The 72,089-nt window shown below is 41.0% G+C and overlaps 1 protein-coding gene and 1 long non-coding RNA gene across 2 annotated transcripts; one reads left to right on the forward strand and one right to left on the reverse strand.

Moving 5' to 3' along the window:
- Nucleotides 1-6,124: 6,124 nt before the first annotated feature.
- On the reverse strand, nt 6,125-39,124 carry nlk2 (nemo-like kinase, type 2). Its single transcript, XM_076734451.1, has 11 exons — nt 37,159-39,124; nt 28,698-28,827; nt 27,432-27,487; nt 24,693-24,799; nt 23,877-23,962; nt 22,559-22,768; nt 21,053-21,154; nt 18,004-18,090; nt 17,038-17,236; nt 15,871-15,964; nt 6,125-13,140 (listed from the first exon to the last, which is right to left on the reverse strand). Exons 1-11 carry the CDS (start codon nt 37,626-37,628, stop codon nt 13,086-13,088), a joined length of 1,596 nt encoding a protein of 531 aa, XP_076590566.1. The 5' UTR covers nt 37,629-39,124; the 3' UTR covers nt 6,125-13,085.
- Nucleotides 39,125-59,715: 20,591 nt separating this feature from the next.
- On the forward strand, nt 59,716-61,438 carry LOC143323041 (uncharacterized). The gene is made up of 3 exons (XR_013077378.1): nt 59,716-59,902; nt 60,780-60,845; nt 61,311-61,438. It is a non-coding gene; the product is annotated as an uncharacterized LOC143323041 (long non-coding RNA).
- Nucleotides 61,439-72,089: the final 10,651 nt, after the last annotated feature.

Raw genomic sequence — 72,089 nt, forward strand, 5'->3', positions numbered from 1 at the left:
ATCCAAAGTGTGTGAAAGAGCAGTATCGCAGGTCATTCCTCCCTGCAGCTGTCAGATTGTACAATAAAAACAACCCCAAGTAATCAGTGCAATAGTCTGGACAATAAGCTGTGCAATAATACATGTACATAACAATCTGTAAATACGATCTACAATTTCTTACAATTTTTTTACAATTTCTTTCTTTTTCTTTTTATTTAAATCCTCACTCTTTTGTATGTACTGTTTTGTTTCTAATCTGCAATGCACTTCTTATATTAATCTTTACTAATCTTTACTGATGCTGCTGTATTCTGAAATTTCCCCTCGCGGGACAAATAAAGGAATATTGATTGATTGATTGATGGAAAAGTGGATAGGCTTGCTTTGTGCAAATGTTTTTTATTGAAAACAATGTGTAGTGTTATATTTCACACTAACATTCTCACTTTGAGCAATCATTCACATTTCAAGCAAAATCTCACACAATTTAACACTGTCAATAAACAGATGACAAAAAACAAATACTTGGTTACAAAAAAGTCCCTTCAGCAACCCTTTCTAGGGGATCAAAACAGGGTGATACAAAATAAAGTTACAAAGTGCATATCATTGTAAACTAGGACTCAGCCTATAGTGCAGTTAAACCATGGCATAAACTTTCCTTTCTTAAGTTTCATTTGAACATACTAGCAGTCAGACTATACTGCTCTTCTATTTATTCACCAGAGGCTTATTAAACCAGCCTCTTATTTCTCTCCAGAAAGAATGAACATTAACGGTAACCTCAAAGGTAAGTGAGCATACTACTTCTTTGCACTGTCGCCTTTTGACAAGGAGGCAGCGGAGAATTCGCATTAGCCGTGTGTTTGGCGGTCAAGTGGTATTTCAGACTGTATGTGCCACGGTGATAACTCAATTCACACCGACAATACACACAGATAACTTTGGTCTCGTCAGTCAACCTATCTGGCAACTTTTTGAAACTAAACTTTCCATTCAGAATCTTGTTCGCATCCATTTCGGCGTTTGGTGCTTGACATCCACACAAACCGGTAGCCTGCTCTTTTTCAGCTAGCGAGCGGGCAAGACCAAACATGTGCGTGGGGCGTGCCTATTGTTTTGTTTCTGGTTTACACCCAGATGCTGTATTTTTTGTAACGTTACTAGCAGTGGCCACAGCTTATAAAAAACTACAAGTTCACTAGGTCACAAAGAACGTTTATCTCGTGTTAAAAAAAATACGCCATTAAATTGATTTGCGTTAACACGTTAATAAGGCAATATTTTTGACAGCACTAGTTTTTATTTATAAACAACAACATTAAACATTAAATACAAGAAAAATCAGTTGCATTCATTTCTTATGGCTCTTTACGCAGCTTTTCCAGAGTAATTTACCTGTCATGGTGTTTCGTTTCATTTTGTCTTCTTCCGCTATATTCTTACATTACAGCCACACCGTCTCCACACAGAAGACAAACAGCTTTGTCCTTCATATCTGTGAACATATACTCTGCCCACCTGCCTTGAAAACCCCAGTTTTCAAAGTCCACCTTACGTTTAGCCATTTTTTGGGGAGAGGGTAGCTGAAAGTTCCTTTCCAGGAACCATCACCTTACCGTGGTGGAGAGGTTTTTTGTGTCCCAGTGAACCTGAGGGCTATGTTGTCTGGAGCCTAGTGCTCCTGGTAGGGTCTCCCATGGCAGATCGGTCTCAGGCGAGGGTCAGACTAAGAATGGTTCATGTAGACACCATGAAAAAACATGGAGGAAGAGGTGATGACCGGCCCGGAGGAAGCCCGGCGCCCCCGTCTGGAGCCAGGCCTGGACAGAGGGCCCATCAGCGAGTGCCTGGTGGTCGGGCTTGCCACAGAACCCGGCTGGGCACAGCCCAAAAAGACTACGTGGCACCCTCATCTTTGTGCTGTGGGCCCACCACCTGCAGGAGAAACCACTGGGGTCGGGTGCGCTGCCATATGGGAGGCAGTAAAGGCCAGGGATCTTGACAGACCAGACCTGGGTGGCAGAAGCTGGCCCCGGCGGATGTGAAACTTCACCTCTCTGTGGGGGAAGGAGCCAGAGCTTGTGCGTGAGATGGAGCACAACCAGTTGGATCTGGTGGGGCTAACCTCTATGCACAGCATCAGCTCTGGAACCGTTCTCCTGAAATGGGGTTGGACTCTATTCATCTCCAGAGTTGACCAAGGTGTGAGGCACCGGGCGGGTGTGGGGATACTCACAAATCCCCGCCTGAGTGCTGCTACATTGGAGTTACCAATGTTACCCCAGTGGACGAGAGGGTCGCCTCCCTACACCGACTGTTGTTTGTGCATATGCACCGAACAGCAGTTCAGAGTATTCGGCCTTCTTGGAGACGCTGAGTGGAGTCCTGCATGGGGCTCTGGTAGGGGACTCCATAGTCCTTCTGGGGGACTTCAACGTGCACGTGGGCAACAATGGAGACACCGGGAGAGGTGTGATTGGGAGGAATGGCCCCCCTGATCTGAACCCGAGCGGCTGTTTGTTATTGGACTTCTGTGCTGGTCATGGACTGTCCATGAACACCATGTTCAAACATAAGGACGCTCATAAGTGTACATGGTACCAGAGAGCCCTAGGTTGAAGATCAATGATCGATTTCGTTATCGTATCATCTGACCTGAGGCCGCATGTTTTGGACACTCGGGTGAAGAGAGGGGCGGAGCTGTCAACTGATCACCATCTGGGGTGAGTTGGGTCCGAGGGTGGGGGAAGACTTTAGACAGACCTGGTAAACCCAAGCGTGTGGTGCGGGTGGACTGGGAACGTCTGAAGGAGGCCCCTGTCTGAGAGATCTTCAACTCATACCTCCAGCGGAGCTTTTCTGGCATCCCTGTGGAGGTTGGGGGCATTGAACCTGAGTGGGCGATGTTCAAAGCTTCCATTGCTCAAGCTGTGGCGGAGACCTGTGGTCTAAAGGTCTTGGGTGACTCAAGGGGCAGTAACCCTCGAACACCGTGGTGGACACCGGTGGTCAGGGAACCCGTCCGACTGAAGGAGTCCTTCTGGGATATGTTAGCTCGGAGGACTCCAGAGGCAGCTGCAAGGTACCGACAGGCCCGACGGGCAGCAGCTTGGTCGGCACCAAGGTGTTTCTGGAAAACTGTCCGGAACCTCAGGAGGGGGAAATGGGGAACCATCCAAGCTGTGTACAGTAAGGATGGGACACTGTTGACCTCAACGGAGGAGGCAGTCAGGTGGTAGAAAGAGCACTTTGAGAAACTCCTGCATCAGACCGATATGCCCTCTATTATAGAGGCAGACCTGGAAGCTGATGGGGGATCAGCATCAATTACCCTGGTGGAAGTCATTGAGGTAGTTAAACAACTCCACAGTGGCAAAGCCCCAGGGATTGATGAGATCTGTCCTGAAATGCTGAAGGTTGTGGGTGTTGAGGGGCTGTCTTGGATGACACGTCTCTTCAACATTGCATGGAAGTCTGGGACAGTGCCTAAGGAGTGGCAAATTGGGGTGGTGGTCCCCTTGCTTAAAAAAGGGGACCAGAGAGTGTGCCAATTACATGGGTATCACAGTACTCAGCCTCCCTGGTAAAGTCTACTCCAAGGTGTTGGAAAGGAGGGTTCGGCCGATAGTCGAACCTCAGATTGAAGAGGAACAATGCAGATTCCGTTCTGGCCGTGGAACATCGGACCAGCTCTTTACTCTCGCAATTATCCTGGAAGGGGCCTGGGAGTATACCCATCCGGTCTACATGTGTTTTGTGGACTTGGAGAAGGCATATGACCGGGTCCCCCAGGAGATGTTGTGGGAGGTGCTGCGGGCGTATGGGGTGAGGGGGTCACTTTTTAGGGCCATCCAATCTTTATATGCCCAAAGCAAGAGCTGTGTTCAGGTACTCGGCAGTAAGTCGGACTTGTTTCCGGTGGGGGTTGGCCTCCGTCAGGGCTGTGCTTTGTCACCAATCCTGTTTGTGATATTCATGGACAGGATATCAAGGCGTAGTCGGGGGAGGAGGGTCTGCAGTTCGGTGTGCTGAGGGTCTCATTGCTGCTTTTTGCAGATGATGTGGTCCTGTTGGCAACATCGGTCTGTGACCTCCAGCACTCACTGGATCGGTTCACAGCCGAGTGTGAAGCAGCTGGGATGAGGATCAGCACCTCTAAATCTGAGGCCATGGTCCTCAGCAGGAAACCAATGGATTGCCTACTCCGGGTAGGGAATGAGTCCTTGCCCCAAGTGAAGGAGTTCAAGTACCTTGGGGTCTTGTTCACGAGTGAGGGGACAATGGAACGTGAAATTGGTCGGAGAATCGGAGCGGCGGGGGTGGTATTGCGTTCGCTCTACCACACCGTTGTGAGAAAAAGAGAGCTGAGCCAGAAGGAAAAGCTCTCAATCTACCGGTCAATCTTCGTTCCAACTTTCACCTATGGTCATGAGGGCTGGATCATGACCGAAAGAACTAGATCGTAGGTACAAGCGGCAGAAATGGGTTTCCTCAGGAGGGTGGCTGGCGTCTCCCTTAGAGATAGGGTGAGAAACTCAGTCATCCATGAGGGAGCGCGCTGCTCCTTTGCGTTGAAAGGAGCAAGTTGAGGTGTTTCGGGCATCTGGTAAGGATGCCCCCTCGGCGCCTCCCCAGGGAGGTGTTCCAGGCACGTCCAGCCGGGAGGAGACCACGGGGAAGACCCAGGACTAGGTGGAGCGGTTATTTCTCCACACTGGCCTGGGAACGCCTCGGGATCCCCCAGTCAGAGCTGGTTAATGTGGCTTGGGAAAGCGAATTTTGGGGTTCCCTGCTGAAGCTGTTGCCCCCACAACCCGACCCTGGAGATGAGCAAAGAGTGGGTTTCAGGATTCACAAATGTGAGCCAAGTCACTTCAGCGAGTTTGAGTTTTTTTAAACAAGGATTGAGACCAATCACATGCTTGTTTCATCATCACAAGACTAGCAGGCCTTCAATAATTGCTCAAAGAACCGACATTTGTTCCCCCTTCATTGGATTTGCATGAAACTCTGTCTGTATGTTCAAGAGATAACAGAATCTCTCCAGTAAGTTTAATCAGGATTACTCAAAGGCATCTTGGGTTACAAGCACATATGTGATAGGCCACTCCCATTTGCACCAATTACTATGGCACCACAGATTTTGGTTAATACTTGCCCAAGATCATGCACACTGAAAATGTTGAAAATCTGTCCGCTGGGTTTTGAAGTACATGTTTTTGATATATGTGGCACCCCCTGTGGGTTGGGCTCAAGATGCTTTGTTAGGCCTCTTCCCAAGCACTATCGCCATTTTCCTGCTAAGCCTCAACCCTAGCAAAGTTTTTTGTTTGATGGCGGCCATGTTTTTTAACTGATCCTGCTCATTTGTAAGACAAATGTTTATCTCAGTCCTGCAATGCTGTTTAACTATTCTGCACTGTCAACAGAGGAGCACATTGTGACTGAAATAGCATTTTTTGTGTTTTTCAGCTGTCAGAGAGAACAAGTGATGCTTTCTTGTGATAGACGGAGGAACAGAGCATGAATGACCGAAGCTATCAACAGACTGAGGAAGACAAGGAAATCAGGTGTAAAGAAACAAATGACTTAATAGCAGACTGAGGTGAGACACTTGGAGATTAAGTTGTGTTACTCTTTATACATTGTTCATTTTTTAAAATCAGACACCAAAATCACCTCTGTGTAACTGTCTTCTGGGACTAAGCCTGTTCTTTTCATTCTTTTCTCTTCTCTTGTCAATAATAAACACCAGTCTGTTATGGTCTGTATATATTGGGTATTATGGTATGAATGTAACTATAATGGGTACATACTGTGTCTGGTAGTTCATCATTCATTCATTTATATAGATTTATTTATTTTGCAGCAGACATGATCTGTAATCTGTCTTCTCTCATTTATTTTTGTAAATGTAAATTATTCATACATACCCATGTGGGGTGTAAAAAAAATGTGTGTGTGTGTGTCTGTGTGTGTCTGTGTGTGTCTGTGTGTGTCTGTCATTATGGAAAGTATGGTATTAAGTCTGTCTGTTGTGTCATAGAGTAGATGCAAAATTCTGAATCAAACTTCTCATGAAGTGTGGTCATACTATCTGAGGTTTTTGAAATCTGAGCTACAAGTAGCGACAACAAGGTTTGGTAGTCTTTAAATGTCACATTTAATATTTTCACCATTATTTTCCAGATGGAACCTTTTGGGTAGACCTCACACTTTCTTAAATGACAAATGCCAACTGGATACTTAGTACTTAACTTTGAGTTACAGTGCTTGCAGAGTTTAATAGATACATCTATGTACTGTATTACGGCAAGTCTTATTCAAATTACAATGCATCTGATTAAAACATCAAATATACAAACATTGTTTAGGACAACAAATTGTATGAATCCAAATAGTTCAGTAGTTACTGAGCTGTAATTAGTTTCTCACATAAATTTGTCAGTTATTACTCTACAGTTTCCCAAAATGAGTCATTTGATTCAAGTACTTCATTCCAACACAAAATAAAACATATAGGAAACTACCATATCTACACAAAGAGTTCATACAGGTGATAGGGAGGGAGAGTGATGCTTGTACCATGGCTAGCTGTTCATTCCTGAGAAAATTCCCATTCAGTTTCCAAAAGACACCCACCAGCAAGTCTCATTTCTATGATCTCCCTTTGTCAAATAGTCCCCATTGAATGGGTAAGTATAAATAAAACGCTATTTCCACCAGCATGGTACAGACTCTGGTTTGTGCACCTAATTGTGAACAGTTTTTAAGCATTTCGGCCAAAAATAAATCAGTTCGGAACTGGAAAAAATGGTTCCCTGCTGGAACCAAAAAATAGGTTTCCCATGACCTGATGTGCAAACCATGACAACATTCATGGGCATGTCATAATCTATGGATTGGAAAGAGAGGAGACCATTAATCTGCCATGTAACAGTCTTCTACATCTTCTCAGCAATAGTTGGTCCATGCTTGTTTTTAGGATAAAAACAAATATCTGTAATAACAGAACAAAAGCTCTCACATCATCAATGCAATCCACTATCTTGCTTCTACCATTTACTTCTTTTGTGCATTGTATAATAACCTTTTTTGATGACACATCTTTGATTACAATGGCTCAAATGTGGTGGAAACGGGGGGCTGGTCTGCTAGATAGCACCAAGGTTCCTAGAATCGTAAACAGCACTGGTTCAAGGACCAGAGCTAATTCGGTGAAAGAGGGCTAACAGTGTTACTGTACAGTTATTTTTCATAATGGGTTGGAGTGGATTATCCATGTAAAACTATGGTCACGTGACAGAAAACAAATTATAAGCCTCATCTGGGAAAATCAATAGCATAGTCTGGCAGAGAGCTACCTATGTACTCATAGAACTAGAGTTACTTCCAGGTAATTTCATATGTTTGGGCAATATTACAGTGGCTGAGATAACTCAATGTACTGAAACCTAAGAAAACACAAGTAGAAAGGAAAAACCTTTAAAATTTGACAGCATATACATCAAATGGAAAAAACAGAAAACAAATAAAACAAAAAAAAAAGACATTCACCAATTTGACCATTTATAGGTGGCATAAAGAAACACAAGCAAATGAGAAACATTTACAGATCGTACACAATGAAATAACTAAGTTACAACATCAGTGACTTTTGCAGGGGGCACTAAAAACAGATGAACATAATATTAATTATGAGAAGGCTTCTGCTGCCATTATGCTCTGTGCAGGACTGAATCTGAAAACTAGTATTTCAGCCAAACATTATCAGTTTTGTCTCAATGCGATCATAATATGCTGCTGTGTAGCTACACTAGGAAAATATGGAGGCAGAACAGTGACTTTAAGTTTTGGCATTGTTGTAGAGTCAGACTTGCTATTAAAATAAAAATAAAATAATTTTTTATGTCTGTGTTTTATGTTTCACTGGAACATTTTTCAGTACTAATAATTGTTTCAGTGCCATTACAACTTCTTACGATACAAATGTTTCAAGGCAAATTTTATGTAGTCACTTTACTAGGTCCATCTGACAGTCCATATTAATATCGCTTCCACATTTAATCACAAAAGCAGCCTTTGGACATGGACTACATTCACAAAGATGCAACTCAAGTCATAATTAAATTATTTTGAACTTTGCACAGTGCATACATCACATCAGGATTGTTGCAACACACCACATACAAAATAATACACAGTATGTTGGACACAGGAGCAAAGGCTGTTTTTCTGTAGTCATGTGAATAAGGCTTTATGCTAGGTCTATAACTAATGTTTAGAATCAGATAATGAAAATGTCAAAAATTAAACATTTTCACTCGTGTTCAGACATCATTGAATAGTTGTTTTTGTTGGTTTTGAGTGTCACACGGAAATTTCTGTTGACAGACAAGTGTTTTCTGTATTTGCAGTATGTTTCTTTACACCGTGTTTTCAAATGTGTTCTTCAGATTGCTTGTGCTTGCGTTGTTTTGTTGTTGTTTTTCTAAATGCTGCAATGTGTTGTATAAATGGTGAAGTTTTTTTTTTTCTTCATTTGCTTGTGTTGTTTCTGTTTTTTGCTTGGATTCCTAAGGTTGCATTGTATGCTCTTAGTCACCACACAATATGCTTTTAAAACTTATGTATGTTGGCACATATGTTTGTCAATCTTGGAAGAAACATTACTGTAATAAGCAGAATAAGCCCCAGCATGCAGTTATCTGACAACAGCCACCCTGCAGCCAATCAGAACTGTACAAACAAACGATAAAAAATGTAGTGTATAGACTACTGGGGCTGAACTCTGATAGCTGGTTCCATATCAGAGCTGGTTAGGAAATATCAGGATCCACTAATGAAACAAACCTCTTGATGAAATTTAATCTCTCCTTGCTCTTTTTTTTTTATTAGCAAACAATTTCACATATCAAAATTTTAAGCAAAAACATTATAAATCTGAGTATAATTTTATAACTTTAGTTACTTATTGAAAGCTAAATCTAAACTCAATTCAGAAAGGATTCAGATTCAGTAAGTGGATACACTTGTGTGATCTGATTAAATGCCACTGAAGCCCAAACATATATAGTGATATAGTGCAGCCTGAAAAAAATACAAATGAAACACTGGTCTATTTCTCAATAGCCTGAAAAGAAGTCAAAAGAAACAGAAAGTATATTATGTCAAACTTTAAAAATTAACTTTGTATCAAATTGAGTCCATGATAGTGAATTTTGAACACAGCCACTGTAGTGTAAGTAGTGATTCTGCCTCCCTGTAAGACTCTATCTATCTATCAAAGAGTGAAAAATGACTAACAGTCAGGGAACCCTTGGCTATTGGTAGGATTTTGTAATACAAACATCTGATGATTCAAAATTTCAGGTGAATGCTTTGCACATGGATAGTGCAAGGAAATGTCTGCAGAAAGGTGGAGGGAGGTGCACTTTATCATTTCAGTATAAAAGCTTGAATAGACATTCAAGTGTTTTCAATTCTACCCCACGTGAAATCAGAAACACATGGGGGTAAACAAAGCCAAGTTATTGAGCTCAAGAGGTAGAGACCAACATGGTGAATCCTTTATATACATAGTCACACAGTGCTGCTGTGATGAAATAACAACAATAACAAAGAAAGGCTTCTCCTTAGATATATCTACAACTCTGCTGTACACACAAGATACACTTATGACTGTGAATCATTACAGGATTTGTTGTCCTCTATAGATCCTAGTTGCAGGGTAAAAATCAAGAAAATATATACATTTGTATGCAAGTTTTAAAAATAAAATTAACTTCACAGCCTTAGAAATGTGCAGGCTAATACAATTTCTATACAGTGGTATTGTTTTTAGGTTGTGTGTAGATTTACCTCTCTATTTAACATATATACATAATCATACTTTGAGGTGTGACAAGAATGCATGCCATAGGACACAAAAACAGGAATAGAAAACAATTCTAAAAATATATTAAATAATTTACTTCAAAGCTCTTTCTTCTGGAGACAGTGTACATGTATGAAGAGGAGCGGGGCACACTTTAGCACTGGATTACCAGTTACAAAAAAAAACAAAACATACTGATAAGACCATGCCATCATTTCATACATCAGTCACATGCTACTTGTTTCTGTCCTATGGTGAGCTCCTTGAATGCAATCCCTGACGAAAAAGTCAGCCAATAGTATCTAATGATACATTCAAGTAGACAGAACAAAGAATGAACATCCTTACAAAATGATACTGCTGGTTTAACTGCCTCTTTACCATGGTATTTTCTTTTAATTTTGAGATTTTATTCATAGCATGATGGCGATTTTTATTTGTCCTTATATTCCAAAGAATAAGCAGAGCAGACCTCTTGTTTTTACAAAGGCAGTCTCCAAGGGAAGACTGGATCTTGCCTGCAGTATACTACCACATCCACATTATTTTTTTAAGGTTCTATAGTATTTCAAAGGATTTCTTCACACTCTGGGTCTGATTCTCATAGTGCTGGCCATCATCCCTATCACTTGTGAGTTCAGCTTTACAACCAATTGACCATTACAAAATGAGTGCACTTACAGTCACTTCAAAAGAACTACAGACAAACATATTTCAGATATGTTAAAATAACATATCTACTGAAAAAAGAGAATCTACTCCATCTCAGGGTGGAGTAAGCACATCAGGTCAAAGTAAGATGTAGCTCTGAAAGACTCAATTGGTAATTTCCAAAGGGACAGTTTGGGAAATAAATTGAATAATTTCCTTTCTGTTTACATCCAACTAAGTGGTTGGGATACAATAACTAAAGTATGGACTTGTCAAAGCATGCCTGATGGCTCATGAGGTTGCTCTATGAATGCTATTATAAGACTGTGTCACAGTCGAGAACCAGAAAGATTATAGGGAGAAAGAGAGTGATAACATGCAACTAAGGTCCACTGCCCAACTCAAAGCAGATACATGGCAGTTATGTGGTAAATAAATGCCTCTAATGACCACTAGACAGCAAGATACCCTACAATCAAACTGTTGAGTAAAATTTCTCATGAATAACAGGAACAATGGCCAATGCTACAAAAACAAGACCCAGATTATGAAAAACTGAATTTTTCTTAGGTAACACTAGACTTTCAGTTCAATGCAGTTTCAACTGTATTGTGTTCCAAGAGTTTTTTCACATTCACAAAAAACAATGACTATTCAGTTAGGTTGACAGGACTGTTCAACCATGCACCAGTACTGAACTGAATATTATAGTAGAAGAGCTATGGCTGGTCAAAGGAGGGGGCGGAGTAGCATTGGAGAATTTCCTGTTCTGCTCCTTTTCCCTTCATCAGTACAGAAAATGACTGTGGGCTTTCACAAGTCAGATAATGTGTCATCCTGTTTGAGAGCAGGGCATAGTTTAAGGATAGCATTTCGTCTTATCCCTTTTTTGAACTTATTTCCTATTCACAAAAAGGTTCAATTGTTCTTCGTGTAACATGCAAGTGAGCATTTAAACCTTCACCTTCAAGACTGAACAATCTCAACAACAAAACACTAGTCATCTAAAAACCAAAACAGACTCCATTTAAATTCAGCAAAACAGTAGGCCAATCTACTGAACACTGTGAACACTTGATTTCATTATTCAGAGCAGAACATTATTCATTCAGCAGAAATAGGGGTGTTACTGGCCTTTTTGGGGAATACCTGCCCTTTTCCAAAGCAACTGACCGAGAAAGATTTACATATTGGGGCAGGTTCAACTTAACTAATATTGTGGAGCCTCATGTATAAATGTTTGCATAGTCATCGCTGAAATCGCCCATAAAATAGCAGATACATCTATTTATCTATTTACTATTCATGTACAGTATATGTATATGTAAAACACATTTAAAACGTTTGTAGATTTCTGTTTATTCTTGCCTTCTTTGACAGCAACCAGAAATAGTTGAAATGTCCAAGGCTGCAATCTAGTTTGATTCAATGAATTAATTTAATTCACTTCCATTATATTTAGCCATGAAAATTCACAAAAGTGTTGTGGACATATAAGTAAATGATGGAAGCTTTGCCAACTATGAACTGATTAGATGTGCATTCTGCATGGAAAGATATCACCATGAATGATGACAAACTATGAAACGGTGAGATGAAATTGTAGGTAAAGTATTAAGTGGGTATGTGCTTTTTGCATGTCAATGTGCTGACACCATTACAAATACAAGTCCAAATTAATTATGCATATTATACGTGACATTATTATATTGTTCATCATTCAATCATTGTTGCTTCTGGGAGAGGAGGGAACACTCGGAACAGGACTGAACCCTTACAATGTGACCTGACGCGTCTGACCATCCAGACACATGACTAAGCATAATGTAGAACTTGCAGACAGCTAACATTTTATAAATCCCAAACCTTGCAAATTTGCACACAATAACCAGGTTTATGCATCATTTATACATGAGTCACCTGATCTTTGGCAAATAAATTGTTACATAAGTAAAAACAATGGCCATATCTACGGGAGGGAACATATGGAGATACAGGGAAACATGCCTGTAGTAATTTACTTTTAATATGTTAAAATGTCAATGTGCTCGAGAGTATGTTCTTATAAAATCATTTGGAAACACAAATACAATCGCTTGTCTGAATAAGAAAGTTGGATTAATTTACCAGTGTAGAGGTGTAGGTGGGCATAATAATGCAGAGTGGCCAGATTGTATGAGAAATTGATGTGATTACAAAATATTTAAAAAAAGACATCTATTTTCAAATTTGTATTAACATATACATATATATCAAAACAAAATGTACTTCATTATGATGCAATAACTATGAACCTTCCTGGAAGTGACCAGATGGGTTTTGTTTAAAACATCCTGATTTGGTCTAGGGAGGATTTGTCTCATTCATTTGCAAACAAAATCCCTATACACCCCATAAAGAAATCATCAGTGGGTTTCTTTTCATTTGTTTCATATTTCAGCATACGCACAGCAGACCATTGAGTCCTGCTCTCCAGTGAAATGCTACGTAGATGACAGAAGATGTTGAGACACATTCTTGTTCCCAGTTTAGCAGCTTGTCAGTTGGGAAAGATGATGACACACAACAGCAGCTATTCCCACACCAGCGGAGATGGAGGCATTTCAGAGGGCTGAGCCACTGTGGAACTGTTCAAAAGGAGGCCAAAAAGTGGGTGATGTTAGTATTATCTTGTTAAGGTGTCTATCAGCTATAGACATTTGCTACTTGGTTAAAGGGGCTGTGGTTAGTTGTTTCCACAACTGTTATAAAGATGTTTATGCTTATATGCTTTATGCTGTACATACATGTATACATGCTTATACTACACGTAATAACCCTACCTTTGTATGTATGTCCATATGTATGTATGGGTGTGTGTATGTATTTGTGTGTGTGTGTGTGTGTGTGTGTATATATATATACACACACACACACACATATATATATATATGTGTGTGTGTGTGTATGTAACTATTTGTGTTGTGTATACAAAGAATTTGACTCTTGAAAAGAAGTTGCTCTCAATATCAGAAAAATGGAAATAAACATAAAAGTCTATTATCTCCATACAAGTAGGTGACAAAATAGGTATACACACACACACACACACACACACACACACACACACACACACACACATATACACACATACTGTGTGTATATACCGTGTGTATATACATATACACACATACTGTGTGTATATATGTGTGTGTGTGTGTGTGTATATATATATATATATAGATATAGATATAGATATATATACATATATATATGTATGTATGTATGTATGTATGTATGTATGTATATGTGTATATATGTATGTATATATATGTGTATATATATATGTGTGTATATATATGTATGTGTGTATATGTATGTGTGTATATACACACACACACATATATATACACACACACACATATATACGTATATATATATACACACACACACACATACACACATACTGTGTGTATATATGTGTGTGTGTGTGTGTGTGTATATATATATATATATATATATATACCTATTTTGTCACCTACTTGTATGGAGATAATAGACTTATGTTTATTTCCATTTTTCTGATATTGAGAGCAACTTCTTTTCAAGAGTCAAATTCTTTGTATTCACAACACAAATAGTTACATAAAAAAATCGGCCAACAAAGCAGATTCTGATTCTCTAAATATACTTACTAGACTGTACATTTCTCAGAATTATTATCAGAATTGAGTTACCCTGAAGTTTAAAACCATTAGGTACTGCAGTCAGGAGATTATTGCACTTATACATGTTGGGAATTTTAAACTTCATATTCTGATTGTAACAACCATTAGTGATGATAACTGTAGCTAGGAAGCAGAGCAACTAGTAGCAGCAGCATTACAAAGACTTTCAAAAGACCTCTCTAAAATTTAGGGAAACACTCAATAGTCATCTTACCCATATGCAGATAACGCTATTATCAATGTAACATAAGTGCAAAGGGCTTTTAGCTTGTTTATCCTAGCTTAGCACAATGACTGGAAGTTGAGAAACTGCTAGCCTAGCTCCATAAAAAGTAGCGCTGTACTAAATAGTTTGAAGCTTTGAAGCTTCATTCATAGTGTTGACATTTGAATTCTAAATCAACATTCAGATGTGTATCATACACAAGATGTTGTGTGGGGGAGGACTGGGCTGAGCGGAGGGACAGATGCCAGCAGACAGTTGCTGAACACTGGGGAGTTCTAGAGGAGAAAGCTGGGGCAGCCAGGAGCTTGTGTAGGAATAAATACCCAGAGTCACTCAGGATTCTGCTCTGCTCTGGACTTACATACAGTAACTACTGTTTCCCCAGAATAACACAGAAGATGTGGATGGCAACATTATGAAACATGCACGCCAGTTTCTCTGTTGTTGGCTGCAAGAACCAACACAGAAAGTCTTTGTCTATTTCCACCATCTGGGTAAGTTGAGACCCAGTGGATTAACTAGATAGAAATGTGCCCACAAGTACCACTAGAAACCTCTATATGTGTGTGTTATTCATTTACTTCGCACTGCTGTGAGGGCCAGTACATATCTGGATTTTCTGCAAAACTAAAGCTCAAGGACAGATCAATACAATTTCAAACTTAGAACATGTAACTTTTGCCATTTTTATGTTGCTGCCATGTGTAAATGTACTTAATAGACATGCCCTGTGGTAAACTGATTGTTGTACTTACATAACATGCTTTGGGTTTTCTGCCAAAAAAATGCTGGTGAGATGCCTAACCCTACCCCTTGTCTAAGTCTGAGAATAAATCACATTACATTTACCAATTAACCTACATTCTGGGGCAGGCTACTCCTTCTAAAATACATGTGGGCCTACACCTAATTTTTCTATTTCACCTCCATATGGAGCTACTAAACACATCCATTTATCTTGGTCTTTCTTTCTCTTTTAAGATATGTTCCCTTACATCGCAAATAGAGTGAGAAGAGGTATAATAATTTTTTTTCAGTGTACTGCTTTTATTTTTGTACCATGACATAGTATCATTACCTTAAAAAAAATAATGTATCCTTAAGCTGCTTATGGCTAATATACAGTATTTTGGTTGTTTGTGGTGAATAAAACTTGGAAATAACTTAAGAAAAAATAATTTTTCTTTTAAGGTGAGGAGGTCATAAAAGATGAGGCAGACATTCAAAGCTTTATTCGAAAGCTTCAGTTGAAGCTTTGAATGTAAAAAAGATGACATTCGATACACCCCTGATAAAAAGGTTAAGTTCACCTTCCTAAAACAAGAAAGCTGTCTGATTAAAATATTGTTTCTTTCATGATTAACACATACAAAATCTTTAGTTTTAAGACTTAATGTAATACTGTGTATTAAAGAACCTCCTACCTGATAAAGCTTTTGAAAGCAGCTGATTGAGGGTTAATACAGAGTGGCACTCGACTCCCCTTTTGCTGTTCCAAGATGAACTGATGGATGATCTCTGTGAAGGAAAAACACAGACAAGCAGAGAACACTTAGGAAACAAATTGTTCGTTTGATTTCCTACTTACTCTAACCTAAAATCACAGTCAGAGAGTCAGAGACAGAGAGAAAATGAGAGAGACAGAAAGAGAGAGAGAGCAGCAGGTGATTATGTTGATATGAATGAAAAATGCATTTACAGTTCACTGACGGTTAAGCTGAAATTCAACCTTGATGAACATGAACCACATCATCCATCCACTATTTGTTTTTTTTAGACTAATCAGACTTTGTGTTCATTAGTAATTGCCAAAGTGACTGCCAAATTGCTTCATTTAGAATACAAGCCTATATTTGATGCATGTTTTTTCCCCTCTACATGCATATGCAATCAGGAGAGAGCTGACACACAGACTGTGATTCCAGCCTGCTACATCTGTTTGATAAGCACTGTATGTGTTTGGGGCAGGGTGGCTGAAAAGCAGGGACAAAACCCACAGTAAATCTGGCCCTGAATGTCAGCATAACATTTGTTTTTCAACAAGACAACTCCACTGGTCATCTTCAAGTGCATGAGACAGTAACCACAAGTTGGAGGTCTTCGTCAGGCTCCTGCCAGATTGCAGTTGACTCAATAGATGAAAACACCAGTGTTACTATATGTCAGGTCCAACACTTTGGATGTGCTCTATTAAGTGTTTTCATTTTCATCTCCAAGAATTTCTCCGGAGTCTTTGCCATGGAATATGTTTGGCACATTTGTCTAAATTTTGTATTTGAAAATTCTTCCTACCCAGACACAGTCAATGAAATGGCCAATGCTAGTATCTGCTAGTGCTATAGTGGTACTCTGCTCTGTTTTCTCCTGTCATTGAACATTCACAAAAAGCAATAGTGCATTTGGTTGAATATTCTACAGGCCCACTCTGGCAGGTTGTGTTGTTTAGCAGTAAGAAGCCTAAATTTTGTTATTACTGAAAGAATCATGTGGGCCAACAATTGCTGTTTTCAAAATGTGCTTGCCAGTGTTAAAATGCCCTTCAATGCAGCAAACATAAAAACTAAAAGTATCTCAGCTCAGCAAAAACTTACCTTTGACCTGTCTCACAGAACTCAGGTTCTTCTCAAAGCCATCGTCAAATTTAGGATTAGTGACAGGCTCAAAATCACTGGTGTAAACACGACCAGCGGATGTGGTGTAGCAGCATTTGCACATGCATGTATGGTAGCGGAGTCTACCCTCGTCCAGGTAAGGGTGAGCCAGGGCATCCTTTGCTGAAATCCTCTTTGACTGAAGTAAACAAAAAAGTTGTATGTGATTAACACAACTAGTAACTCAATTTTACATTGTTTACATCTGTTTGCACTATTATGTTATATGTTGTGTGATATATATTACTTGCATATTGGAGTATGGAGAAAACGCAATTTCAATCCTCTGTGTAACCACCTGTTGCATTGTTTGGTTGACAATAAAGTTCACTTTGACTTTAACTTTGACATTCAGCTTAGCCACAGAATACATGTTAAAAGAAATGAAATAGAAACTTTTTTCAGCTACTGAAGCATAATACAAAAATAATTAAGGTGATCCACAACTCCTGTAATGGCAATGACTAGGTATTTGTCATCTGTGTCAATGATATCTGCTCTTGTTCAAATGTTCCAGATGCTTCTTAACCTGGTAAAGAATTGGTGGAATTTACATGGGGTGGGGTGAGGTGCAACTTTTTCTTTTTTTCTTTTTACCTCCCTAACTGTTATCCTGCATAGCTCCAGATTCCACCTCACAGTCTGTAATTTCAACATGGTTAAAATGCTAAATAAAACAATGAGTTAAATTGGTAAATATTTCATTCCCTGCCACGCCCTGTAATGTAATTCCGCCCAAAACAGTCTTAAATGTATCTCCTCTGTTTTGCTTTACTTGGTTCAAACAGACCATTGTAAAGACAGGCTCATTGTGCTGTGTTATACGGTACATATCCATAATTATACTAATGGGTTTCATTCATTATCAAAACATAATACAAAACTATATATAACAGAATGACTCACCGGATCAAACACCAGCATCCTGCAGAGGAGGTGGACAGCTTCATGGGTTGCTTGGCTTGACAGTGTGTACAGAACAGGAAGGGATGGCTGCAGACAAAACAAACATCACAACATCAACCATCCTCCAATTCACACGTTATACAAATTTAAAACCTCTTTTTACATATGTAACTGTTTTTGAACAATCATTCTGATTCACAGACATTTTTAGATTTTATCATTTATCACAGCAAGGACAAAATCAAATGGCCAAAATCACTAAAAAAACTTCCAAAAATACACAATGGGAATATTGCACAATGTCCCACACCAAAGTATTGCACAGATGCCCGACAAAGATATTGCACAGATGGCCTACATGGAGATGCAAAAATGCCCTACATGACTTACAAGAGCCGAAACCCCCCTTCCACAAAAACATACGGACCTCATCTTTTACTGTTCAATAGTTTGATTGATAATGGAATTAAATTTATACCCACTCAATTAACAGACTGATAACCTGTACCTTCTCACCATAGGCATTAGCTCATACTCTTTGTGAAAGACGTCTTTTGAGGTATTGCCGAAAAAGATGTGGCTCCCGCAGGGGGTGTGGTCGAAGTAGGGAATGAGACCTGAGCTGCCATTAGAGGTGGAGCATTAGTGCAAGTGAGATGGTGGTTGCTTTCAAATAGTCTTTTTTTTGTTTAGGAAGGTCCTTTCTCTAAATGCTAAGGAAAGGTGAATCAATGCTTTCTTTCTTATCTCCTTTAGTACTGGATACACTGTACCATCCTTAACAAAAGGAAAGGAGATACGGCCATCCCACAAATCCCTGTGGCAGCAACATTTGCAGCAACACACCACTTGGCCGTTCAAACAATCAACATGTCATAATGTGACATGTACAAGGTGTTTACTGACTTGTGTGGTGATTCTTATGCTATTATACTAATAGGCTTATAATCAGATCATAATCAGTGTTCAAGGCTGACATTTTTTCAGGAATTCTGTGGGTCACGTGATTCCTGTGGGATACTCGCAGAATGGGAGTCAGTTTCACTTTTCATTACATGGCTGGGGGAGTCAACGGGAGCAGATGTGACATTATAATAATGACATTACATAATAACAATAGGCTAGGCCAGTATTTATATATAAATATGCAGCTCTAATATGAATAAATGCTATTATTTTAAATGCTTTATTTTGAACATAATGCTAGTCATTTTGTCAGTCATTATAGAACCTCGGCATACTTAAAAAAGGTCGCACCTACTTTAATCAATCACTGATTTAATCCACCAGCCAGCAAATATGCTAATCAACAAACAAACACACCCAAGATGTTCTGTGACAAACAGGTTCACACTGGGTTAGGCTAAATGCTAAAATGCTCACAGTGGATCTTCCAGCATAAACCTCTACATTTGTGACACTGTTGAGGAACTTCTTCCTTCAGTGAGATGTGTGAGGATTTTCTGCTGTTTCTGATAATTTCTTTCACAGCTGTGACTGCAGAACCTCATTTAGCTCAAAATATTTGAAAACTCTGAGGAGCATACAGGGCATTTGTGGGACAAAGAGGCTGTGTGGACTAGTTATTGTGGGACAGAGAGGCTGAGAGGACTGGTTACAGTGGGACATAGGTATGAACTGAAAATAGCCAAGCAAAAACAGTTGAACCAAGAGCAGATTGCTAAGGACCTTGTGGTGCACAAGTTCTCAAGCCCATGCGTTTCACATGTTAGTGAATCATGCGTTTCAAAAGATGGTGATCCTCACCCTGTCCTTGCTTGTGAACAACTAAGCCTTTCAAGGATTCCCCTCTTATGCCCAATCAGGATACAATCACTTGTCACCAGTGAACCTGTTTACCTATGGAATGTTCCAAACAGGTGTCTTTTGATGACCTCAAAAATTATTATTATTATGCCAACATGTTTGAAACATGTTGTTAGTATCAATTTCAGGCAAAGCATATATTTACAAAAATCAATGAAGTCTTGTCTTTGTACTGTTTTCAGATTAGTATATTTCAAAAAGGATTAGCAAATTATCACAATCTGTTTTATGAATTCTCCTTCACATCTTTTCTTGACCTCATGACATTTTCCATCAAAAGCGTTTAGGAAAAGACATAGGACATTATTTTTTTGATCATTTGTCCGCACCCAGTGTCTGACATTTGTCGCAATGTGTGTGGCCATAGGAAGGGCAGGGCCTAGGCTGGAGCTGGGGACAGGCCAGATTTATGTGAAAAGAGGGCAGCTGCAATAGTGGTGGTGTTCTGAGTGCTACACATTGGGCAGTGGCTGAGACTGCCACTTGAGGTGGGGCCTTGTGCCTTGGGTGAGAAAAGGGCTAAAACTGGAGGAAGAACCAGACCCAAACATGGTTGCGCTGTAACGGAGATACCAGGATCCAAATGCTGCGCCGACTGTACGGAGAAGCAAGTGAGTCTCACAGATACTGTGGTCCAGAGGGGGCAAGACGAAACTCGTAGTCAGGGTCACAGAACAGGGGTCTTTACGGGGAAACAGGAGAGCAGATGAGGTCAAAGGCTGGCTGGGTCGAAACCGGGTAATCCGTCCAAAAGTATACGCTGGAGAGTCTTGCATAAGGGTTAAGAACAATCTGGCGAAGAGTGTGAGGGAGCCACTTAAGTATGGCACAGGTGGTGATTGGTCTCAGGTGTGCGCTGGCTGAGCAGGTGTGCAGATGAGAGAGAGAGAGTGGCAGCAGAAAAGGAGCTGACTGATGTGACATGCACTGCCACTATACAAAGTACTGCCACAGGCTACACTTACAAAGATGGCAACATCTGGGCAGGTATGGAAATATTTGCAGCTTCCTAGGTTTCAAGGAATTATCCAGCTGCTGCTGTTATCACCACACAACGATTTATGAGTCATCTTGTGCAATGTGGTCTTCACTGATGGCAAGCAGAAGTCAGTACCATCTAGCAAACAGTTCCAATACTATTAGCAAAACAGAAAACCCCAGAATTATTTTGTCTTTCCAGAAAGACACATGGGAAAGTTTTGTGTAAAAATAGATTACTTACCTGTTTGTGAGGTCCTCTGAGAATATGCGCGCGAGCACCTTCACACGCCGTTCTCATAGCCTCCATAGAAGGAGACCCCAACAGATCAGTGATTAAATCCAGCTACAAAAAAAAAAAAACGAAAATGCCCACACGCATCACAGACAACAAAGTAATATACTAAGGTTTGTTTCTGCATGTCAGGATGCCTAAGATATTTGTCTTTACATAGAGAGGCCTTTAATTTATCTATGACAGTGAGTAGCAACAAAAAGCAAACCAATAATACAGTATGTCATTAAAGAAAGACAATACAAAGTACAACAAACTTTAGTCAGTCTTCACTTACATGTATCCAACATAGCCGCATTCTACGAAGAATGTTTTTTTTATATCCATGAGTTATTCTTTAGTGACATTGACATTATCATGAACACTTATCATATGCAGTACTTAAAACTCATTTCACTACCTCTTTTCTTATTCTTGCTTTTTTCCATTTGCAGTGTGATTTCCCTTTATACAATTTATGTATTCAGTGTTTTCTCATAACATCTGTGACATAGCAATACATTTGCACTGTACTTACTTACTGTATAGTATATTTATTAATTGCTTGCAATTTTTAAGATAGTAAGGCACCATTTATTTCCACCGATGTATTGCACCCTTATTTGTACTACTACTATAAATTCCCAAATAGAAGCCCCTATTCAAATAATGGCAAAGAGGAGACAAGGCTGGTTAAAAACACTGAACAGGGCGGAATTACCTGTACTCTAATGTCATGTTGAGTTCAGTATGATGACTATTTCCACAGCTCTAGTTCCATTGTGTCATACTCACCACTCTCCTGACAACATTTTTTCTTATTTAAAAAAAAAAAAAATACTGTTTAATTTTAACAATTAATTTTAAGTGTGTCACTTTTTCACACAAATACTCCTTTCATTCACCAATGAATTCTAATCGGGTCCATTCTACTTCCTTAAGGGAAGTTACTATCACATAACCATTTGTCAGATAATCCAAATTAGAACCCTACCAGGAATGAGGATTTATGTTCATTTTAATGTCAAACATCTGTGCAGGAAGAGTTGTGGCTGGAAACAATCTGTGATAATTAGTACTAGGGATATGCACATTGTCCTGAATCTATCAAGATGGGTCTTATAGAAAAAGTGTTGAGATTGCATCGATGGTGAATGGACACAGGACCAGATCAGAAAACAGTGAGGATTCCTATTAAAGTACGGTGAGATGTAAAACTGGAAATAAAAAATAAAAGGCCCTGACCACTAGTACAACATTTTGGCCATTATTTTAGTATGCATGTATATTTTACTTACTGCGGGTTTATTGGGTTAACAAGCATTTAAACTGAGCACTCGAGTGAACACATAAAATTAATTGAGATCATTTGCACGAGTTCATATTTCAAAACTGTCATATAAATTTATACAATGTATATATTCAATTCACTGTGACTAAAGCTCACTCATCTCATCCCACGAGAGTAGGAATTACCTGCTGAATAGGACTTTGGGCTTGGAAGAGAATGCGTCGCCCCAGCAGCTCAGCAAAGATGCAGCCTACAGACCAGATATCGATGGAGTTGGAGTAGTGACGGCTCCCCATGAGGATCTCTGGAGCACGGTAGTACTGTGTCACCACTTCCTGAGTCATGTGCCGTGCCTCATCTGACTCCTCCACTCGAGCAAGGCCAAAATCACAAATCTGAAAGAGTCGTTCAGATGTTAGTACATCTGTTGGGATGTTCTCCTTTTCCCCTCACGGCTATATTCTGACAACTAATACTTAGTAAGTAGTCCATAACTGTACTGCTCAAATGGAAAGAACCACTGTGTGTAATACTTAAAAGGTAATAACAGGTGTTGCATTATATAGCAGAGTTTGAATTGAAAATTTATGAATTGTTCTCAGCAACCTTGGCCTTTGACCACCAAAATATAATCAGTTTATCCTTGTGTTCAAGCAGACAGAGCTAGATGCAATGAAATTCCCTGCAAGCATTTTTGAAATATCACGTTTGCAAGGATGGGATGGATGTGAGGTCACACTGAAGTTGACCAAAGCCAAAATCTAATCAGTTCATCCTTGAGCCCACCTGGATGTTTGCCTAAAAATTGAAAAAATTCCCTCAAGGCATTCCTGAGATATCACATTCCTGAGAATGGGATGGACAAAGAGATGGCTGGATGGATGGACGGATGGACAGATGGAAGAATAGCCTAAAAACATAATGCCACTGGTAACAGCTGTCATTAGCATAGAAATATAATATTGGTCTCCTCTTTTTTTGTCAACAAAAATGAAGAGATTTTGTGCTTTTATTTTTTAAAATACATTTTAGTCTCATCATTTTTGTTGACAATACTGCATATTGACTTTGTCACAGTTAGTATTAAATGACATCAGCTGTCTTGTCCTCATTTTGTCTTGGTCAGGGCAAAGAAGGTTGTTGACGAACATCAACAAAATCTTACTACTTTTCACCCTGGTTTACAGGAACGAACACTGATTTACCTATTGTACAAGGCTGTAGTTTGTAATGCTGTTGCTTTGTATTTATGGTGTGCACATACAAGAAATTTGACTCTGGTTTAAAATTGGACTCAGCGTACTTGCATTAGAAAAAGAAAAAGGACAAGACAAACAAAAAAGACTGAAGAGTAAGTTTAGCAGTGCAAAAATATAAAATAAACAATAAATACGAAGAATGATAAGGCACTGCTGTCCTCAGGTGGGATGCAAATTTTGACTTTCTCTCTGACATATTCAGTTGACTTGAAAACAGGATAGCCACATAACCTGTTGAACGCACCTTGAGCACACAATTGCTGTTGACCAGGAGGTTCCCAGGCTTGATGTCTCGGTGTAAAATGCCAGCAGAATGAAGGTATTTCAGTCCTGGTGGTGGTGATGGTGGAGGAGAAAGGGACAACAGGACAGAAAATTACATCAAGATATGAATGTATGGATATAGATCAGGATAAGATATGACAGGGAAAAAAAAGATTTAGATAGGAGTCTGGAGAGCGTGTACATGTTGCTAATTATTTTGTATGTTGACACTGTCTCAGCATCGGGTCATGATGCATGATTATCTTATTCAAAAAACGTTCACTAATCCACTAATTATTTACAGACGCTTCCATGTGGCCTTTGTTTGATCATTATTAAGCTACCATCAATGAAAGTCAACACTTCCTGCACAGATATTTGAAATATTTAAATTTTGTCAAAAGTGAGAAGCATCTCAAAGTACATAATCCCTTGTATTTCCTAGCAGGCTTTTCATTTGAAAGACATAAAAAACATTGACTTCATGGTGGTCACTATTAGGTGAATCATGAAGATTCTTTCAATTTAAGTTGTACACAAGTCTTAATTAAAAACTAAATAGTGAAATCTACAGCATATTGCATGTATAGAAGCTTATTTTGAAGAGAGGGCATTCTCAGCACCAAAACTCTGGAGTAGTCAACCTGAAAATATTAGCAGCAGTCTCAAAAGATGTCTTGAGATCCATTTTTACTCCCTTGCCTTCCCCTGCATTCTACACGATATGCATCTGTGTACACTCTGTATTAAACCTGCATTTTAACAACTGTATTTTAATAACAAGAAGAGAACCTACCTCGTAAAATCTGATAAAGAAAAACTTTAGCATGGTCTGAGCTCAGAGGCTGTGGTGATACGATAATCTTATGGAGGTCACTTTGCATCAGTTCAGTCACCACATAGCTGACCAATGGGAAATTAAGGGAAAAAACAAAATCATTTCATAGAACACTTATCATTGTTACTATTCATTAGCTAACATAAAATAAAGGTTATTTATTTAATGTAGAAAGCGAGAGAGCCTGATGGCTGAAAGAAATGCACCTGTTCTTAGTGCTAATACTTTCTTTTCTTTGCCTGGAAAGTTTGAATAGAATTGTTTGACAGGAGTGTATAAAAAATTAATCTAAGTGAGAGAAGAAGTATTTAAAATGAACACTTGTTGCACTTTTCACAGTAACTCAACACGAATTCAAAATAAACCATGTTTTAAATAATGTATAGTGTGTGCCCTGCAGTTATCTGTGTAGCTGACTTCATGTGCTTTTACCAAGGTATATCATTTATGTACACATGAAGTAGCTTACATTCGGGTGGACAATGTCTTTTTCAGCATGGAAATAACTTAATGTAGCTTACTACATTTCCTGATTTTACAAGAGTTACAAGAGCTATAACAAATAATAAATTACACATCCCATTGTAAAAATGTACAGTAGCAGTAATTACAGTTAACCTATATACTCTAGCAGTAACTGACTGGATTGCACTCTCTTTATGTTTGTGGTTCATGACCAGACAGGTAACAATTTAACTGCTGGTGATAAAATAAGAAAAATAAATAAAAATAAATAAATAAATAAATCTGCTTGTTTTGAGTGTCTTAGCAAATATTTCAATGACATTTGTTCAAAAATTAGATGGAATAAAAATGTGAATAAAAAAATACAAATTACAGCAATATCACTGCAGACTCACTGTTCACCATTCTTAACACCATTTGAAACACATTATATAGATGTACAGGTGATTTCTTTAGATTTTCTGAAGTCTAAAATGTGAAATTTATATTTGTTCTAATAAGCCATCGCTACTTCAATCATTACCAAATTTTATGCATCACCTGAGGCATGAACCTAGATCATGCAAACATAATTACGTATGATTTCAAGTAGCCGATAATAAGATATGAACCTTTCGCGTTTGTGGTGCCCACAGTGACTGACTGGTACCAAATTTTGTACAGAGCCTCATTCCAGCTTAGGAAACTACTATACTACTATATTACAAAATCAAAGTGTCAGGGGAACTGGTTTGGAGGCAATAAAATAAGCATTTTGGTCAGAAGACCATCAATAAACCTCAAAGAAGACAACAAAACAAAACCAGTTGCCTTAGCCATCTATGAAAGAGAAATAGAGGTCTTCAGGATATTTTTTGTTTTTCGTGTTATGGGAATATTTGGGTAAGGAACTGACAGCAAATACAATTGTAGACAGAGCTAGTGTTTGCTACGTCAGAACTTATTTAGAGAAAGTGTTTCAACACCCCATTTATGCACATTAACTCTGGCAAAACAGGAGTAAGTGAAGTAAGTGTAAAAACTTCATAGCTAAATCGAATAACTTTTTGGGACTTTTGAGGCTTCCATCAACTTCTTATAATGTGATACTTCAAAATGTGCATGCCAATACATTAGTGGAAAAACAGCTAATAACTTACAGTTTCTGGAAGATGAAGATCAGTTTTTCAAACTTTTCTTAATGCTTTTAAGCACCACAAATCAAAACAAAACTACATGCATAGAGAGGTACCACTAGAGGGAAGTCATAAGTTGCAAGTTAGGAGAGCTCAACATTTTTTAAACTTATTAATATTGTTAGTCTTTTGTTAATTTTATTTGTCTAGTTTTACTGACTGCCATAGTTGTGTGTGCTTCACCTTTGTCTCTCAATATTAATCTAAATAATGTATGTCTTAATGTATCAAAGTATAATATTTTATACTTTTCTATTTGTGTGTGTGTTTCAGGTTGGACTAGCCCCAAAAGTTCAAACTCTCGAAATGGATCTCATCAGCCAGAGGACTTGAGAAGGATTTTACACAAATGACTTGTAGTAGGCAGACCACTTCCTTTTCACTGCCCCGCATCAACATAATCAATGAACATTCAAATGAATACAGCAAGAGGGACAATGACACTACATCCTTATATGTATGATGGTTAAGTGTGTCTAGCTAGAGCTAGGGTTTAAATATGGGGCCTGGGGTGTCTCATGCATACTTATCCTCATTCTCTGCTGCAGTTCATGATACAGCATATGTTCAATTTAATAGAGGGGCCTATTTAACAGAATTTTTATGTCAATGCATGGTTAAGGCATCATGGCTGCTCATACAATGTATTCCACTTTAACTAGAGACTACATTAGATCAAACATGGACATCTGTCATTCTGTCAGTCGCTCATATATTACAACTTGGTAAACAGACTTTGAGTTAAGATTTGGTTGTTTTAACTATTTCAACACCATGAATGAACTTTTACACAACTGAAAGATGCTATTGACATGGACATCTTTTGTGTTGTTAATATCTGTTTTAGTACTCCACCACGTAGGAGAAGCTGCAGACTAATACAGTAGAAGGTGCAACCAATAAGGGCCCAGCTGAAAGAATTATCTCAGAACGTTTATGTGACACTAGAGAGCTGGTGCACTGCCTGAAAACAATCCACACTATCTGGCTAGAATTACTGTATGAAATGTCAATATAGGAATCCCTGATTTTTGAATTTGCCAAAGATAAAGGATACATTTCTTCGAAGTAGTCAATATGTGGAGGTTGCAGTATATCCAGCGCAGAGAGGACCTGTGGAAAGAGTTAAGCCAAGGTATGTTTCTTAAGATTTCCAGGTTAATACAAGTTATCTGTATCTGGATATGTTTTCTCGATAACTACATCTGATCACAGAACCATTGCATTTACACTTGATACACTTTGTTTAGCGTTCTTGATATCCTGATTCTGCCCGTAACATGACCCGATCTCAATGCACAAATTAGATGGGCAGAACTGAAACCAAGTCAATGGAAGGGATTGGGGATACTCTTAACAGACCATCACAACATGCAAACAAAGGGGCATGTGACAGATGAAGACAGCTGAAGACATCTTAAGTTCACTTTTCCGTAGCCTCGATAACTAGATCACTAGGGTCATTTTCTCATATGAACTCAAAATATGAACTATACGATGTCCTCAGAATGAGATTGAAACATTGTCTAGAGTTGCCCTTTCACACATCTAAGGAGATTGTCCATGTCAGACGCATTTTCACCTTTCACTGGAAAAACTCTATTTGGTTTAAGTAATGGGTGAAGCCTGGGTGGAGCATGCAGGAGGCAAAACATGATGCAAAAAGTACACTGCGGAAATGGCAGTGTTTTGTTTACAGCACATTGAAGATGGCAGACGAAGTTACCAACTCATTCATAATGATGACAGTTTTTGCATTGACATTAATACTAGAGGTATTTGGACGTATCCGCAATATCTATGTCCTTTTGATTGTGCAATAGTCACATGACAGAATGGTCATCAACACGCCCACGCACTCATTGTGAATTCTCCAGATAATGACCTGCTGTATTCACACATGGGCTCCATGGGACATTACATGGATTTTGCACTAAAGTGCTGGCAGGGTAAAGCCTTCTCACATACAGCTCCTCAGGGTAATGTCCACAAAATTTCAGGGTTGCAGTGCATGTGTACAAGACGCTTGACACTAAAAGAATGTAATCAGTGTTAGTGAAAATGCTCATCACACTTGTCGGTCACATAGCCCTCTTCTTTGTTGTTGTAGCTGTACCTCAAGACTGTCCTGAAGTGACAATGCTGTCCGAATCTGCTTATTATTCCTTGGCAATGGAAGGGCTCATCTGTAGCTTTTTGATAGGCTGCTGCCATTCACATCTGGCTCAGGCTCAAGGCCCCCTTATACCACGTGGACAGGGGGTCGAAGAGTGTGATTGTATCTGTAGATGACAACTTTTTTTTAGCACTGCTGTGTACTTACATTCTCATGTTTAAAGAAACATAGCATCTTCAGTTCTCGAAATACCCTCTTGCAAGAAACAAGGTTTTGGAAGACATTGGGCATCTTTTTGAGGGCAACTCGCTTTCCATCTCTGGGGTCTGTCACTGACCTGGGTGAAGAGGACAAACACAATATTACTATCAATCAGTGGCTATTGAGGAGCTCACACATTGGTATTGTAAGTTAAGCTGATACAATCATCGATCATATGATCTAACAGTTTGTGCCTACTTCAGAGTAAAGGTTAACCAATTATCGGCCTGGCTGATTCTGATATTCAGCATTTTTTTGATTATCGGAATATATATATACACACACACACACACACACACACACACACACACACACACACATACATACAATTGACAATAAAATACATTAATTTAGAAATGTGCTACTTTGGCTCTGATGCAAGTGCCTCTCTCTGTCTGTACCAATCTTTTTACCAATCTGTGGTCTTACTAAGTGTACCACCTACGATGCTGTCTGATGGGTTACACAGCCAATCAACAATGTGTCACAGAAAGGCACAGAAGAACACTTTTGCAGACTGGAGCAGCTCCAGTAAGGAGCAGAGCTGTGTTTTGCAAGAAAGGCAGCTGATATTTCCTTCTCTTGAATGCATGTCAACAAGTTCATTTGTTGATCCATAATTTAGCCAGCAGACTAGCAATTGATAGGCTGTAATATTATTTCTTGAATGCCACTTAACAGGGCCAGTTATACTCTCACTCTCAACCCACAGCTAACTGTTACTAGTAATGTAACTAAAATGTATCCTGAAACCTTCTTATAGAGTGATGCAGGATATTATTCTTAGAGACTTTTGGAACTGCATCTATGGCCTGTGTTAATCCCAGTGATGGAATGTCATACATTTACTTAAGTATTAAGTATTTTACAAATAATAAGTCCAATTCTGAGGTACCAGTACTTGAGTATTCATGCTACTTTATACTTCTACTCTTTTGAAGGTGGCTCATTTAAGTACTCTCTCTCTCTCGAGATAGATAGATAGATAGATAGATAGATAGATAGATAGATAGATAGATCTGGGAGAGAGAGAGAGAGAGAGAGAGAGAGAGAGAGAGAGAGAGAGGCTCCACATTTACTATCTGCAACATTGCGTTGAACACATTAATGCATCAATAATTATAATCCAGTAATACCATGTATATTATTCTGAAAAGGGCGATTCTATACTTTTACTTTTGATGCTAATACTTTTGTCCTTTTACTTACAGTAAGATTTTGAATACGGGACTTTTATTTGTGACTGAGTATTTTTAAACTGTGGTATTGCTATTTTTACTTAAGTAAAAGATCTGAGTACTTCTTCCAACACTGGTTAAACCATACATGGACTGCTTAGTTAGTGTACACTACAACTGTACACATTCTGCGGGAGTAATTATTAGTAATGAAGTCACCTAGTTTTGAATGACAGGTTCCTGTTATGAGTTGGTTTTCTTTGTGATTTTTTGTTACTGCTTGAACTCATGTTTTCCTTTTTTTTTTCTCCTCCTGTCGACCGTGGAGGTGTGGCCTGGCAGTGCTGCGGGCAGACAGCGCACCTAAGGCTCGTCTCCCTAATTTCACCTGCTCTTAAGCAGCATGGTGGCTTCGCCTCACTGCCAGATTGTCTATGGTCCTTGCCAGACTTTCCAGCCATTTCTCTAGTCCTAGATTCCTTGTTCATGCTCTTGTCGCCTTGTGCAGGGCTGATTTTGTGTTCCTTTAGATTCAGGATTGTTTGGTTGTATTTGTTATTTTTCGCCTATCCAAGGCCCAGCCAAAATAAATTGAAAGCTGTTCTTGAACCGTTTGGAATACATGCATGGTTTTGGTCTATATTCAAATGTAATACTTTAAAGTTTTATCCCCAGCAAGCAGAACGTTTTATTTCTGCCTGAATAGAGATGCCTGCAGATGACTTCCCTACTCCAAGGTCAATACAAATTGATGACAATACCACAGAAAATTTATATTTTACATATGGTTTTCTAATGGTATGTCTAGGTATTCTCCAAAGAAAGCCCTTTTACCATATTAACCTCTGTGAAAAATTAATTAGGTAATCTACATTTATATTATATCATATATATTTATGGGAATCATTTTTGTATAAGTGCTGTATACAATCATTTGTTTGTTGTTGCCATTGATTTTACCTGCTGTTGTGACTGTATTTTGAAATGGTTTGCATCATTCATACTAACCGAGTGACTTCTCACCACATTGCCATGAAATTTGATATACATACTCAGGGTCAGAGGGTGATTCCTAATCATTTTTGTGAACACCCACAACCTTTCTTTTGCACCACTATGAGGCCAATTCCAATTTACAAATACTTTGAAATGAAATTATGCCCAGATATTCACCCCAGAGGTGACAGGTGACAGAGGGGTCGAGAGAAACTATCCTTCGTATTGTTTGTTGCTTGAGCTCATTTCTTAGTGATTAGTCAAAGAATCTTTAAGTACAGGAATGCAGAGATCAAAGCCCTCGTCAGGAGTATGGCAGGTGTAGGTAAAAATATTCCAAAAGCACACACTCTACACCAGCTCAACCTTCAGTGAATCTTATCAAATAGGATCAGTGAAGGCAAACAGATGGCAATGGACTAAGATGCAAGGTAACAAGACTACGCTCCACCACCAGTAACCTCATGTTCTCAAACTTTTAATGAGTACATAACCACCACAGTGCTATGGCATGGTAATGTATATAGCTTGAGGGGTTCAAGCTGCTTGAAATTTCCATAAATTCTCAGATTCACGCCGTTATTTACCTGCCTTGTTCACAAGATCTTTATTTCAAATAGGCTTACTGGGCAGGAATTACAACACAGCCAAATGGGCAGTGCAGTGGATGCCCCAGGGTGTGGCTGTAATACCCCTTCTACCACATGGCCAATTTGGCATCCCCGGTCTTGAACTGATCACTGTTTCCTTTAAAGAAAGTTGTGGATTTTCTTATTCAAACCTATATGCAACATAGCAAGTAGACAAACTGACATTTCCCAGTGCCCCCATCAGTACTAATACATGTGTTTTAAAGTTTACAAGCATATTACTGCATGGCTACATAAAGCTCACTCATTGTTATGAGATCTGACTCGCCACTTATCTGTATTGGGCATTTATTAAAGGTCCCAAGCTTTTTCAATACATTACATAGGTCTATGAATTTCATAAAACATATTTTTGAAGCTGTTTCCTGGAAATAGCTTTTAGGAAAAGATTCTCGCCTCCTATTTCCCTCTATTTCAGTCCCTTTCAGAATGAGCTGTTTCTGGTGTCTGTAGCTTTAAATGCAAATGAGCTGCTGCTCATGGCTACGCCCCACCCATAAACTGTTACCGTGGTAACGGGGAAAGCGCAGACTCACCCAGGACTACCTGTGTGAAAGTAGTGGACATGGTGGCAATGAACAGACCGAGTTCTTCAGTACAACCGTACGTTCAAACCTGAATCAGATCCTGAAGAAGGAGGGGAGGCTCCGACAGAACCTCAGACTCAGAGAATTCAGCAGGACGCTTCTGAATGGTTAGTCAAAAAAGTCTTTCTATTTTTTTTCTTTCCAGCGTCAGATGCGCGCAGTTCAGATGGTCAATGCTCACACTACGAAGCACCAATCCCAACTAGCACACCAGAATGACGTGGAGAAACTCAGCTAAAATCCTCTACCAAGCATTGCCACCCAAACAAAACATACTTCATATCCCAAGAAATTATATGGGCATGTCACGAAAACATGAAAATAGCATACATCCACTTTAGTACATCTGCTGATTTCACCATGTCACGCAAACCACATAAGCCTGGTATCATATGAAAGCAGAGTGTCCGAAGGTCCTGGTTGTTTACATAAAGAGGAGGGGGGTTTTTTTAGAGTGGAGGAGCGCTCTTCATGCAATATACTGTCTCTGGGGTTACTTCCTTCTGGATCGCCATTGGTGTTTCTAGGTTAACTTGGGTGCTGCCCCTCGATTCTCTTGACTCTGACTGGTCGACAGAGGTGTCGATCATCAAATTCGACCACTGGGTTGCTGAGACATTGACCAATCTAACTGCGCTGTTAGTTTCAGCACTACATCCTCATCCGTCTCCGTCTCTGTCTCTAACACATGAATGGGCAGAGCGCACACAGAGGACACTGCTGACTAGCACTACTGGTCATTCACCTCCGGCTGAGAAAAAGTAGCTAGCTAGAGCACGCATATTCAAATCTAAAACGTGGGTCCTATCATTGGTTGCAAATACTGTTAAGCAAGGTTTCTTATTTCTTTAGCTTTATACATGCATAAATCATCATTTTTTTATTTGTTTGTACAGGTGCACATGTAGAAATTGTGCAACAATGCAGCCAGAGCCTGAGAACATATGCTGCCAGGAGGTGCCATAGGTCACATTATCTTTACCTATACTTATGATGGCAGTGTATGATGGCAGAAAAATGCCACTGCAGCAACTCACCTTACGTTATTAATAATAGGTTACAAGACGGCTGCACCAGCTGGATGAAAGACTTCTATGCATGATCGACCATCCAGGTTTAGAACCTGTTTGCCTAAATGTGTTCTTGCTGCAGAAAGCATACTACATTGACAGTGCTGACTACAGCTATGGGGGATAGAGCAGTGAGTTTAATCCATAATAAACTACTTAACTTCAATGTTCATACACCATAATAAACTAAATATAGTCAGCCAATGCCACAAAGTCAGATCCTATTATTTCTTGAACATATAGCCAAGTTTTTCTTAAGCAAATACTGTATATTACACATGAAACGTTTGTGCATTTCATCACGTGCAACATTTTACAGATATACAATAAAAATTTATTGACGCAATCATGAATATTTGTACATGGAAATACAGTACAAGTGAAGGATTCACTGAATCCAAATTAGAAAAATGTGAATACAGATGTTGACATTATAGAACCTGTTGACTAGTGTAATGTTCATTTTTCTCAGTCTTTACAGGCATTTAGCTTATAGGAGTTTTGTGAGCTGGTGCTGGGGCTTCCTTGGGCAGACGGCTTGTGTAGTTATCCCATCATGCGTCATACTTATGATACGTCTGGAGTTTCCTGGCGCCCAGGGAAGATTCGGAGGCTTCAGACCTCTGCACTCTCCCTTCATGGACTTTGGAAAGCTCAGTTTGAAAAGAGGATCCCCTGATGATGTGGTGGCTTGTCCACTGTCAGCATTCTCATTGTAATGCAGTGCATTACAACATTACTCGTTGCAGGACACAGTAGCCTGGACAGCTGTAACAAAAGTATGTTTTTATAACAAGGCATACTTAGGAGTAAAACATGACAGCACAAGGCTGCAACAGCTCACTGTTGCACTTAATCAACAGCAGGTAACTGTGATGATGCACTGGCCTATATAAAAAAAGAGAAGTGACATCAACTTTATCTTATATGTATGGCAACAGCTACATACAGTGTAAAAAAATCACTCAGAAAACAACTCCAAGAGAAGAAACTCAGAAAGGTTGGCTTGGAGTGTAAATTGAGCTGTGATGTAGCAGTCTCAACCATGCACTCATTTTGCCCTGGGCTATGCTAACATATTCCAGTTTAGATTTCCCAAAGCCTAGACCTGACGGAGTGTCTGTGTATGTATCACTTGACCGACTGGGTCGCTGGGTGCTAATCTACAAATGAAACACACAGCTAATTATTTGTATACTTACATGTCCCTCGTCTGCAGGTATTCCACGCAAAGCTGGAAGTGACCCCTCCTTTAGAAAAAGTCTCCTGGCTAATCCTGCCTTGTACTGACCGAGATTGGAGAAACAGTCAGCCTTGAAGTGGTTAGCACACACCAACAGGTTATTGCCAACTGTAGCCTGGGACGTTGCCTTCAAAAATGAATTAAATCCACGCCGTTCTTCTGTCCTCTGTGGCTGGGAGCTGATGGAGCAATTTGTGTTTGTCTTTACAGCCAACAACAGAAAACTTTGCATGGCGCCTCCACATTATGATTCCTACACCGGTGCTTTCGATAACGAAATGGCAGAACTGCAGGCAGCTGCAGGAAGCTGCAGGCAGGGGGCTTTCAGAAATCCACATCTCACTCAAAAAGGCATGGACTGTCTTATTTCACACTTTGTATGCGCGTGGCAGCACCAGAGACCCAAAATAACACCGAAATCCCAGAAAAAGTGAACTGCCGCTCCTTCAAATTTCTTTCTTTTTTTCTTTTTTCTTTTTACTTTTTTCAAGTGTCTGTGAAGGGGACGCTCTCTCAGTCTAAATTCATTCAATAGGGTGCCAGATTCCTATAGAGCCTTCCAGGCGAAAACCCGGCTAAAACACACTGTAAACAGGCCTTAATATGTAGCAGAAAAAAACACCCAATCTGGCAACACCAGCCACCAGTGTTGCACTGCCGCATGCGTCATCAAAACAATAAGCAGCATGGAGGCAACAAAGCAGCAAGGAGGCGTCGTATGATCATTTAAACGAGTTTAATGACAAGGTCGGTGAGGATGGGAAAAATCTTACATTTCTGTGTAAACTTTGCCCGCCGGCTTTCAAAAACAAAATCCACACTTCAGTCACATGGGGTGAAAGCTGAAGCTGCCACTAGTGTGGACTGAATGGACAGCAACAAAGCGTTAAAGCAACAATGGGGAAATGCTGTCCCCTCAATGCTAGTGTAAACCCTGGTTGGATAAGGATTCAAAATTGGACATGAAGATGAATTCTGATGCATAGTTACAGTGTTAAAAATGATAAAATAATTGCTGTCTGTGGTTCTATATGGGCTGTGGCAATAATTTTAAAAAATAATAGCTCACAGCAACATATAGAAAAAAAGAATAATGAATTAGTTCATTTTTGGAACGGTGAACTTAGTTCAAAATTTTGAATTATGAACTATGAATTGAACTAGTTCATTTTAAAATTTGTGAACTGAACTTTGAACTAGTTCATGTGGAAAGTGAACTTTCCCAACACTGTACATAACATATTGGTAGCTTAAGTTAATTGGGCCCGGTGCCAACTCAGTGTCGTTAATGCAAGTAAACTAATTGATAGCATTACGCTAATATCTACACGCCATGATGTAACTGCTGACTGCATTTTCAGATGAGCTTGTTCAAATATTTCTCTAAGAGAAAGACAGCTGATGAAGATGTAGGTATCATTAGCCTTTTACTGACTCATAAATGGGGATGGTTAGGTAAAAAATTGTGTCTACACTTGTAATCAGATGTGATGTGAGTGTAATTTATCTGACGTTAATGTTTTATGTAATCATATAAGACAAGTAACATTAGACAGGGGGGAGCAGTGGAACAAAGTGAAGGAGAGCAGAGTACAGCAGGGGGAGAGCCGAGTGAAGGAGCAGGAAGGAAGGAGCAGGAGAGCAAAGTGATGGTGCAGCCTCTGAGCCTTAGAGCTCTTCTATAAAAAAAAAAAAAAAACCCAGAAAAATTAATTGTTCTGAGCCTGGGTGCAAACTTTGCCACTGATTCTACAGCCCCATCAAGAAATTATTATTTATTATTTTTATTTTTAGTTATTTAATTTTATTGTTTTATTTATTTTTTATTTTTACATTCAGCCTTTAAATCAGCAATTTTCAACTGGCCATTCAATAAATAGGTTGTAATAGTAAAATCTGCAGTCAAGTGTCATTTGTTTACGCCGCCACGGCTCCCCAGAGAGCCTGCCCCCGCTGCTGAAAAAAATCCTAGAGGAAACACTGCATGAAGTCATTGCACTTCAACTTTTTTGCATTCTTTAGGCTACTTATTACACATTGTGTATACTTTACAGCTGGCCACTGTCCACAGAAGGCTGTCATATGTAATCGTGTTTGAAAAGATGTGTAGTTTGTTGAACACATTATGTCCATCTTTCAGACTGTTCCTAGTTTCCATTCATATACAGTCTCAAACTCAAATCTCAACTTTCAGTTGAAAGTTGCTTGAGTTTAATAACTCATCACAGTAAACATCACGAGTGCTTTTCTGTTTCCTGTTGTCACTTCACTCTCATTAGATGGAATTACTATGAACTAATTTTGCTATTGTAATTGCAGATATTTGAAGTGTTTACACTGGGTTAGGGTTAGGGTACATAATTTAACTAAGAAAATCGACACCAGTATGGAGAATTAACTGAAGTCTCAAGACTCTACAAGTTCATTTTCATATTAAAAATGAAAATAAACTTGGAAAATGGAATTTTAATGTCCTTTTTTACTGACTTGCTATCCACTTTGTGGCTGCATTACCTGAAATTTCTCCACTGTGGGACTAATAAAGGTATATCTTATCTTATGTTAAAAACGCATTGGGTAAAACACTATACATCCAAGCTATACATGGCTTGTAGACAAATGAACTAAAACATGCATGAATACTGGTATGGTCTGTTACAAAAAAGTAGTATAGTGCACTTACCACACAACCCCAAACGCTCCATAGCCAATGGGCCTGTCAGGTTCTATATCCAGCTGTTGTTGTAGATGGTGTGTGTGTTGCTGCTGATGCTGCTGATGGTGGTGGTGATTGTGAGCTTTGACAGCAGCAGCTTGAACTTGGGCAGGAGCTGCGGCTGCCGCTGGCCCAGGGGCTTGTCCAGGGGCAGGAGAGGGGAAATAGGGCTGCTGCTGGCCAGGGTTGAGCATCACCGCTGCAGCAGCAGCCGTGGAGCTATGTTGCTGGACCGTGTGCACAGCTGCAGCAGAGCCTGGGTGCTGCAAATGATGCTGGCCCGTGTGGTGATGGTGGTGATGGTGCATGTGGGGAGGTGGAAGGTGCTGGAGCTGGTGGTGGTGATGCGGATGATGGGCAGCCACTGCTGAAGAGCCACCATTGTAAGCAGCCATCATTTTTGTAACATTTGTGGCAGTTGTGCCGCAAAGAGCCATTCAATGATGCTGAAATGCCAACTTTCAGAACTTGCTTCTAAAAGTGATGATAATGGCTAACAGGCTGCAACACTACAACTAATGAAACTTACAGAAAACATACAGAAACAGATTTGGGGTTTAACTTATCCAACAACAGCTACTTTGAATCTGTGGGGAGATAAACCACACTGGTGAGCCTCCATTTCATAATGCCAACAAGGATCTGATCTAGTTCCTCTAAATTAATTTTCTTACTTGTACACAAGTGGGCAATTGTCCCCAGAGATTAATACCAGAAATCATACCATATCATGAGCATGTATAATGTAGCAATAACCACTCAAGTTCATAAAATCTGAGCAGCTCTAACAGTGTCACTAGTAACAATAAGAAATCAAAAATACTGAATACAAAATAACCCGCACCCCCCTCAATAAATAAAAAGTTGGTGGCCCTAGATGTACCCCATGATAGAAGTACATCTAGCCCCCCTCCCTCCTGATGAAATTCAGCTTTCCCGTCTTGATAGAACACTGTGATCTAAAGCATGTCACATGGGAAGCAGCGCATTCATCTTTTGCAAGCGTCTAAGTTTGCCACACGCTCTGGTCCAGCGCCGTCGCCGTTCCCACCGCCGGGGCTCCACACGGCGTGGAAATCGCATCTATTATTCCAAACTGAATCGTCTTTCAGATGTGTGCGCAGGCCAGGCAGTTAGTTTGAAAACATGGGTAATTTTGGAGCCCTAGTTAACGCTGCTGATCCGGTGCAGAGGAGGTGTTTCCCAGCCCAGGCCAAAATACAACAGCACATGCAGGCGGGCAGGCCCAAGCCTCAGCCATCCATTGCACTCAGATATTATAACAGCAATCCCACGAACGGCTTGCCTGGAAAGAAATCCCCATCATTCTGACAGAGTGACGAAGCTTCGACAATGACTCAAAAAATGAAAAGAGAAATCCTCGCAGACGGCTGGCAGGTAACTTCTTTCCCCCATCGACAGCCTTGTAGTTAGTATATTATACACTGTCCTCTCGCGGCTCATAAGCACACGTCCAAGGAGACGAAATAACAATGCGTGAAAAAAGTTAAATCCTTTAAATGCGAGATAAATAATAATGCAGCCAGGAAATTAAAAAAAAAAAGGCAGTGGTATTCAACCTGATAAACTGGAGCTAGCTAATCGGTGTCCGTGTCGCCAAATCAAAACACTAGTCCTTCGTTCGTGTCGGTGAGTCTGCTGTCTGCTGTCTGCTGGGAAACAGAAAGCCTCCCGGGTGAACCTCTACACTTTGGTCACGCGACGCCCCGTTGTCACTGACATGATAAAACTATTGGCCACAAGGCAAATAAAATGAGCCGTTTATCCAACATGGTGAAATAAACCTTACTTAGTCGGCTATAAGATTATGCAGGACGACCAACCAATCACCGATCGTACCGCAATGACGTAATAGTAATCTCCCTGATTGTCACTGCGCGCAGCCAGTGACGCGTCCAGGCTAAAGTGACAGCGGGGTTGACTGCTGCTCCAAAGACCCGGTGATATCCACACTAAAGTAGTGCACAACTGTTCTTTAGTTCAACTCAATAAAATATCTGGAGTCAAGTTCCACCAGAAAGTACAGACCAAAAAGACAAGTACAGTGGAATATAGATGTTGAAAGAAGGAAACAGTAAAAACAAGTTTGGATTTAGCAGAACATTCCCAAAATTTGATTTTGGGTCCCCACAGAACAGCCACCCCGACTTAGTGTCAACTGCTCATTGTGTATGTAATGTCCTGTTGCCTTCAAATTCTCATTAATCTCTGGGGCCATTGGGGCTCTGTTCTGGATGGTAATGGAGCCTCACCTATAACACCAATCAGTATTAACCTCCACTGGCACAGCACACTATCAAGTAAATTCAAAAAATATTCAATTCACTATTCAAAAAATACTAGATAAAAACACTACACAAACTGGATAATCCAAAATTCACCTATACATATCATATTAATCAAACACCATAACACAGTAATCATCTGTAAATAAATACAGTCCTGACTAATGTCCTACCCAAGACTATTACAGTAACACTCCATTAACAGTTGCCTATCCTTAAGTAAGTTTTTTAGTCTCACGCCAACAGAAGCTTGTTCTACTCAGTCTGCATGCAAACTGTGTTGACTAACATCAGTTCTCAAAATCATTAAAAATATTTCTGGTTTAAGAATAGACAGTGCAACCTCTTGTTGTTGATCCCAGCTGAATGAACATCTTTCTTCAACACCTACTGACTGCACAGAATTCAATATACATGAGACTAAAATTCACAATCGAACATTTTCTTTGGTGCTATCTGTAGACTGTTGTGAAGCTATTATTATAATCCCAGAATTAGATGTACATATTGCCCATGCAAAGAATATTTGATTATTAAAGTATTCAGCATTGTGAGCAGTACAGCAATGCAATATAATGAAGAATTTATGTCATCATGGGTTATGGTTAGCATGCCTGTACCTCAGAATAGGTAAAAGAAAAGTATAGTGAATGTGAAGTTGATGTAGCATAGTGTTGAATGTTGGGTAACTTACATTATCATTTGGTTCATGCTGCCATTTTGTGATGATCCTTCTGTGGTTTTCCTCAGATAAATACTGCTAATGTTTCAAAGTACCTTAGATCTTTTCACTTGAAAAGTTTTTACTCGTTAGACAAATTTTGTCATATTTATCCTTGAAAATGTTTGTCAAAGCTTCAGCATAGCTGTTTGATACCCTTTCAAAATAATGTAGAAAATATTGTGTAACTTGTAACCTGTGAAACAGATTTGTCTTGCTTACAATTATTTAATACATGTAGTAAAGGATTACTTGCAAAGCTCTATCATCTCTATTGTCAGAATATTAAATTAACCAGGTTTTTTGACCCTCCGATATGCAAGTTTTTCATATCACTGTTTAAAAAGTGAAATTACATAAAACCTTTGTGAAACATGTTTTCTTTTAATACCCGAGGAGAGTGAGATGTCCCAAAAAAGAAGTTAGCTAAATGGCTATGACCGTGATATGCTCCATAACAAAGCCACCTCAGCCAGCTGGTTCAGGGACAGAGAAAGAGAAAGCAGAGCCCCCAGAGAGAAACCTCATTAGACTAAACCAAATTATAAGAAAACAAAAAGAAAACTAGCTGATACATTGGAAAGAGTCAACCAAAAGCCATAGCAAACTGGAATGCTATTTGGCCATAAACAGCAAATACTCATTATCTGACCACTGTGACCAATCCAAAACAAAGGAAATCCTAGACCAGGGCTTCGCAATGTCCAGCAAGTCAATCTGGACCCAGTCCACATCACCAATTGGCAGTGTGCAGGTCACATCCAGGCTGCTATATTCCCATCCGGCCTCCAGAATATTACTGAATTGAGAAAATGCGCACATCTAATGTCACTCACCAGTGGAAGAGCTCCAGTCCCTCCAGAGAGTGATGGTTGATCGGTTTACCAACCCCTGGCATCCTGCCAAGCAGTCTGTAATTCATAGTTCACCCACCCTGACAATATACCTGGGAGGGTACTCAGAGAATGTGCAGATCAGCTGGCCTACATTCTAACAGACATTTTTAACACCTCATTGCATCAAGCCACAGTTCCATCATGTTTCAAGTCTGCCACCATCATCCAACAACAAAACCAAAGAGATCGTTGTTGTTGCACCAAACGTTGCATGTCCCGTGCCAATAACATCATCAGGGACCCCTCACACCCCCACCATGGTCTGTTCTCCCTGCTGGCCTCTGGAAAGAGGTTCTGCAGCATTCAGTGCAGGACCGCCAGGTTCTGCAACAGCTTTTTCCCTCAGGCCATCAGACTGCTGAACTCAAAATGAAAATTTTTGCACCACTGTTGTCACCTTAGGTCATTCCTCTCAATGCACTTTAAAATTACTTTAATTGTATATTTCACTTACTGCATATCCCTGCTGCTATTTTTTAACTCAATTGCTACTGTTCATTGTACACACTGTTTATTTTACATACTGCTAATTTACTCACTGTATATATCATAATCATTCTGCTGTTCATTTTAACATTCTTTAAGGAATTGTACATATTTTTCACTTTTATATTTTTAATTTATTTTAACTATTTTTCAACCCTGTGCTGAGCCTGCTGCAATAGAAATTTCATTCAGTGTACACCTGCTGTTCACTGAATGACAATAAAGTTTGTCTATGTCTCTATGGATAGTAACGGAGAATCACAAAGCTTGTCTGTGAGATGCAAGAGGAGTCACTTGGGTTTATTTTCATTGGTCAAGTGTTGTGTGGAGTTTTTTATTGAGATAAGGATTCATTCATTGGTAATTGCACTGTTGCTGTTTTGTATTGAAAAAGTACATCATTCATAGTTCAGCTGTTCTAGAGAAACAGATAACTTCTCACAGAGAATCACAAAGCTTGTCTATGAGATGCAAGAGGCATCACTTGGATTTATTTTCATTTGCCAGGTGATGTATTACGTCCCAAAAGAGGAGTTGTTGAAACAAAGCCTCGTTCATTGGTAGTTGAATGGTGGATTTTATATCAAGCACTGACTGCTTCTTTGGTTCAAGTTGGAGAAAATTTTGGATTTTCCATGTTTTAAGGAGTCTGTTCACACTGATATAGACTCATAAAAATACCATTAATTTTGTGAAAAAAGTGAAAATATTGAACAATAATAGGCAAATAATGCCTGAACAAATGTAAGATTCTGGCCTCTGGACAAATGCAGTTGAGGACCCCTGCCATACCTTGTGTCATTAATAGGCAACAATATTTTGAAATAACATTCTTTCCCATTGATCAATAAATTGCTTGTAATGTTGAGTATGCAGTGTAGCTGGAGCTCATTCATAGTGATCCTGTCCCCAGTTGAACATATTTTAATATGACTGATTTCCCTAGCGTTGACATCATTGTCATGGGGATGTTGATTGCTGGAGAGAGTGTTACTTTAGAGTTCACACATTGACATTACACCGGAGAATATGCTATCAGCTCTGGAATCGCAAATACCCATGTGTCTCATTTTCTCTAGGCATGTACTAACATAAGTCATAAGAGATGATACGTTAATTAATTGATTAAATGTTATTTTGTTATCATCAGTTGTTCCGGACCTCTGACCTTGAATAAAAATCAGATGCTGATCTTTAAGTGACAAGTTTAAGAACCCCTGTCCTAGACCATCTACAGACTCAGTGAGCACAGCCATGAAGAGAGACTGCTACAGGCAGACCTGGCTCCCCAGAGAATAAAGACTACGCATCCACTACACACAGCAGAGAGATGCACTTTTTAACCACCTGCCAGCGGTACCAAGACATCAGAGACAAATACTATGCACAGATTACAACCACCCAAAAATACTGTTGATAGTAACAAAAACTTCCATATCTGCTGGACAAAATACAGCAATATGCAAACAGAGTAGCAAGATTTGTGAGCTGTTATGACCAGAAAAGGCCATCCAATAGAATACAACCACCATGAAGACTGTCCAACATCTTTGCATTCCTGTACTGACCATTTCCACTGTGTTTATCTACACACATACAGAACAAATACAATATCTTTAAATACATTAATTTATGAAAAACAAATGTTGCAATGTTTATAAAGTTCTCACTTGTATTTATATTTTTAAACTGTGTACATTTTTCTGTTTTATTTCTGTGTATTTTACAAAAGGCTTCTTCAGTTCACTTCTTCAGTCAACTGAAGAAGCCTCTTGGATGAGAGACAAAATGTCCTCTAGAACCTCAAGCAAGTCCAGTTGACTTTAACAAAGGTAGTAGTAAAGCACTGAGACCATGAGCTGGATGAATGAGAATCTTCACAAACATTTTGTTAACCAAGGTTTTCTTCATTCATTTCTTTATTTCTTCATTATTGGGGCCAACCTGCCCTCCATTCAGGACTTACACACCTCCAGACTGAGGAAATGGGCAGGAAGCACCACTGCAGACCCCTCACGTACTGGACACAACCTTTTCCAACTCTGGTGCTACAGATTCTTCCCTCAAGCCAACAGTTAGCTAGTCATACAGCATCACTAACCCTTTAACACTAAAACATTGGTGTGTGAGTGTACATGAATGGTTATTGCTCCTGATAAGGATGTGGCACCTCGCATGGTAATAATAATAATAATAATAATAATAATAATAATAATAATAATAATAATAATAATAATAAACCTTATTTGTAGAGAACTTTTTATACAAAAATTGTCACTCAAAGTGCTTTACAACAATGAAATCACATGCAATATGCACATAAGAAGACTCAATGAACATGAGAAAAGGGATAGAATATTTATGTAAATAAGGTCGAGAATAAAATCAACTGGATAATAATATAGAAAAGGAATCAAAATAAAACAAAATAAAATTAATTAAATCGATTAATCAATTTAATGAATTAATGTTACAATCTGCAACCTGTCTGTTTCGTAGTGTTTCATTTCTCCTTGTCCCCAGTGTTATTTGGCTGTCTGTCTGTTCCCCTGTCAGTGTACTGGGTGTGTCTTGCGCTACCTGGCTCCACCCTGTCAGCAGCGCACCTGCTGTGCATCAACCTGATTAAAGCACAGGATAAAAGGGAGGTTCCCTTTGTCACCTGTTGCCAGATTGTCCTGATTCATTCGCGGCTTCCTTGTTTGATATCCAGTGTGAGTACCCAGTTGCTATTTCTCTCTTGTACGGTTTATGTCTGTGTTGGATTTCTTTTGTTTGGACTGCCACTTACAGTGTGCTTCTGGTTTAAGATCCCACACTGGGGAAATTTAGTCGTTACAGCAAGCAGGTTACAAAAAGCAAGCACAGAGGCAAAAAGAGTTCAAAATAAAAATATAGAAGTATACAAGACACAGAATAGAAAAAAACAACTGTGTATATGTACAATTGTACAGATTATTAAAAAGAGTAAATGCCAAAGAATCCTTCTGCCATAAAAAGTACTGTTGCTAGTAATCTTATTGACAAAAACTAACTACTGACATGACGTATTGTATTGCACTTGGGAATACTATTGCACCTGAGAAAAATACTATTTCACTTGGGAAATAGTGGGTCTATATACAATATATACAGTTTATGAGAATAGAGTTGCCAATATGGATAATAAATAGTGTTATTGCACAGTTGAGAGAAGTATACAACTTAGAAATGTAAAAATTGCACCAGGTGAAATGGATAAATGTGAGCAGATATTATCATTAGAGTATATATTAGCCTTGAACAGTAGTGTAAAATCAAAAACAGATTTATGATGTAGGATTGAGAAAGACAGCATCAACATAGTGCTACATTACATGATGCTGCAGTTAAAAAGTCTGACAGATGCAGGAATGAAGGACCTGCAGTAGCGTTCTTTCTTACAGACTGGATGCAGCAGTCTGTTACTGAAGGAGCTGCTTAAGCCCGCCACTGTCTCATGCAGGGGGTGGGATGGGTTGTCCATGATCGATGTCAGCTTGGCTAACATCCTCCTCTCACCCACTTCCTCGATGGGGTCCAGAGGGCAGTCCAGGACAGAGCCAGCTCTCCTGACCAGTTTGTTTAGGCTTTTCCTATCCCTCTCAGAGCTTCCATAACCCCAGCAGACCACTGCATAGAACACTGCAGATGCCATCACAGAATCATAAAATATTTTTAACAGTTTCCTATATACTCCAAAGGACCTCAGTCCTCTGAGCAGGTTCAGACAACTTTGGCCCCTCCTGTACAGAGCATCTGTGTTATTTGTCCAATCCAATTTGTTGTTGAGGTACCCAGGTATTTGTAATCCCCCACAATCTCAGTGTCGGAGCCCTGGATATTCACTGGTGTAGGCTGTGGCACATTCCTTCGGAAATCAATTACCATCTCCTTTGTCTTGCTGCCTTTTATGTGCAGGTGGTTAAGTCCACACCTGTTGATAAAGTTGGTTACTACCTCCCTGTATTCCAATTTGTTCACCTGTGATACACATCCAACGATGGCTGTATCATTGGAGAATTTCTGGATGTGGCAGCTGTTGATGTTGTGTCTGAAGTCCGATGTGTAGAGGGTGAAGAGGAAAGGGGAGAGCACTGTCCCCCGTGGAGCCCCCGTCCTGCAAACTACCACATCAGATGCACAGTCGCGAAGTCTCACATGCTGTGGTCTGTTGGTGAGGTAGTCCATGGTCCATGCAGCCAGGTGGCAGTCAACGCCGGCTCCTTCCAGCTTCCCCCTGAGCAGTGATGGTTGGAGCGTGTTGAAAGCACTGGAGAAGTAAAAGAGCATGACCCTCACCATGCTTCCAGTATGCTTCAGACGGGAAAGAGATTGATGGAGCAGGTAGATGACTGCATCCTCCATGCCAATGTTTGGATGATATGCAAACCGTAGGGATCCAGCCCACTGCCCACCAAGTGACGGAGATGGTTCAGTATAATTGTCTCCAAGGTCTTCATCAGGTGGGATGTTAAGGCTACTGGCCTGAAGTGGTTGGGCTCCCTGGCATGCGCAGTCTTTGGGACAGGAACCACACTGGAAGTTTTCCAAAGGGCTGGAACTCTCTCCAGACTGAGACTCATGTTGAGCATGTGTAGCAGGACCATGCAGAGCTGATCTGCGCAGTTCTTGAGCAGTCTGGAGCTGATGCCATCCGGGCCTGTAGCTTTCCTTGCCTTCATCCTCCTGAGCTCCTACCTCATCTGGTCAGCTGTTATGGAGAGACTGGGGGACTGCAGAGTGACATGGGTGAATGTTGTCTGTGATGTGGAGCAGAGGGGGGTTAAGTGGTGTGAAGAGGGTACTGCTGGTGTCAGGGGTGCTGTGAGGGGGAGGGAGGGGGTGTGGAGAAGTCACAGCATTAGGTCCGGGCTCAAGTGGGTGGGGGGAGGAAAGGGGATAGAATAAAATCTGCTGAAAAACAGGTTCAGTTCATTCACCCATTTCTGGTCTCCAGATTCCCCCAAAAACTAATTTAAAGGTTTTTCCAAACCTTAACAATTAATTAAATCAAGCCACTGAATAATAGTAATAAAATAAGGTTAATACTAATGTACGTACGGATGGATAAAATCACGTAAAATACAACATTTTAAAAGTACAGTAGTGCTTAAGTGTGAGGCAAAGCAAAAAAAAAGTTTCAGGCCTGTATCAGGAAAGTCATAACTACACTAAACAAAAATTTAAACACAACACTTTTGAGCTGAACTCAAAGATCTAAAACATTTTCTATATACACAAAAAAAAAACATTTCTCTCAAATATCGTTCACAAATCTGTCTAAATCTGTGTTAGTGAGCACTTCTGTTTTGCTGAGATAATCCATCCCTCCTCACAGGTGTGGTATATCAAGATGCTGATTAGACAGCATAATTATTGCACAGGTGTGCCTTAGGCTGGCCACAATAAAAGGCCACTCTAAAATGCTCAGTTTTATCACACAGCACAATGCCACAGATGTCGCAAGTTTTGAGGGAGCGTGCAATTGGCAAGCTGACTGCAGGAATGTCCACCAGAGGTGTTGCCCATGAACTGAATGTTCATTTCCCTACCATAAGCCATCTCAAAGGCGTTTCAGACAATTTGGCAGTACATCCAACCAGCCTCACAACTGCAGACCACATGTAATCTTATTTTTTGCTGGGAACCTCCAATAAACAAGCAGCAGATGATTGCAGTGTTCTTGAAGGCAAATAGTAAAGAAGTGATTTAGCAATGTAGCTTGGTCCTAGCCCATTATGGGCGAGGAATACAAGGAGGGGGTACCTTGATATCAATCCTAAATGTTACAGGAAGCCAGTGCAGAGCAGTCACAACTGGATTAATGTGCTATTCAAGATTCAAGATTCAAGATTGCTTTTATTGTCATTGAGCATAGCCATGTCAATGAAATTTTCATTGCAACCCCCGTGTGAAAAAGAAAAGATAATAAAATAAGATCAAATAAAATAAGATAAAACACATCTAGATAAAATAAACTCACAATAAAATAAACTCACAGATAACATAAATTCACGAATAAGATAAACTCAAAGGACATAAAAAGTCAGCATTTAAAACGTATATACAATATACATAAAATGCAATGGTGCTGTGTGTATACTTAAATGTTAAGTACACAGAAGGTGCGAGTTTGCAAAAGAAGTGTCCTCACAGTCTCTCCCTCCAATTGGTGGGAGTGACTGTGTGTGGCTATTTGGGGGGGAATGTGTATTTGGCAGTTGGGGGGGGGGGGGTGTGAGGCGGCGGGGGAAGGGGTGTGTGTGTGTGTAGATGTGTGTGTGTGTGTAGATGTGTGTGTGACTGCGGGGGGGGGGGGGGGGATGAGTGTGTGGGTGTTGCTGCGGGGTGGTGAGGTGTGTGTGAGGTGCTGCAGGGGGTGATAGCCCTGACAGCTCTGGGGAAGAAGCTGTCCCTCAGTCTATTGGTGGTTGTTCGTATAGTCCTGTACCGCTTTCCTGATGGAAGCGGTACAAACAGTCTGTGGCCCGGGTGGCTGGGGTCCGTGGCGATAGATCTTGCCCTCTTCTTGACCCGGCCTGCATATATAGAGTCCAGGTCAGGAAGGGGGCAGCCCACGATGCCTTGTGCAGTTTTTACCACCCGTGCCAGTTGTTTCCTCTCCTGTGCCGTGCAGCTGCCATACCACACTGTCACACTGAGGCAGAGGATACTCTCGATCGTGGCCCTGTAAAAGTTCACGAGCAGCCGAGAGGAAAGTCCAGCCCGTTTCAGTTTCCTGAGGAAGAAAAGCCTTTGTTGTGCTTTCTTCACCAGGCGGGAGGTGTTCATAGACCAGGAGAGGTCAGATGTGATGTGGAGGCCCAGGAACTTGATGTTGTCCACACGCTCCACCACTTCGCCGTCCATGAGGAGGGGGGCGTGATCCGTCTTCCTGGACCTCCTAAAGTCCACAATGACCTCCTTGGTCTTCCCTGTGTTCAGAACCAGGTTGTTGGCTGAACACCACTGGGTGAGCTGGTGAATCTCCTCTCTGTAGTGGGTCTCGTTGTTGTCTGAGATGAGACTACTGTAGTGTCGTCCGCGAACTTCACGACTGTGTTCGTGGGGTGGATGGCAGCACAGTCATGTGTGAACAGGGTGAAGAGGGCTGGGCTGAGCACACAACCCTGTGGCGTGCCCGTGCTGAGGACCAGAGGGGATGATGTTGTGTTCCCTATTCTCACCACCTGAGGCCTGTTGGTGAGAAAGTCTCCAATCCAGTGGCACAGTGACGCAGGCAGACCCACCGCGTGTAGCTTCAGCACCAGCTTGTCTGGGATGACGGTGTTAAAAGCTGAGCTGAAGTCAACAAATAGCATCCTGACATAGGTGTTGGGCTGCTGCAGATGGGTCAGGGCTGTGTGCAGGGTGATGGAGACAGCATCCTCTGTAGACCGATTCCCTCTGTAGGCAAACTGAAGGCTGTCTAGGTCCGAGGGGATGAAGTCTCTGATGTACCTGAGAAGAATCCGTTCAAAGCACTTCATGATTACCGGGGTTAGGGCAACAGGCCGGTAATCGTTCAGGCAGGTGGCAGACGTCTTCTTAGGCACCGGTATGATGGTGGAGGACTTGAGGCACTCAGGAACCATGGACAGCTGCAGGGACAGATTGAAAATGTCCAGGAACACTCCTGCTAGCTGGTCAGCGCATGTTCTCAGAGTCTGGCCTGACACCTTATCCGGTCCTGTAGCTTTGCGGGTGTTGATCCTCCTCAGGGTGGATGTCACCTGGTGCTGCTGTAGGACGAGGGGCTGGTGCTGCTCCTCCAGCCTGGGTAGATTTGTAGCTTCTCTGCTGCCTGATGTGTCAAAGCGGGCAAAGAAGCTGTTTAAGGTGTCAGGGAGAGTGGGGTCGTGGCTGGCGAGCTGAGTGCTGGACTTGTAGTCCGTCATGGTTCTGATGCCTCTCCACATGTTCCGGGGGTTGTTGTTATTGAAGTGGTCTTCAATTTTCTGTTTATGCCGGAGCTTGGCCTGCTTAATTCCTTTCTTCAGCTCTGCTCAAGCCCTGCTGTAAGCCAGCCTATCTCCAGATTTGTAGGCGGTGTCCCGGGCTTTCAGCAGGGACCGTACTGTGCCGTCCAGCCATGGTTTCTGGTTGGGAAACACTGTGATGGTCTTAACAGGGAGGACAGCATCAGTGCAGAACTGAACGTAGGACAATACAGATGATGTATACTCCTCCAGGTCTGCCCCTTCACTGAACACACTCCAGTCTGTGTGCTCAAAGCAGTCCTGAAGTGCAGACGAGGCCTCCACAGTCCATACCTGTATTGTCCTGGTGGTTGGCTTTGTTCTGCAGGCCAGAGGCTTGTATGCAGGAATCAGTTCCACTGAGATGTGGTCTGACATGCCCAGGTGTGGAGCTGCTGCAGCCTTGTAAGCAGCAGGGATGTTGCAGTAGACCTGATCCAAAATGTTATTGTCTCTGGTAGGAAAGTCTATGTACTTGTGAAATTTGGGAAACACTGCCTTCAGTTCGACATGATTAAAGTCTCCCGCCACAATCACAGCCGCTTCTGGGTTGTCGTTCATCTGCCCGCTGATTAGGCAGTACAGCTCTTCTAATGCTAGCTTAGCATTAGCCCGCGGTGGGATGTAGGCGGCCACGATAACAATGGACGAGAGTTCTCTAACCAGCTTGAACGGTCGGCATTTCACCGCCAAGTATTCCAAATCAGGAGAGCAGAATGTGCCGACGGTGTGTGTAGCTGTACACCAGGCATTGTGTACGTACAGCGCCAAACCTCCGCCTCTGCTCTTACCTGAAGCTGCAGACCTGTCCGCCCGATACAGAGAGCGCCCTGCTAGCTCCACCGCTGCGTCCGGGATGTTGTCGTCCAGCCAGGTCTCTGTGACAACGGCTACACAGCTGTCCATCCGTCGAGAGACAGTCCTTAGACGGACCTCGTCGATTTTGTCGGCGAGAGACCTGGCGTTGGTGAGGAAGAGACTGGGGAACGCCGGTCTGTGAGGGTTAGCTTGTAGCCTAGCACGCAAGCCGGCTCTCTTGCCCCTCTTTTGTTTACGGTGCCGCCTCCGTCTCCTAGGCAGCAGTGGGGGGATGGTGGTGGGCTCTGGAGTCCGTAGCAGTTCCGGTGGAATAAAGTCCAGTTTAGGGGGTGTGTGGAGTCCGAACTGTACCCCAAAGTTCCACATTTCGGCCCTGCTGTACTGCGTGAGAGCTTCCAGAAGAGTGGTGAACGTAGAAATAATAAAAAACAAACAAACAAAAACGTAAACACGGGAGCCACGAGCCGCTGCGTCTGCACGCGCTGCCATCTTCATAGTTTCTCTATCTCCTCTTAGTTCAGATTAACAACCAAGAATTAGAGTTTGAATCAGCTGAAGTCTCTTTGTTTGTTTGTTTGTTTGTTTGTTTGTTTGTTTTTTCAGGAGACCATCTAATAATAAACTTTGAGGACCTCCTCAATCCCACCAACATGTATTCCTCAGATACATGTTGGGGTACATTGGGATACATTGGGAAAGGGTCGTCCAATCTCTGGGGCTGAAGTCCAAGGTAGTTAGGGGCAGTGCTAGTGGAGTGGCAAACCGGGCTGGTGGTCTCCATCTTTAAGAAAGGGGACCAGAGGGTGTGTTCTAACTACAGAGGGATCACACTCTTTAGCCTCCCCAGCAAGGTCTATGTCTATTCACACATCGATGGCGCAGTATTTGGGGCAGTTTTGGGGTTCAGTACCTTGGCCAGGGATACTTCAGCATGTGGACTGCCCAGGCCACCTGCTGCCAACCTCCTGACTGGCAGACGACCACTCTACCTCCTCAGCTACAGCCGCCCATAGATGAGAGCAGGTTCACACTGAGCACATGACAGGCATCAAAGAGTCTGTAGATGCTGTGGTTAACATTACATTGCCTGTACATGAGACTCACCGAACATCAAGATGGCAGTGCTTACCTGCAGGCTGGCAGGTCCTGCCACAACACTACGCAAAAATATCTCACTAATTTTGTCAATCCTCTACCTGATCAGAGAAGCAAACAGAACCAGAACATTAATCTGACACAACGGGAAAATCCTACTGCAAATCATTCATTGCCTGTTTCTCCCTGACCATATTCCTGCTCTTCGTGCGCTGCTGTTATACTAACACTACCTGGCATGACAGCAAAATATACCTTGCCAGAACGGTGAGCCAGTTCTGTGTTTTCAATACACTGCTCAATAATGGCCACGCTAAACCACATAGTCACCTGAGGACAACATCAAGCACTCAGACGAAAGACATTTTATACTTATTAACAATCATGATATTAGCCAGGGACATTCAGGACCTGACCTGCTGGGTGATGAACTGACGTCTCCACTCAACATAATGGGCCTGCTCCATGCTGTATCACTGGTGCCAGTGGTGACCGGCATTGCCTCTGTGATTGCCCTGTGACTGTCTGCATCAGATGGGGGCCTGCCTGGCCTGCTGCATACTGCCACAGCTTCAACAAGAGTATTCCCTGGCGCTACCCCAGGGGCCACTTTCCTTGATGTCATCGGACGACTCAGCTGTTGCCAGGTTGCCACTTGGACTGCCAATGACATCAGTGGCGTTGCGGACGGAGTGTAGTGGTAAGTGTGGTTCTGTTACCCCCACAAACATTAACTGGGAACAAAAGTTCCACCCCAACTGTGAGACTGAAATCTCTGAATCCAGCAATAAAGAAACAAAACAAAATGCACTTCTTTCAAACTCTTAACAACGCCAAATTAATCTGGGACTCAAGATCTAAACCAAAAGGATTTTTATTGGGTCATATTAACATTCGTAGCATAGTGAACAAAGCGGAGCAAATGAAACACTTATTGACAGACTCTAATATTGATATACTGGGCAAATCAGAAAGCTGGCTGACTCATTCATCACTGACTGCTGCCATCAACATCCCAGGATACAACATGTTTAGAAGAGACAGAGGAATAGGACGAGGGGGAGGACTATTGGTTTATGTGAAGGAGTGTTTAAAGTGCACATTAATGGAATGGCCAGTAGAAATAGATATTGAATGTATTGGTCTTAATATAATTCTCTCTGCTGAAATGTCTTTCACTGTGATAAGTTTGTACTGACCCCCTTCCTCTAAAAGTACATTTTATGATCAACTAAAATAATTCTAAAATATTCCAATCTTAACAGGGAAAAGGCGATTTTAATATAAATTAGGATAGTAAATCAGGTAGGAAAATCAGAAACAACTAACAGACAAATTCAATCTTACTCGTTATGCAAGGTCCAACAAGAAAAACCAATACATGCAAAACAACGATTGATTTAATATTCACAAATAAATCTGACAGGATAACCGAAACTCTTTCTCTTGGGCTGTCTGACCATAATTTTACCCTATATACAAGAAAAATTAAACATAAACATCTACCAAGCCCCACTAAAGTCAGCAGCCACCACATAATACCTAAAGGTTAACAACAAAATTTGACGAGTGTGTTGCAACAATATGACTGGGCTACTGTTACAATGAAAAATTGTTGAGGATTGCTGTGACATTTTCACTAGAAGTGTTATGAAAGTTTTTGATCGCTTTACAAAGAAAGTGGAACCCAAACATTGAAAAAAAAAAAAAAAAAAACACTGACTGAGGGACGATGCTTGGAAATTAACCAAAGAGAGAGATAATGCACTAAAAAAATCTATAAAAACAGGACTCACTAGTGACCAACATATCTTTACATCACTTCGAAATAAAGCAGATTTTTTTATTGAAATGATAGATGGGGCAAATGGAAATTGAAAAATTGATATGGGAAAACATAAACAAGTTAATAGGACAAAACAAGAACAAGAAATCCAATGATGTACAGCTCCAGGTGAATGGTACTCTAACTAACAACTTGGACATTATTGTCAATAGCTTCAACAACTTTTTTGTAAGCTCAGTCGAAGAATTGACAGTGCACTTCAGATGCCCAGACATTCCCCTTATTCCTGTCGACAAGAGCAAACCAGTGTTTAGCATAGGGAATATACCTGTTTCAGAGGTTTTAAAAATAATTTCCTCTTTGAAAAGCTCTAAAGCCAAGGATGTTTTTGGTCTGAACAGTAACCTCTTGAAGAACCACAGAGAAACTCTTGCTCCACCAATTGCACACCTAATAACACCTGTCCATAAAACAGAGTGGAGTGCCATCCACCTGGAAGACTGCAAAGGTTACCCCAGTCTTTAACGCTGGTAACAATACCAAACCAGAGAATTATTGGCCGATAAGTATCTTGCCAGAAATGGGTTGCCATGGAGTTAACAAAACATCTTAACAGTGGACATACCCCTCTCCATGCAGTTTGGATTTCACAAATATCACTCCAGCAACACAGCCATTTGTTTTTATGAGAATATCAAAGGTTCATTAGACCAGGGTGGTTATGTAGGAGTTGTTTTTTTGGACTTGAAAAGAGCGTTTGACACGATAAACCATAATACACCTCTCTCTAACTGTCATATTTTAATTTCTCTAATGGTGCCCTCTGCTGGATGAAATCATATCTGTCAAATAGAACACAAGCTGTACAGATAGGAAACTCACAATCACCTTACCTTGGCTGCTCAGCTGGGGTCCCACAAGGCTCCATACTGGGTCCAAGTCTGTTTAGCCTCCATGTCAAAAATCTACCCAAGGTCTGTCCAAATGTTAAAGCACAACTATATGCTGATGACACAGTATTATATGTACATGCGAAATCAAAGCAAGAAGCTGCTGCAACACTGTCTGCAGCTATGGTACCCATATCCCACTGACTAAAGAATCATGTCTGCATCTCAATACAAAAAAGAACATATGCATGTTTTTCTCTTGTCAGCCAGTAGAGGGCAAACAGCCATGTGTAATGGTCAATGGAGAGAGCATTGAAGTGGTGGAGCAATTCAAGTACCTTGGTGTTGTCTTTGACACAAATCAAACATTTAAGGTACATGTAAAAAATTAAATTAAATAAAATTAAATTACATAAAATAAAATATCATTAAATTTAACCTGTCAAATTTCAATCAAATAAGGCCTTTTCTCACTGCTCAGTCAGCCAAAGCCTATATGCATGCTATGATATTTTCACACATAATTTATTGCTATACAACCTGGTCACACACAACAGCAAGCATGTTAAAACCCATCAAGACGACAATCAAAGTTCTGGATAGGAAACCTCCTCACTTCCATTATTGTAATATTATAAAGAAGTATAACATTCTCAGTGTGGACAGTTACCAAACCTTCATGGTTGTTTGTCTTGTTTTTAAAGTTCTAAAGGAGTTGCACTGCCACTGTTAAGCAATATTATAAAGAAGTATAACATTCTCAGTGTGGACAGTTACCAAACCTTCATGGTTGTTTGTCTTGTTTTTAAAGTTCTAAGGAGTTGCACTGCCACTGTTAAATGTTTTAATAAGGTAAAAAAAAAACAATAATGGGATAAATACTAGAGCGCTAACTAGGGGAGACTGTAATGTAATGTAAGAGGTACACAATCCTGGAACAAGCTACCAGCACACATCAGGGACTGTGACAACTATCTGACATTCAAAAAAAATGTCAAACAAAGGTAAAAAAAAAAAAAAAAAAAAAAAAGTTATGCACTCACACATAATACAGGTTTCCTTTCTGGTGTCCATTCGCTACCTTTTAACTTATGTGCTGTATCGTGTCGGTGATCTTAACTTCTTGTTTATACTGTATGTATGTAGACATCTTAAGTCATGTACTGTATCATGTCTGTGATCTTAACTTCTCGTTTATATTGTATGTAATGTTTATATTGTATGTAATCCTGTTTTTATTTAGGCTTGTTTTATGTTGTTTGTGACAACCTGCCTTGGGACTGTGGATGAAATTAAGCTATTGTGCTAATTTTTGGCATATTTACATTGTTGCCTGGTGCTGATATGTTGATTAATGTGTACTGTGTGAGTGTGTTGGCAGTTCCTGGATGATGAAGGCATTGATGCCATCGACTGAGAATGTATGGGACGTTATGTGTTGGTTGACGCTCCCAAGTACCACCACATATTGTCCAGGAGCGCACTGATGCCCTGATCTCAAGTCTGGGAGGAGATCCCCCAGGACAGGGGCAGAGCTGGAGGGGTGTCCGGGGTAGCACTGGCCACCTCTGGAAATTGTTTGGCCACCTCAGGTGCCATCCCGGTTGATTGACAGGTCACTGTACGTCTCATTCAAAGCAGTGCAATTTTGGAAACGTGAACAAGGAAGCCAGGCAGAACTTCTTAAGTCGCTGGCAGATACTAGGCCTAGGTCTAGGCTATTTATAACATGAGTCAGAAAGCATCATGATGATGAGTGTAGTCGTTCATTCAATACGAGCGCCGCCTGTACAGGGGGCCGTGTGAAATGCGCACAGTTCAGATGGTCAATGCTTGCACTAGGAAGCACCAATCCTAACTTGTAGCATACCAGAATGGGGAGAAACTCAGCTAAAAGCCTCTACCAAGCATTGCCACCCAAACGAAAAATAATTCATACAGAAAGAAATTATATGGGCATGAAATGAAAACACGAAAATAGCGTATGTCCACTTTAGTGTGCCTGCTGATTTCACCACTTCACGCAAACCACACAAGCCTGGTATCATATGAAGGCAGAGAGTCTGATTTCGAAGATGTCTGCCTCTTCACTGTGCGACGTAAACTCGGTGAGCTAGCAGCCAAAGAGTAGCAGAAAAAAATTTCGCCAAATCATAAAGTATGTCTTACCTTTGCTGTTTTGTGGTCAAAAGTTATATTCCAGCTTGAAAAAAGGCTGCTAATGTCTCCTCCTATGACCCTGCATTAGTTTGAGATCAATCATGGTCCTGGTTGTTTACATACATGAATGAGCAGAGCACACACAGGGGACTCTGCTGGGCAGCCCGAGGTGTTATGTTACGGTTTTATTTGCATTTCATCCTTTTATGAGAGATACGAACAATAGCAAGCAGAAAAAAGGCTGTAAAAGTGTTTTCAACAGAGGAGTTTCTCCGTATGCTTGGACGAGATAACTGTACTCTGCCCAGATGCGCCCAAATGAGCGCCTGGACATACCTGTGTTCAAACATCTGTAAAACTACTCAGGTTCATTTTTTTTTTAGCATGTACTTTTGCACAGTTACTCATCAGATATTACTTTACTAATTCCTAGATGAATTTGGTTACTATCCTGTGATTTAAAGGTGGTTTTCACTCTAAATAATGTTTTTTAACTGTATAACTGTATTTTCCTTTTTTAGGCCAATAGTAGATGGACCCCCTGATACAAGCTTGCCCACCCTCTGGCCACCCCTTCTATAAAAGTCTGGTTCCGCCACTGCCCCAGGACACTATCTGTCAACTCATCAGGAGCATGCTCAGATGTTGTCGGGAGTGCATACAGGCATGCAGGGCCATACACACGACTGAGTAACATTGTGAGTTGCCGTGATGAAATTCATCAGTCTGTGATTTCAATTTTTTACATTGATTTTTGTTGTGATTTTGAATCCTGCCCTCGATGGGTTGATGATTTTGGTTTCCACTGCTCGTTACATCATTTTGTTCTTAACAAACTATACAAAGTACATCAGTAACGATTTTCAACTTGAATAATTCGTTCATCATGGTCCAATGTGTGATTTAAGTGTTGCCTTAAATTTGTTGAGCAGTATATAAACAAGAATAACAATATATAGCTAAGTATATAGTTATATAATATGAATTATCCATATTATATAACTATGACATAACTATAAATGGATTATAATATATCATCCATATTAAATAATATATATTATAATATAATGTAATGTAATATAACTAAGCATATAATATATAATAACAGCAATTATTAAAGAGAGCGAGAGAGAGAGCTGGAGCTATAAACTAAATAGAAGAAGAAATATGTGGAAGTTGCAAGTGATAAATAAATGTAAACAATTAACAGTGATGTGCAATATTGCAGTAGTCCAAAATTATATGTAAACATTGAACCATTGGAGTTTGTGAGGTTGGTGGAGATTAACTGTTTAAATTACTATTGTATAGTGTGATGGCTCGTGACAGGAATGATTTCATGAACCAGTCCTTGTGACAGTGGAGCTCGAGCAGTTCAGTGGAGAAGGAGCTTCACTCTCTGTCCAGGTGGTGAAGAGGATGTTCAGGGTTATCCATGATGGATAACAGTCTGTTCAGTGTCATCCTTTCCACCACCTTCTCAAAGGTGTCTAATTTACAGCCAATAATGAAGCCAGCCTTCCTGATCTGTTTGTTCAGTCTGTTGGCCAGCTCCAATGCTGCTCCCCAAGCACACTGCAGCAAAGAAGAGTGCACTGGCAACAACAGATTGGTAGAAGATCTCCAGCATCTTGCTGCACACGTTGAATGATCTGAGTCATGATGATCACTGGAATAGAGGGTCTGTATCTCTGTGCCTTGGCCCTCCATTTAGTTACAGCTCTGCTGCCCCGACATCGCCTTTTCAAGTCATCCGGGACTACAATCCTCTCCAGATGAAGATGACCCCTCTTGTACAGGACATCTGTGTTAGTCCAGTCCAGTTTGTGGTTGAACACCCAGGTTTTTGTACTCGGCAGCCTGGCCAACACCAGCTCCTGTTTTCCATCACTGATACAATCGACATCTGTTTTTGGTTCCCCATCAGTGGTGACACTCACAACAGAACTGCAGCAACACATTGAGCCAGAGCTACAGCCAGCTCCTCAGCAAAAGCTGCAGCCATCTCCAGTTCCTGTGTAGCAGTGATCCCCTGAGCCAGAGCTGCAGCCATCCACTGAGCCAGAGGTGCAGCGATCTCCAGTTCCTGTGCTGCAGCCATCTTCTGAGCCAGAGCAGCAACCATCTTATGAGCCAGAGCGGCAGCAATTTCCTCCTCCAACTGCCCCATTGCCAACCTCCAGTCCTGCTGTCCTGTTGCCAGTCTCCAGTCGTGATGCCCTGTTGCCGGTCTCCAGCCCTGCTGTCCCATCGCTAGCCTCCTGCCCTGCAACATCAATGAATGTTGCTATCTTAGCTTCATCCCCAGAAGAAGCTGTCATGTCAACCTTCAGGCTGTGGCCTATTCAGGGAGGGGCCGTGGCTCAGGAGGTAGAGCAGTCGTCCGCTTATCAGAAGGTCGGTGGCTTGTCCCTGGCCTTGGCAGTCCACATGTCAAAGTATCCTTGGGCAAGATACTGAACCCCAAATTGCTCCTGGTACTGTGCCATTGTGTGAATGGTCAAAGCTCATTATGAGCTCATAATGAGCACGTGGCCTAGCCACCATTGTATGAAAGTGGGTGAATGAAGACTTGTGTTGTCAAGAAAACCACTATATAAATACAGCCCATTTACCATTTATCATAATGGGACCTGAATGCATACTGATGGAGAGGCACAGGAGAGAGGAGCTCAGTGTATCATGGTAAGTTCCCTAGCAGTCTAAACCTATAGCAGCAGCCTGAGCCAGAAGTTGAAGTTTCATCAAAAAGGGAAGTTTTAAGTCTTGTTTTAAATATAGAGAGGGTGTCTGGCACCAAGGCCAGGACTGGAAGATGGTTCGACAGGATATGAGCTCGGCAGCTGAAGGCTCTGGCTTCAATTCTAGTTTTGGAGACTTCGGGAAGCCTGTATTCTGGGAGCACGGTTTTCTTGACCATTTCCTGACCATTCAAGGCTTTGTAGGGAAGGAGAGGGATTTTAAATTCTACTCTAAATTTTACAGGGAGCCAGTGCAGAGACACTAACATGAGAAATAAATGATTGCTTTTCCTAGTTTTTGTCAGACTCCATGCCACAGCATTCTCGATCAGCTGGAGAGTTTCTAGCAATTTAATGGGGCAGCCTGATGGTAAGAAATTGCACTAATCCAAACTTGAAGTAACAAAGCATTGACTCGGCTGTATGCACCTGACTTTTGCAATGTCACATAGGAAAAAAAACGTGAGCCCAGATTGAATGACCTGGGGGTTAGATAGCATGCTGCCCAAAAAGCAAAAATCGGGCTATCAAAAGAAGAAAGAGCGGAAGGCAAAAGAAAAAAGGCAGAATGAAGGGAGGCAGCTGTTGACTGCTTTCTTTCCAAAAGGTGAACCGAGTTTTTGCCTGTTATGCAAAATCCAAATAAAGTTAAGGTAGTCCACTACAGACAGCTGCTGCTGATGTTTGTATGCTCATGTGAAGTCTTTAGCTTTGCTAGTTTCCAACCAGGCTGCAGCAGCTGGAGCAGCAGTGGCCAGTCCTGGCGGATCCTCTGAAGATGAGCTCCCCCCTCCGACCCCCCCTTACGTTGGTATGTTGGTTCGAGAGAGAGAGAGCGAGATTGAGAGAGAGAGAGAGAGAGAGAGAGAGAGAGAGAGAGCTGCTGGCTGGTAGAATTGCTGCCTAAATCCGAGTTGTTTACCTTAAGTTTAAAGTAAGTTAGCCTTTTGGTTCAGTCCATGTGCTACAGCCTATTGTCTACTGACAAGTAAAACTCTGTGCTGAGACTTTATTTTTGTCTGGTAAAAAGCCTTAACAGTGCAGAGTAGTGCTGTACTTAAAAGCTATTATCAGTGCTCAATAAATTCATGATGTTACCAAAGCCAATGAATAATCATGTTAAATAAGTGTGATCTCAATATCAATCAAAAATAATTGTGATTATGATTTTTGCCATACATTTTTTCCATAGATAGATAGATAGAAAGAGAGAGAGAGAGAGAGATAGGTGTAGGTGGTGAGAACATACAACAATTAGCTATTCCTCTCAATCTGGCTGAAAAATGGCTTAAACATTTTTGCCTCAGCAACTTGCTGACCATGAAGAATACTGTGTGTTATAGCAAATAATTAGGCTAGTCTAAGCATCTATTGTAGGAAAGTTTATCTGTTGTTTACTTCATGTTTGACTTTTAATTAACATATTTGCAACCTTTCACATTATCTTTCTACTTGTTCTAAATGGTAAATGTGAAGCGCTGTCAAGCGCCCTCTTATGACTGTTTGGTTGACAGCCTTAGAGCTCAGCCTACAGCAACAAAAAAATGATGCTTGGCCATATGTTTCATTATTTTTAGCAGTTTATCTTGCACTGAAATGGCTCTAGAAATACAAAGTGAGCTTGCTTCAAAAAGTAGGCTGGGTTATTTGTATGTTAAGAGGCTAATACCAATTCTTTATTCTTGTAGATGTAGAGAGTTCTGCATCAGATGCTGAAGGCAAGGAAGGGTGTGAGTCTGAGGATGTGAGACAAGGTGAGTTCATAGAGGCAACTTTAAGTTATTATCAGCAATCATGTGTACTAGCAGTTTCAACTGAAACGAGCAGCAGCCAGTACTATCATCAAGTAAGATGTATCATTACATGTGAGACTATAATCAGGTTGAGGCTAACGTAAATCATGTGTGTTTCATGCTTATAGATGTGTTTGAGAGTAGTGAGGAGGCTGGGGAGAGAGAAAAGGAAGGGCCAAGTGAGGGAAATGCAGAGTTGTTGTCAGAGGACCCAGGACTGTGGCCAGACAAGCTAACTGCTCAGCAGAGAGAGACTATAGTTTGCAGACTGGCTAGTGAGAGTGTTGACCTGACCAAAGTGGCAGTGTAGCTTAAAACCCTATTTATGCTTTTTTAATTTTAAATAAATACCCTCTTTTTGTCTTTGTCTTTTTTTTTTTTTTGTTTGTTTTTTTGCCCACGCGCCTCGTGCACTGGCATGGATAGGGGCCCACTGACATTGAGAGTGTACAGGGCCCAGAATTTGGTGCTACGCCCCTGCCTGTGGTCAACTTTCAGCTACCCTCTCCCCGAAAAATGGCGAAACGGATGGTGGACTTTGAAAACACGGGTTTTCAAGGCAGGTGGGAGGCAGAGTATGTGTTCGCGGATATAAAGGACAAAGCTGTTTGTCGTTTGTGCGGAGACAGTGTGGCTGTCATGAAAGAATATAACATAAGAAGACACTATGACACGAAACAGGTAAATTACTCTGGAAAAGCTGCCTAACGAGCCAGAATAAATGATAATTTTTTTTTTTTTTTCTTGTATTTAATGTTTAATGTTGTTTTTAGATAAAAATGGTCTTATCAGCTGTGTTAGTTCCAGGTTCAAGTATCTGGCTTAGACTAGTGCACTTCAGAGAGCAGCACACTCACGTTTAATATATGTTGACTTTTTGCACTCTTTGGGCATTTTTGTTTTTTGTTTGAAGGAAATTATTTTTTGGCTGTTGATGGCCTGTGGGCAGGCATGGACAGGCCATCGGGCGCCCCCCGCCCCTCCCCTCCAGACAAGGTTATCAAATTTTGCCATCGAAGTTCGACCGGAGTTGGAGAGAAGTGAGTGTAGAAGTGAGTAGAAATAGATAGGCCTAAACTACATCAAGTGCAGAAGCAGTCACTGGTGCAAAAGCTGTCGGAGAGGGACTTTTCATGTAGGGAGGGCGGAGGGCTGTTTGTGTGTGTGTGTGTGTCTCGATTGGCATGCATTTGAGCGTTTATCTGCAACCTGCACCAGTACCAAATAGAAGCAACCTGCATTTTATATTGCGCGTTTCGACTATTGTCGATGCCACAAGTTAACGAGTGGTCGGCATCAGAACGCCCTCAACTTTCTGAGATCTTAAGTCAGTCACGATTGGTCGAAATTATTGTCAATCTTGATGCAGTACAACAAACAAACCTATCAAATTTCTTTGCGCAGACAGGCAGGTACACACACGTAGGCTACACACACACGTAGTCAGAAAGAAACTGACTGGAATGAAGCAGAAATGATGTGGAATTAACAATGAACGTGTTTTGGGATGTGTGTACATCTTCACTAATAGTATCTGGGGAAATTGTAGGCTAAAAGTGTGCACATGCTCAACATAGGAAATTATTACAGGACTCATTTTATTCAGTGAGACTTAAAACATTTAATAGTAGCCTATAGAGTTTTGTGCACAACCTTGTCCTTGTTGGTTTGGAGGTGGTCACCCTAGACTGTGTGTGTGTGTGTGTGTGTGTGTGTGTGTGTGTGTGTGAGAGAGAGAGAGAGCGAGTTGCCTTCATAGCCTTTGTTTTCAAATAATGCTGAGTAGACTTGTGGCCCGTTTCACAAAGGAGGTTCAACAAACTCCGAGTCTAATCCTGAACCCTGAGTTGATCTAGCCTGAGATAGGAAACTCCGAGTTTCTGGTTGCAGAACGGGTGATTTAAGTTAGTTCAATCAACTCAGAGTAGACGAGACGAGTCACCATGGCGACGGGGAAGAGGAAGGCTGCGTTTTTTACCCCACTGGAACTCGAAATCTTAATGCGCTCATACGGCAAATTTGAGCATGTTTTTAGAAAAAAGTGTAACACCGCTGCAGCTGCAAAAGAGAGGGAGGCGGCGTGGGAGAACATTACTGCTCGGGTCAATGCGTAAGTTTAAATGTAGTCCTTTGCAATCACAATAATATTACAGGGGAAAACTGATTGAATGGTAGCTCATTAATTTATTTCATGTAGGTGCAATCCCGCGGAGGAGAAGCGCACTTGGCAGCAGCTCAAGATGAAACATAAAAACATTGTTCAAACAGGTAAGACACGGCATAATTTAATGGGGGTACCTCATTTTGATCATGTGTTACATTGCAAAGTAAATATTAAGTGGCTGTTTGACTGTGCAGTTTTATCACCAACATAATGCTGCGCAAAGAAACGCAGCGCAACACACAATATCTGCTGGGATGTGAGAGCATGACTCCGGCTGGTAATGTTGCAAATGTAAGGACGGATTAGGTTGTGTATGTAGATGATGGACTGTGATGTGAAACGGTACCGTTCAAAAAGATAATTGTCTGGAAATGCCAGAACATCTATGCGCGGTCTGATAACCATCTCCCGACGAATATTTAATTCCCTGCGCAGTAATGCTGCACCTTCATCCACGGGATCGTTGTCAAAAGGACCTGCCATGTTAGTGAAAAAAGTGCCTACTGACTGATTTTTTTAAATAACAGACGGCAGAACTATGTTATCCCAAAACTCGCCTGCTGACGAATGAATGAGGAAATCAAATACCGTGTGTGGCTGACAGAGGGCGGAGACAGAGAGAAACTCGAGGTTCATTGAGGAAAACCTGGCCCCGACCAGGTTAGGTTCATAGAGTCTGTTACTATGGTAACTGACTGAGAGCTTAAGTTACCTCTCTCTGTGAAACAGGCTAGAGTTACCCCTCTTTCTCTGGTTTGAGTTACCTCCCTTTGTGAAACGGAAAACTCGAGTTTCCTTCATTTCAGGCTTAACAAACTCGGAGTTTTCACTAAATCTGCTTTGTGAAACGTGCCCTTGGTGTCCAACTTACAGTGTTATTTTAGCTTGCCGTAAAGTTATAGTTTGCAGTTTTCTCAAATATTGTTCACAATTTGTGAAATGGTCTTTTGTGTATACAGAAAACATTTTAGATCTTTGAGTTCAGCTCTTGAAAACTGGGAGCAAAAACAAAATTGTTGCGTTTATATTTTTGTTCAGTGTATTTTGTAAACTATACCTTAACTGATCCCTGCTCTCTTTCTTTCCTTTGTCTTCCTGTCTCTGCATTTCTCTCTCTCTCTCTCTCTCTCTCTCTCTCTCTCTCTCTCTCTTTTGCATGGTTACTCTCTTCCATGTAGGCTATTGTGCTTTATTTTAATTTTTGAAACAACACAATGTGCGCATATGTCCTCTGGTATGTCGTGTGCCTCCACATATCGCATAAATAATCGTGGTGGGCCGCCATGACCAAAAATGCCAGTCCAGCCCTGCCTGTGGGAAAATGTTTTCATTTGAAATTACTATGAAAAGCTGCAGATAAAGCCATAAGAAATGAATGCAACTGATTTTTCAATTATTGAATGATTAATGTTGTATTTATGCACGCTACATGCACAAACGGCATGCTTATGTTATTTCTCCGCATTTGACCCATCCTTGGTCAGTCCTTCCTCTGGCAGCAGCGCCCAGAGGACCCAGTTCCTTTCGTCACCATTGGTCAAGTGGTTGTCTTCTTGCATGTTTTTAGTGGTTTTTTATGAATGATACCGAAGGTGAACATGGGGATGCAAACTCCACACAGAAAGCCCTTTTTCCTCAAGATACGGGGCAGCAGGCACCGAAGGCCCACAGCAACCCATACGAGAATTTAACCCGGGACCTTCTAGCTATGAGGCAACAGTGTTGCCACTGTTCCACCATGCCACCCAATATAGGCAGCAACTTATAGGCTGTGTTAGTTCCAGGTTCAATATGTGCAATATGGGCATTTCAATCAGTTTCCAATAAATGCTGAACCAGTCCGGCCCTCGACTTGGAACAATTTTTTAAATTTTGGCCCACTGTATATTTGAGTTTGACACCCCTGCTATAATATACCTGGCTGTTTAACATTCTTTGACCAGCAGGGGGGGTTGTGTGCACATGAAACCTTGAGAAACCTTTTTGTGAACCTTTTGGCTGGAAGGCTTCAAGGCTTCAAGAAGCTTCATCTCGCCATCACTACATTATGCTTTCGGGCTCCACCAGAGAGATCTGGCTCACTCCTCTCTATTGACGTCCTGGGCAATGTATTATGTGAAATGTAGTTCATCCAGGAAACCTGCCAATAACGTTACACCGTTGAAAGATGAAGTAACGTAGATTTGACACATTCAGCAACTTCTAAAGTTACCATTACTTGGATTTGTAAACTATTTACAACAAATATCCACTGTGCACATTGTACAAATGCATTCCCAGTTCCAAATTTAGACTATCTTTAAAAATTCAATTCAAAACAAAACCGTTAATATTTCTTAATCAGGGCAAATCAGGGCTGATGATAAGACGGCGCTTAAGAAAATGAGGGCAATAAGACTAATGAAAAAAACTGAGGTGGTGGTGGTTTGAAGCGCAGGAATAAAAGTACGCATTGCAAACGAATAAAAACAAATTAAACTGTGTTCCACATCCACACCGGCTGGTTTAAGCTTCAGAGTGGAATTCGAAGGCAAATTCAAGATGGCTGACTCAGCTTTCTTGAGGGAGAGATAAGACCCACCCACCAGAACGTCATCACGTTGATAACGTCATGACGCTACCATATTATTCCTAAACTTTTTGAGCGTTCCCCACAAATTAGCTATAAAATATTGAGTCCTATTCAATTAAAGTGGCGTAAATCTTAACAGAGCTCAACACTTTATAGTTTAGTCAACTGCATAACGACATTTGACTGGTACAACCTTATTAGTTATGAGGTAGTACAACTGTTTGGGATTACAGTGTAACTTTTTTTTTTTTTTTTTTTGCCCAGGCAAAGGCCCATGACCCACTGAAAACGGGTCTGCAACCCACTTTTGGGTCACGACCCACCAGTTGAGAAACACTGCCTTAATAGACACATGGGAGGGCCAGTTTATGGGATGGCAAAAATGGCATCAGAGTGAAAAGTGATGGATAGGATTTTTCAGGATACACATCAGGTTGGAAAGTTTATTGGAGTAAACCTTGGAGATGTTCATTCATCAGTCAAGACTATAAGAAGTGTCATCAAGTGCATGTCGAAGAGACAGAGACACAAAGCCTTCAAGATTCGAAATTTGGAGATACTTGCTGTTTTCCACTCAGATCACAGGGAAGGAAGAAGGGGGTGGTAAGTGCCACTGTTGTGGTGTACTTGTCCTTTACTGGTTTCTATAGCAACAATGTAACGTGTCGTTAAAAAACGGATGATGATTGTGCCGCTGTGCTGTTCCCGCTGTATGCTCAAAGTGAGCAATACAGCGGGTTAGTTACAGTTACAGTTAACTAGCTCCATGGTCTGAGCATAACTGTTATACAGTGAGGTTAATAAAGGTCCTCGGGATATAACACAAATTGGCAACAAGGACATCTGGACCTATGTGGTACGGAGGACGTCGAGTTTCACGTCAGGGCTTTTGTTTTGGAGAAGTGCTGGCTCAAGCTAGCTTAGCAGTGTTAGCTCGTAGCTGGAGGTGCGCACCTGCACGGAAAAACAACTGCGAAGGGAGGAAGATACAGCCGACAGTCAGAAGGAAGGATTACTGCACTGTAAAACTGACGTGAGTGTGTTTCCACAAGCAGTTCACAAGGGAATAAACCAGGAAATAACCAGGAGCTGTGGACATGGCTGGAGTTATTGGAAATATTGGACCTTTTGATGACGGTGTGGAGCGGTGGGCTTGTTACACAGAGCATTTCGAGTTCTTCAGTGAGGCAAATGAAATTGACGATGAGAAAATAGTCCCAACATTTCTTAGTGTAATGGGCCCCAAGACTTTTAACCTCCTGCGCAACCTGCTGCAGCCAGTAAAGCCAGGTGATAAAACATACAAAGAAATTGTGGATACCCTGACTCGCCATTTTTCACCAAAACCTCTAGTAATTGCAGAGAGGTTTAGGTTTCACAGACGCAGCCAGGAGGAAGGGGAATCCATCACCATGTTTGTTGCAGCATTACGCAAATTAGCTGAACACTGTGAATTTAGAGATACACTGAATGACACATTGAGAGACCGGCTGATGTGCGGTTAAAGAAATGAAGCAGCACAGAAGAAACTACTGACTCAGAGTGATTTGACACTGGAGAGAGCGATTAACATCAGTGTGACTTTGGAAATGGCATCAAAGGAAGCCCAGCAGCTACATGCAACGAGCAGAGTGCACCGGATCAGTGGTGATGGGCAGAATGGCCAAAGCCCATGTTTTCGTTGTGAAAAAACAGGACATCTTGCATGAGCATGCTGGTGTAAGGACATGGACTGCCGTAATTGTGGAAAAAAGGGACATCTGGAGCGTGCTTGCAAAAATAAAAAGAGCACAGAAAAATCCTCCAAGTCCTGGAACAAGAGAGATGCTGGAAAGCACAAGAAAAAAAGACATGTTCTGGAATGCTGTGGAACAAAACAGTAAAGCAACAAGTGATTCTTCAGAAGAAGAGGTGAGAATAAATTTTCTCAAAGTACTAAACATGGATGAGGGCTCAGATAGCTACTGGACCACACCTGAGCTGGAGGGACACCCTGTGAAAATGCAGATTGACACTGGGTCAAGGGCCTCAATCATCTCAGATAGAGTTTACAGGAAGATCATGAGGCACCTTAAACTGCGACCGTCTGATACAGCGTTCTGGACATACAGAGGACAGCCAGTACCTATGAGAGGGATGACTGACATCACTGTTCAGTGTAATGGCCAAACTGAGAAACTCCCTGTGTATATCACCAGAGGTAATTACCCTGCCATCATGGGGCGTTTGTGGCTAAAGAAAATAAAACTGGACTGGCAAGCAGTACACATGGTATCAAAGAGCTCCACAGATCTGCAGACTGTTCTGGGAAAACACAGTGAGGTTTTCCAAGAGGGATTGGGAAGCATGAAAAACATAACAGTCAAGCTGCATGTAAAGCCTGATAGTAAGCCAGTGTTCATGAAGGCCAGGCCGGTACCGTATGCTGTCAGAGGCAAAGTGGAAGCTGATTTGGATGCTCTAGTCAAAAACGGAGTTCTGGAGCCAGTCACTGTCAGCAAATGGGCTATTCCTATAGTTCCTGTAATGAAGAAGGACGGAGGAGTGCGCACCTGTGGAGATTTCAAGGTATCAGTGAACCCTGTGCTATCTGCAGAACAGTATCCGCTTCCTCATATTGACGATCTCTTTGCTGGACTCAGTGGAGGACAAAAGTCACAGGAAATGCTCACTATCACCACGCACAAGGGTCTTTTCAAGTATCGGTGACTACCCTTTGTTATCACATCTGCACCAGCGCTGTTTCAACATGCCATGGACCAGATCCTCAGTGAACTGCCAGGTGTTCAGTGTTATTTGGATGATATCCTGTGCACAGGAGCTACTGATGAGGAACACCTCCGTAACCTGGACGCCACCCTGCAGAGACTAAAGGAATATAGACTGAGGGTTTGCAAGGAAAAATGTGAATTTTTACAGTCATCTGTGGAATACTTAGGGCATGGCTTGCACACAGCCCCTTCCAAGACTGTAGCCATTGTAGATGCACCACCACCCCAGAACGTCAGCCAGCTACGATCGTTCCTTGGACTACTGAACGACTATGGTCATTTTATTCCAAACCTAGCATCACTACTAAAGCCACTGCATGACTTACTCTGCCAGGACAAAACATGAAAATGGACTGCTACATGCCAGGAGGCTTTTTAGAAAGCAAAGGATGTGTTAGTGGGTCCAGAGGTTCTAACACACTTCGACCCGTCCAGCTGGCCTGTGACGTGTCGCCTTATGGGGTGGGTGCAGTCATCTCACATTTAATGCCAAACGGTGATGAGAAACCTATTGCTTTTGCTTCACAGACTTTAAACAAGGCAGAGACCAACTATGCTCAGCTAAAACGTGAAGCATTGAGCATTGTGTTTGGAATTCGCAAATTCCATCAGTACTTATATGGACGGAGATTCACTCACCTTACTGACCACCAACCACTCACCACCATTCTCGGACCGCACACTGGAATACCATCTCTTGCCGCAAGTCGTCTGCAACGGTGGGCATTGCTGCTGTCTGCACACTCATACAACATCAAGTATCGCAAGGCAGACTCACATTGCAATGCTGATGGCTTGTCAAGGCTCCCGCTCCCTGTCACTAAACCAGAGTTACACACAGAGGATGTGTTCTACTTCAGCCAGGTGGATGATACTCCTGTTTCAGCTGAACAGGTGAGGAAAGCTACACGCACTGACCCTGTCTTGTCAGCTGTCTTGGACATTGTTTAAAGGGCCATTCAGGCAGCGACGACAGCACCTTGAAACCGTACCTTGTGAGGAGGGTGGAACTGTCGGTGCAAGCGGGTTGTTTGCTGTGGGGGAGGAGAGTGGTTATTCCACCATCACTACACAAACCAGTGTTGCAGCAACTTTACTCTGGACACAGTGGCATCGTACGGATGAAGGAAATAGCAAGAAGCTACTTCTGGAGGCCAAGCATGGATGGACAGATAGAGGAAGTAGCAAACACCTGTTCCTCATGTCAGAAAGTCAGAAACAATCCTCAACCAGCTCCTCTGCATCCTTGGATCTTTCCAGAAGAGCCATGGCACCACGTGCACATTGATTACGTGGGACCTTTTGAGGACAGAATGTTCTTGATTGTTGTGGATGCACACAGTAAATGGCCACAGACTGGGCCGCTATCCTATACAGTTCAAACTGCCACTGACATCATCTGGAGAAGGCACGTCGACCAGCTGTTGCAAACACCAACACCCACACAACTGTGTCATGAGAACTGTACTGATGCACCGTCCGCTGATTTGCCTGCTTGTGAACCTGTACCCACTCAAAGCTCATCTATAGCTGAACCTGAGGTTGCAGCTCCTGATTCTCAGGTCAAAGAGACAGTAACACAGACTCCCATGCCAACTTCTGTTCCGAGCTCACCACTGGGACACAGAGACACTGAGGTTCAAGTTGACGGCCGATATCCTGCAAGGCAGAGGCGGCCTCCTGACTGCTTGAGTTTATAGCCTAGGACTAGGTTTAGAGACTAACCCAAATCACCTGGGGCAGAATAATTCCCCATGGGTAAAGTCAGGGGTCTGAGTTGTATATTTCTCTCAACTGTGCGATAACACTATTGATTATCTATATTGGCATTTCTATATTTATTTTTCTAAACCGTATATATTGTGGATATACATAGGCCTAGTATTCCTCAAGTGCAATCGTAATTCCCAAGTGCAATACAACATATGACATTAGTAGTTTTCTCATAAGAATATTGGCAATAGAACTTTTTATGGCAGTAGGATGTTACAGCATTTAGGGAAGTAAATATGTGCCATCAGATTTTGAATTTGAATTTTTAGCACTGAATTCTTTTGCATCGAAATCAGACTTTGAATTTTAAAAGCCATTGAATTTCTAGCACTGATTTTTTTTTTTTTGTTTTGCCTCTGAATTTTCCAATGTTTAAAAAAAATTCAGTGTAAAAAAATTCAATGTCTCAAAAAATTCTGTGTAAAAAAATTTAATGTCTCAAAAAATTCAGTGCAAAAAAATTCAATGTCTCACAAAATTCAGTGTGAAAAAATTCAATGTTTCAAAAAATTCAGTGTCACAAATTCAGAGTCAACATCCGGGTAACCAAAGAGAAGCAATCGACATCTGAATCAAATCATTCAACATCCAGCCAATCAAGTTACACTCCTTTGGTCCTGTGACCCCAAAACAGGAAGGTAGTGAAACTCTGGCTCACTCAGCTACTCAGCTATGTCAAGAACAGACAGAAATGATGGCGTTTTGGTGTGTGTATTTACTCTTTATTTATTTGTATTACAGTATCTACACAGAAGTTTTTTATGAGGTGCCATTCGATAAAAGTGTGTTAGCAATTAGCTAACATTATGTTAGCTTTGTTTATGATGTGGCTGGCAAGAAATATCTGACTGACAGTTTGTTTAACTGCTGACTATTAAGTTACTAGCTATTTCACGTTACCCAAAACAGAATGTGCAAATGATTTAATAACAGTGTTAACTGGTAACAGCATGGGTCATACTAGCTCATAAGTTAGTGATGACAACTACAAATAACAAACGTTGTTTGTAATGAGTGAAACAAACAAACAAACAAACAAACAAACAAACAAACCATAGCCTAGGTTACGAGGTGGCAGTGCAAGTATATCTCATCTTGGGATTTTTATAACAGTTATCTTCAATTGGAAAGTGGCCTCACCAATCAACTTGTATAGTAAGTCTCAAATGTTGTTATGTGTATTTTCTGTTCTGGTTTATCCTTTTGTTCCTTTCATTGTGAATCACTTTGTGACTTTTGCTCTTGAAATGTTCTATATAAATGTATTTTTCTTTGAGCCGATAGTTGGAGTGGAAATGTCTCCCTTCCTCCTGAGACCCAGGAAAAAGATATTTTATTTAAATTTTTTGACATAAATTAAGTGTTGGAATGGTTTAGATTAGAACTTTCAACAGTTTATTAGATATAGATTATATCTGGAAGTTATGTCAAAGCAACGAGACTTCTTGTCTCAGACAGACCAGACTGAAGAAGTCACCTAAAACAAAACAAGTCCAGTTTTTGTCATTGTTTTGTTGTTGTTGTTTGTTTGTTTGTTTGTTTGTTTTGCTTCACCTTTACAAATACAAATGTTACAATCAAACAATTAGTTTGCAGTTGCTGATTTGCAGTTAAGTATGACCTAATAAATGTTCACAAAATTTCTTAAATTGAACTGGCTTAATAATAAATGTACAGAGATGACTTTGAAGAAATCTTTTGAAGTTTTAGTTAGGTACCATTTGTTAAATTATAAAGTAACAATGTTGTGCATTGCATAATGTAAAGTTAGCTGCTGCGCATGCACTTTTTTATGACTGAGCAACTGTTGCCCTACCTGTAGATTTGTATAGCAGCCACCCACCAGTAATGACCCCCAGTTTTGGAAATGAAACTTTGAGGGCATCACATAACTGTAAGCAAAAAATGGATGCAAGTGTAAGCCT

The sequence above is a fragment of the Chaetodon auriga genome, chromosome 7 (genome assembly GCF_051107435.1).
Source record: "Chaetodon auriga isolate fChaAug3 chromosome 7, fChaAug3.hap1, whole genome shotgun sequence".
Classification (NCBI taxonomy): domain Eukaryota; kingdom Metazoa; phylum Chordata; class Actinopteri; order Chaetodontiformes; family Chaetodontidae; genus Chaetodon; species Chaetodon auriga.

Bases quoted from the DNA above. Each gene is read 5' to 3' on its own strand.
- nlk2 (XM_076734451.1), bottom strand. From the start codon at position 37,628: ATGGCTCTTTGCGGCACAACTGCCACAAATGTTACAAAAATGATGGCT. The intron at 17,237-18,003 runs GTGAGTCATTCT...TGTTTACTTCAG, and splicing joins GGATGCTGGTGTTTGATCCG to TCAAAGAGGATTTCAGCAAA. The intron at 13,141-15,870 runs GTAGGAGGTTCT...CCTTTTGAACAG, and splicing joins GCTTTCAAAAGCTTTATCAG to TTCCACAGTGGCTCAGCCCT.